Source organism: Vigna angularis, chromosome 10 (assembly GCF_016808095.1).
Source record: "Vigna angularis cultivar LongXiaoDou No.4 chromosome 10, ASM1680809v1, whole genome shotgun sequence".
Classification (NCBI taxonomy): Eukaryota; Viridiplantae; Streptophyta; class Magnoliopsida; order Fabales; family Fabaceae; genus Vigna; species Vigna angularis.
This window is the reverse complement of record NC_068979.1, coordinates 2649764-2718688: the sequence shown is the minus strand read 5'-3', so window position 1 is coordinate 2718688 and position 68925 is coordinate 2649764. Positions and strand designations below refer to the sequence as shown.

Below are 68925 nucleotides of genomic sequence, written 5' to 3'. Positions count from 1 at the left end.
ATATATATATTTTTCTTCAAATTATTTAATTAATGGTAAAATTTTGTTCTAAATTTCTAGAAAAATGTTTATATATATGTGTTTTTTTTTTACATTTAATATCTATAATTTTTAACATTATATTATGTTTTAACTTACCGACATGTTTGACTCAAATAACTTGAATAAAGTATTTAATTTATTAGATAAATAATATAAAAATATTATTAAATACTTAAAATATAAAAGAAAAGTTATTTGTTAAAGATTTGTAATTTATTTAGTTCTTTCGTCATTATAAAGTTAGTATATAATAATAATAATAATATATTTACTATTAATATTATATTATTATGTTTATTATTTTGTATTTGCATCTAACTTTTAAGTTTATAAAATGAAAGTGGTAGAAGCACTAATATTGAAGTTTCCTCTGAATTTTATATTTTGCAATGTATCACAAGTTTAAATCTAAGCCATATAAATGCTCCATTAATGCAGAGAGAGAAAGAGAAAGATTGTTGAGGATAGTGGGGAGGTGTAGGGTATTTTTGGAATAAAAGAAAATAGTGGGGAGGTGTAGAGTATTTTTGGAATAAAAGAAAATAGTGGGGAGGTGCATAAGCACTTGGGGTGGTAGAGGGAGCAACACCCTAATCTTAATCCTAATCTGGTTAATTGGTGATGTGGTCGGCCGGTCTCCTAATGTTAGGTCTTACAACCAGCCGGCCCATATAGGCAATCTGGTTAATTGGCGGTATGGTCGGCCGACCTCATATGAGTTGTTGTTCATCCGGATGGCGAGCGGCAATGTCACGTAATTAGGTGGTCATTGGCCACATGGACGTCCGGTCTATACGCTGCCTGGTCTCCCCGGATGACGAGCGACAAGGTCGCGTAATTGGGTAGTCCTTGGTCATACGAACGTCCGGTCTATAAGCCGCCCGGTCTCTACTGGTACACATAATAAAAATTTTAAAACCCAAATCCACATTACCTTTTTTCTTTTTATTTATATGACTATTTGTGTTCCTAGTTTATACCTCAAGGCAAGTTTACAAGCTCGATCTCTCTATCTTTTCATCAAATAATCACCTTTTGGTGGGGAAATTGTAATATAATAAAATAACGGTTTAATATCTCGGTAGGTCCTATTTTTGTCTAAAATTTTAAATAGGTCCCTTTCTTTTCTGGTGTCTCAATTGGATCATTGTTTTTGTAAAATTAAAGCAATTAGGGGCTTTCCGTCAAATTGAGAAGACGCCGTTAAGAAAGATGACATGCTGATAGTGTCTTTTTAAATGATGTGACATTAAAAACGTTTGTGAAGTGTATCTTTTTTAATTTTTGAATTAAAAAATGGAGTGCAAAGAGGGAAAATAAAATTTAAATAAGGGCAAAGTGGTCATCTCATTTCATAGAACACATGGAAAGGTCCAAAAGCACTGTCAGCACCAAACATTGCTCCTGGAATGTCATCTTTCATCTTTTCCGTTAACCAAATCACGCTTCCATGGCAACCACCGTAGACAGAACTACAAATTGCAGGAACCCAATCGCGAGTTCGCCCAACATTTTCACCACTACGAGACAAAATCAGAACCTGCGAAAATTCCCAAATCAAAAACCAGAAAAAAGATGTATGTGAACTGATGCAAAATTGACAAAAAAAAGTTGAATATGCGAAAATTCCCAAATCAACCGCCACTGTGAAACATCTTCACCTGACCACCTCGTCAATGCCGCGCGTAGAGATCACTGTCTTCGCAACCTGAAACACAGAAAAACCAGAAACGGCAGAAGAACCCTAAAATGCAGAAAAAATCCCCAAATCAGCGAACCCTAGTCGTGCAAGCACGATCGATACTCAGGAGGCGAAACTCAATAGCATGATTCCCTTCGTTTTCCACCATCATCGCGAGAGATAATTAGAATCGTGAAGCACCTGCAAAAATCAAAACCCAACCACAAGAGAATTTTTTCTCTCGCACACAGAGATCTCCATGGCAATTGGCAGCAGCACACTTCGCGATGCAGGCAAAGGAGGCAGAAGCAAGCCTTCCAAATCCTAATTCTGAAACCCTAATTCGGGTGAGAAAGGAGCTTCCACGTGACAAGCCCCTATTGGATACTTCCCAAGCCTTTACTTATATTATATTTCCATTTTATAAACTTCATTTTTTAATTCAAAAATAAAATAAATACAATTGAGACACGTTTTTAATGTCATATCATTTAAAAAGATACTATTAACATGCCAGGTAACATCCTTTCAAAAAAAAAAACTTTTATTTAATTCAATTTTACAAAAATAAGGATCAAATTGAGAAGGTCGACAAAGAAAGGGAGACATTAAACCTAAAGTAATTGAATATGTTACTACTATTCATTTGAGTGGAAGCAACATAAATAATACTCCTCCACTTGCCTCCTATCTTTATCTCTCTCCGTCTGTTTCTATCTGATTTTTTCATAACATGCATTTATTAGTATAATAGTACAAAGTTATTTTGAGTAAATAATGCACCTATTAATTATAGACTATTATTTATAGTTGTGTGAATTTGATTAATAAAATTAAAAATAATATTGAAAATTGCAATTCAATTTATTTAAAATCGGTCACCCTTGGGAGGGACCCCCTAAGGGAACAGAAGCAAAATAGCAAAAAAGAAGTAAGCAACAGGGTTTATAAGTTTCCGGTGAGCAAATCGTGGCTGGCGTGAGTGTTGTCCGAACACAAGAACACAAAAAAAGCAGCGTTCTTTTGTAGACACGCAATTGGTGGTATCTTCCGGCAATCCTATCGGTGTGCGCACCGGATAGCTTCCGTGGCCGGCGACCGACACGTGGCGAAGAGCCTTTAGGCCCAAGCCTCGCATTGGACAGAGACGCAGTCGCAATTAAAACCAATAAAATAAATGAATAAACAAATGCTTTGTGCAGAAGCCAAGCGAGGAACCGGCGAATAAACAAACTAACTGTTATCTAAGCGCATTGCGCTCCTCACAACCATAGAGTTCTGTCCAATTCAATGAACGGCTGCGAGGAGAGAGAAACTACAGCGTTCCGAGCTCTGGCGAATCGGTGCCGGAGCCTCGAGGAGAAGCAGGCCAAGCTGAAGGAGGAATTCGATGAGCTACTGCAGAAGAAGCTCACAGTCAGGCACGATAACGATAGCGAGAACAATAACGAGGTCATTGCTGATTCAACAACCCTCGGTTTTCTCTCCGGTTACTTCTTCTCCGGAAGTCCTTACGCAACCCTGCTGAAATGTATGGGCCACGCCGTTCACGTCGTCAGAGTTCCCTCCGCTGAGATCGTGTACTGGTACAATAATAAATCGTAGAGGCTACATTTTTTTATTTGAATCGTTTATTCTTTCTAGTAATTTATTTACCCAAAGACTATTCACGGTGTTATAATTTTTAATGGAACAGTTGAACGCTGTAGAGAGGATAGTGAATAGGATGTGTGAGAAACTTGTTTCGAGTTTGGTTAGACATCCGCACGATGTCGTTTAGAGTGCTATATTGGGAATTGAATGAGTTATTTCGATTGAAAGTTTATTTGGTAAACATGTTTTCGATGATTCATTAGGCGAGTGTTCCCAATTCGGCAATTCCGCAACATAGCAAATAAGAAAGCTTTATGGGGATTACTGTACTGGATCAGTTTACAGGATAAGTTGAACATTTTAAACTGAGGATGGTGGGGGAAGCCTTGGGAATTGAAATCAGGAGTCGCCGTGTGTAACTTAAAAAAAAGGACAGAGTATTCGACATTTTAGTTCTGTGTTGAAATTGGGCATTCTACTGGGAGTCACATTGACGTTACTAGGGGAAAGAGACATCGAATTGCATTTTCTTCAATAATTAGTGATTTGGTAGGCATGCTTTGCTTAACAAGTGTTAATCGTGTTTAACAATTGTGGATCACTTTGGGGGAAAGTGATAGAAGCTGATTTTTCATAAAGCTAATTGGATCCGGTGTGTAATTAAAATCACGAAAATCTGTGGTGTAAAAGATATTAAATCTAAAAAGATTAATGGTTAGAAATTGGCTTTTGAACCGTCATAACTTATTAGACTTGTATGTGCTCTCATTCGCTGACAATCAAGGCCAATTTCAGTCAATATTTTACTTTTTATTTTCAAATTTCGAAAAAGTTACCTCTGCAAGTTATTCTTTTGTTTAGATTGCTTTTGAGCCAAACCTATTTCCATTTCAGGAATCACACGGCCGAAACTCTGTATGGATGGAAAGACTACGAAATCATTGGCCAAAGAGTAACTAAAATCCTAACTGCTCAGGAAAATTATGTATCTCTACAAAAAATTCTGGAAAGGGTGGTTTCAGGAGTTCCATGGTCTGGGAAGTTTCCTTTCAAAAAGAAATCTGGTGAAGTAATTATGGCATTGGTAACAAAAACTCCTCTTTATGAGGATGGTGAGCTAACTGGTGTTATAACTGTTTCAAGTGATGCGGCTATATTAAAATGTACAAATTCAGAAAATCAAACATACAAATCTGCTAACAATGGCCAACCTGGAGTACAGAGGTTAAACTTTAAAAGAATTCAGTGGCCTCCACGACCAACGATTGCACCAATGCCACAGATTGCTTCATCTGTTTCCAATCTGGTTCTCATTAGTGTGATCTTTTTTATAGTTTTATTCTTTTTTTTTTATCATTTGCTTAAATTAAATTACAGAACCCTATTGTTTATATCTACCAGGCATCAAAGCTTCTCCCACTGCTGCGTAGTACTGATGGCACAGTTTCCAAGAAGACTTCAACGGATGCTGTCGCAGGTGATGAAAAGCTAGAGAAGCGTGGCATATATGTATGTTTTTGTTCATCTCGGGGATGTAATATCTGAGTAGGTATTTAATTTTGATAACGTTTTAAGTCTTCGTATCCTAAATTCGAATTTCAGGAAACAAAACCTAATTCCAGACATTTCCGTAAAGAAAACACAATTGTTATGGAGGCCTCTGAGGAGAATGAGTCTACTGCAGAATTTGGCCAACCTTCTAAAATTGTAAATAAATCTTACTTTCCCTTTTATTAGTTACTGTAATTGCCTAATTCATATTGATAAAGTAATACTTCATCTAAAATCATAAATTTGGAGGCTGAACCTTTGTAGGCACTATGAAGCTTAGATCCCAAATTAAAGCCATTTATGTATATGCTAGCAGAAACTGAGCATATACTGCAGGCCCATATGAATCTGTAAACTCTGCATTGGTTTGATCTATATAGTACATAATATTTGTTTAAAAAATTGTGCTTGTGAACCTTTGTGGTGTACTTATGAAGCGTGGATACCAAAGTAATGCAATTCTCCAGCAGAATACAAGTATATGCCGGAGGTCCACTTGACATTGAAAATGTTGCATTGGTTTGAACTGTAGTATATAATATTTGTTTAAAAATTGTGTGACGTGAAACTTCTGTGTAACTTTTTATCCATTTTAGATATGTGATCCTCTCTATGATTCGATCACTTCAGGCAGCCAAGCTTCAAACTGGGGTACGTGCAAAATATGGGAAGGATAATGGAAAAATGAAAAATAATTGTGCAGATGATAATTCAGGAAGCAATAGAATGAATTATGAAAATGATTCATCTGGAGGTTTAGTTCCATTAAAAGGATACCAGGATGTTGTTAATGGAGCAGATAAAGAACAAAATCTTCAGAAACGTAATTCTTCAGTTGCAATGAAGAGAGCGGAAATAACAGCGTGTGCATCTAGAGCTTCCACTGTTTCCAAAGATTATTCTGGTAAGCCTCTCTCTGGGGAGTGGTGTGAATATTTTTTGATTCTCCCATTCCCCATACCCATTGTTAAGATTACACTGTCTATTTGATCACAAGAAATTGGAACCAGAGGCTACGACTATGGTGACAGGAGATGAAGTACAAAAGCAGCAAGAAGTGTCGCAACTGCCAACTTCGAGGCAGAGTACAGGCAGCCACGAAAGATTGTCGGGCAAAGGGGATTATGAGTCAAACTCTGTTTCAGAGTGTGAAATCCATTGGGAAGACCTTCAATTAAGAGAGGAGATTGGACAAGGTAATGAATTCCATTATTATGCATTTTATAGTTCCTCTATGTTAAGAGTTCAAATGCTAAAATGTTTTAATTTGTAAATAGCAGCATAAGTTTAGAAAACGAAGGTATATGGAGCAGTCTCAAAATATATAAATATCATTTTCCCCTCTTAAATCTAAGTGGCCTATAATCTATTATGCCACAAATAAACTCAATCTTTTTGGAGGAAAATTCAGTGTCTAGTCGGTGATGAATTGTCATAAAGAAGTAACCAAGAATATTTGCTCAAACATCTCAAGGTAGGACGAGAAATTTCTAATGGATATCTTTTCAAATAATTAGGTTGATCTACCTGCATCTTTTTCTTTTAGTAGAACTTGAAACGTGTCAGAATGTTCCTATTTCAACTAATGATTGCTGACATAGTTATGTTCCACTGTATCCTGTAGGTTCTTATGCAACTGTTTATCATGGAATTTGGAATGGATCGGTATAAAATTACCATATTCTTCTATGTTACTAATAGTATTGACTGGCCATCTGCTCTAAAACTTATTTTCTTTTTCAGGATGTTGCAGTCAAGGTTTATTTTGGGAACGGATACACAGAGGAGACTTTACAAGACTACAGAAAAGAGGTCTCTCTCTCTCTCTCTCTCTCTCTGTGTGTGTGTCTTGCTTTAAATAGCAAGCAACTGATCCATGAATCCTTTCTGCATACTTCAGATTGATATAATGAAGAGATTGAGACACCCTAATGTACTACTTTTCATGGGAGCAGTATATTCACAGGAAAGGCTTGCCATTGTTACAGAGTTATTACCTAGGTAAGATTTTCGGCATCATTATCTTTGACCTTATTAAACGAGTTGCACTGTGTGTAGAAGCACATAAAATATCATGCTTGAAGTATCTATATATTTGTGACATCAGGTAATAGATCTGTGTATTAGTGAATTTGAATATCTCACGCACGGTGCACAACAAAATCCCCATTTACATTTTTTTTTGTATGCAAATTATAGGAATCATCTTAAATTGATTTTATTTTGCACGTTAGGGGAAGTCTTTTCAAAAATCTACATAGGAACAATCAGACATTAGACATCAGAAGACGTCTAAGGGTGGCTCTTGATGTTGTGCGTGTCCTCTCCCGCTTCGCATAAATGTAGAGAGCAAGCTGGTGGCTTGTTAAACCTTCATTTTGAAATGTTCTAAATCACATTGTTGTTCATTTCAGGCTAGAGGAATGAATTATCTTCATCACAGAAATCCACCAATTGTGCATCGAGATCTGAAGTCTTCCAACCTGCTTGTAGATAAAAACTGGACTGTTAAGGTGATCAATGCTTCAAAATGCATTTGACGGGCCTAGGATGGTTCAATATAATGAGTTTTGTTATTTTCCTTAGGTTGGAGATTTTGGCCTGTCTAGGTTGAAGGATGCAACTTTATTAAATACGAAATCTGGGAGAGGCACCGTAATGACGTCACTCGCTTTTTTCATTTTTAAATATGAAACTTCTGACCTGAACAGCTGGCAACTGTAAAATCTTTAGTTTGTTTTTAGTGAACGAAGTTTTATTTCTGTATCTTTCTAACAATCATATTTGTTGTTGAAATGCAGCCTCAATGGATGGCCCCTGAAGTCCTTAGAAATGAACCTTCCAATGAGAAGTAATTACTTGGAACTGTGACTCAACCGATTGCGTTCAGCCTGGAATTTTCTGGAAACTTTGAAAAATGGAGACGATATTCTGAACAACGAATTTTTCCAAAAAGTTTTCCAAATTGTCATTTTCCTTAATTATTTGCTAACTGGCCCTAATGATCTTGAGGAATCGTTAAATCAGCTTTAAATGTTCTATGTTTAAAATCTTTGATTAGAAACTTCTATATAGCTGCAGTTTGAGTTTTTTCAATCACAATCCTACCTTTTCCAGTTTCCAAAAATATCGCTAGTTTGAAAGTTATTCTGTACTAGCAAATAGTGCCTATATCCTATTGAATTGGTAATGCAGTTGATGCTTCTGAAGTAATGGATTTCTTGCCTTTTTAAAACAGGTCTGATGTATTCAGTTTTGGTGTCATCCTCTGGGAACTAATGACTCAATCTATTCCCTGGAAAAATTTTGAATTCCTTACAGGTTTCTCTCTCCTAGAAACACATGTAGTTTCAACATAAACTCGTCTGTACAACTGGTCTACTGCAGAGAGAACATAAACTAATAGTGCTGCTAACTAACACATCACTTGGATTGACCAATTTACCTAAGAGTTTTAATTAAAGTTACATTCTTAGATGGTTAAGTAAATATAGTGTTATAGTAAATATGTTTAACAATTGATTAATTAAAGTAACAAGTGTAATCTGAACACTGGGATTTTTTTATAACCATTGTATTTCATTTGAAAGGTTGTTGGAGTCGTAGGCTTTATGGACAGACGACTGGACCTTCCAGAGGACCTTGATCCCCATTTTGCGTCAATCATCGATGATTGCTGGCAAAGGTGCTTATACAGACACACTTCAGTTTTAATATGATAGAGATTTCCTTCTTGGTTCTAACTCAGATTTACTTGGTTAAAAATGGGAGCAGTGATCCAGAGCGACGCCCATCATTTGAAGAGCTGATCCAGAGAACGTTGTTCCTTGTCAACAGAGTAACAGCAGTGTCAATTAGGAGAATTGCAGAATCCTAAACGTGTTATATGGTTTGGGTTTTGTTTTCTCAAAATGTGTTTGTTAAAAACAGATTATGAGAAGCACAAACCAACATATTGAGTGGCAACTGGCAACCCTTAGAACATTCTTCCTTCCGAAAGTAGAAAGAACAACTCGAGAGAGACAAACCGAAGGTGGGGAGTAGGCGATAAAAATGCTTGTAATTTTGTTTGGAGTCTTTGTATATAGATATTATTCACGTGTTTTTCTTTTCTCTTCATTCCCATAAAAAAAATTAAGAGAAAATTTAAAATTGCAATCAAACAATACTCTTACCTAGGTTATTTACAATAATAAATCCAAATACATTTTCACTGTTCTATAATATATTGAAAATTATTCATGATATAAAAAAATAATTATTCATTAATTAGTGTATAATGAAAGATATCCTAATATGCGTGTTAAATATAGCTGTCGGTTAGATTCGTTGACTGTGTAGCCCAATTGGTCCAATTTTGAAAAGCGAGTCTCATTTTAAAGCTTCTCCTCACAGCGAAAAGGTAGACAGAGCCTTCATATCTGCATTTGCTCACAATCATATTTGACCATTTCAATTCACACTTCTGGACTCCACATTTCCAACAACCACTTTCTTCAAACCAAACAAATTATAATAAAATATTTCCCATCAATTTCTTCTATTTAAAACTGAATGTGAAATAGTGGAGAAGGACCTACAAAAATAATATATTTCATATTTCGAAATACGTTGGATTCTACGTAATATAAAAGTAACAACACTGTGTTTGAACTCCTTCTCTTAAAACGTCTAATTTTTACGTTAAACATATACACTACGGAATTCAAAAGTGCTTAACATAACTTGGTCTGCTAAATTATAGTACTTTTATATCATCCAATGTTATATGTTCTTTATTACTACGTGTTCAATAAAAAAAATACCTACTTGATAATTAAAATATCAATATTTTAATCATATATTTTATTTTTTAACTTAAAAATGTTAATATAAATTATTATATTATTAAAGTGAATGATCAAAGGGATAAACACATTTTTTATTGCTTTTTCTTGCCATATTTCCTAGTCCTTAATTTTATATGCTTTTTCTCGCTGGCTGAATACACGTGTGGGTAATAGATTTGTTTTCTACGGAAATCATTATATAAAGGTGAGTGAAAGAAAGAAAGAAAAATAAAAGGATTTAATGCACACGCATTATGTTAGTTCGCTCCGAACGAGTTCTTACTATGTTACTGTCTGATTTCTTCACTCTCTCTTTCTTTCACAAACGCATCTTCAAAACCCAAACCATTACGTTAATCCTTTTCTCTATTAGACCCAGTTAATGGGTAAGGCATCCAAATGGTTTCGCGCCATTCTTGCTCTCAAAAGACCAGACTCGCCGTCCGCCACCGCTCCCAAACCGCCCAAGGACAAACGACGGTGGAGCTTCGTCAAATCCTACAGAGAAAAGGACCATTCCACCGTCGACCACTCCTCGGTACACGCGGAAAGCGCTGATCCCAACCTTCCAGCACTCACCGCCGTCACCGTCCTCGGAGGCGTTACTCGAGAAGAATGGGCAGCCGTTAAGATTCAAGCCGCGTTTCGAGGCTCTTTGGTTCGTATGATCATTCATTATATTATATTATTCTCCTCTTCTTCTAATTATTGTTCTTTTTCTCTGTATACCATTAAGGAAAATATTTATGTACATTCGGGTGCGAGTATCTTCTTGAATGAGGGTGTTTTAACATAATCAGCATTTATGGTTAACTTCTATTATCCAAGAGAGTCTTCAACGTAAAGTAAAGTGTTTTATCATTTTTCAAACAAGTTAAATAAGTTTTCTTTTTTGTTTGTCCTTATGTTTAAGTCGTGTTGGTGAAAAAAGGTTTGAGTTTAATAAGGAAAAAATATGAAAGATCCTGGAAGATGAGTGTCGTCCTATGTTTGCAGATTTGGCTTATCTGCGAGACGGTGTCTTTTGTTGTGGTTCTGCTGAAAAATTGTTTGCTTCAAAAACGCAATTTCTTGCTCTGAATAAACATTAATTAAGACTGATTAATCTGTTCGGGTGTCAGCTACTAACGCTTATCGAGGTTCGTCAGCGTCAGCGTCAGCGTCTCCCTCTTTTCCCTCTGTGTTGCCCTTTTCACCATTAAATGTGATCTTGCTTTTCACTCTCTTCACACACGCAGAGCAACTTAAAGTGTATAATAAAATTGATTGGTATGATTAATTCTTTTTACTTCTCATGAGAAAATTGTCATTCATTTTAAATATTTATTATTTTTTAGTGAAAACACACCGAGTAATTTTCAGAAAAAAAGAAAAAAAAAACAGTCATAAGAATCCTATGAAACTATAATAAATTCTCGAAAAAGTTTCTTTAATAGGAAAGGAAAAGATGGAGTATTTCGGTTTTTTTTACGTGCTTTTACCTTTTGTTTTATTTGTTTTGTGTTTTGGGAGTGAGTAACTTTTATGAACAACTGGTGATGATGAAATTTGTAGGCAAGGAAAGCCCTTAGAGCGTTAAAAGGATTGGTGAAGCTACAGGCATTAGTGAGAGGTGAGATAGAAAGAAAGCGAACGTCAGAATGGCTGCAAAGAGTACAAACACTCTTACGTATCCAGGCCCAGGCCCAGGCCCAGTTCCGTGTTGGGCGGGCCCAAACTTTTCACTCCCCTTATTTGAATGCAAACTCATCCACTGCCCACCTACATGTAACCGTTTTCAATCCTCTCTTTCTTTGTTATAGTTTCAATGCCTTTAAATTTGTTACGAACATATTCATTGGATAATGAACCATATGACATTCTAAGTTTTTCAATCAAATTAATGATTTTGTGGCAATGCCAATACGTTACCCTAGAATGTCTTCCATTGACAGGGTTCACCAGACAAATCTGAAAGCCCCATCAGCTCCGAGAGCATGAAATATGATCACTCACCTTCATTACTCAAGGTTTTTACCCCTGCTGTTCATGATTAAATTATTTAGCTTGTCAACTTATGAAAACAAACATTCCTATGATTGTAGAGAAACAGCTCAAAGTCCCGCATGCATATCAATGTTAACGAAGACAAATCATGGCATGAACGAAGATGGTGGTCAAGAGCTTGTAGCCTGGACGAAGAAGGATGTGTGAGGATTCTAGAAAATGATTCTGTAAAAGCACACGTGCCATCAAAGGGTAGAAGCCATGGTTTGGTTAGTGAAGTTCAGTCTTACAGCCCTCGAAAATGGAACGAGGTTGAGGACAACTCATCGTGTGGTGCTGACAATAGTCCTCGTACTTTGTCCTCTTCTTCTAAAAATGGTGGCTCCAAAAGAAGCCCTTTTACTCCTACCAAGAGCCATCTGAGTGGTTGTTCTGAACCTGATTATCCGAGTTACATGGCATACACTGAATCATCAATGGCAAAGGTAAGATCTGTGAGTGCTCCAAAGCAGAGGCCCACCCAATACATGAGGTCAAGTTCATCTTCTAACAGCTACTCGCTTCATGATAATGGATTTCAATTTGGTGACTCAAAGTTGGCCACTCAAAGGGTAGCATCATCATCACACGCAAACTTCACTAACAAGGCTTACCCTGCTTCTGGTCGTTTGGACAAGCCTGGGTTATCTGTGCCGTATTATAAATACTGACATACGTAAATATGTGTTGTGTTGGAATGGATTTTCAATGTAATGTTTTTATCTGTGTAATGTTCCTGTGCTGATCTTTACAATTTCGTCACCTATTTGGGCTTTCTTTTAAGATAATGTACCTAGACTACAACTTCACACATTTACTGAATTACGTTTTGAACATGGATTGAGGTGACCGTCTAAGCTGTATTGTATCGTCTAAAGTCTAATGTTGTTTTGAAGTTTAAGTATTAAGTCGAACTGTTTATCCAAATTGTTGTACAGGTATCTACAGAAAGAATTCCAATATTAAAGTCAATTTAACATTCACCATTAACAATTAATCGTATAGTAAATTTAAATCATTTACTTTGTTACTTGAAATATCTATTTATACATATTGGGATGAATTTTTAATTAAAATTAGTCTAATCATTATCCAATTGCAACTAATTATATTTTACCATTTAATTAGCATTAAGGTTAATCTATTTAATCATAGTGGAGTAGGTCCTGTTTTAGGTGGAAAAAATAAATTTTGAAAACATCGTATACCTAGATTTTTAATTAATTTTTTTTTAAATTAAAACTTATTTAAACCATTAGTTGTGTGTCTTCTCTATGATTCGTTTGTTGTTGAATGTATGGTTAGCGCCGAGAAAAAAATTGAAGTTACACGGTAATTATTTTAGGATTTTTTTTTTTGTTATAAATGATACGCACATAGAAACATTTTTTTTTTAAAAAGATTAATAGAAAAAGTAACAAAATGTTTGAACTGTTTAAAATGCTTTTACAAATAAACAAAATATTATAAACCTGTCATCTATTTAAATATATAGAGTTGAAACTCGAATTACTTAATCTAAGCGACATGTTAAGGACAAAAACAAGACTCTTTAATAGTCATATCATACATCACGTGTTATGATAATTTCTTAGCTTCTCTTACATTTACTTTTTTTTCAATAAACTTCTCACGACCCTGGCTACTTAAGGTCAAAGTAGACAAAACCTTTGCTTTTAAACTTAAATAAAGTAAAATAAATTTAACACTGATATATTTCTACTAAATTAATTATAAAATGATGTTTGAAAATAAAATTTAATTTAATTTTTATAAATGACTATTATTTTTTATAATAAATTATTTTATTAGTAAAAGTATCTTATTTTTTAAGTTTATTTTAAGTTTTCTAAAATTATGATATATTTTAACATACTACTTTTTATTTCCTGAAATTGATTAGAGATTAAAAGAAAGAAAGAAAAAACAAATGAATTAGATTTGAGTGATGAAAATGAATTAGGGTGTAGAAGAATGATAGTTGAGGTGATTAAGGAAACATGAAGTGGGAAATGTTTGTGTATGGAGTTGAGAGAAGTCCAATAACTGTAGGGTGTGTGAGAAATGATGTTGTATAAGAATAATCCAAACAAGTAGTGATGAAGGGTCCCTCTCTTGTAACCCTTTACCCAGCATATAATACCTTCCAAATCACATTAATCTCCACCGTGCCAATGCTCAACGCTAAATTAACTATTAAACTAAAAACATGTTAGTCTTTTCGACAAATATTTAGAGTTAGACGTCTAGATGTAGTAGTCTTATCAACAAGTATTAGAAAAAATTAAAAACACCTCAATACAATGTTTAGTCTACTCTAAAAGATCAAGAATCCAATATAATATTTATCCAATATAAATGAGATTTTATTGTTTATTGGGAACGTAGTTGGATATTACCAAGTTTTAAGCATTGAAAAGTTGTTGGAAGTCCCACATCGATTAGAGATAAAGTTAATTTATAATATATAAGTAGGTGTAAATTTTTTCTTACAAACCAGTTTTGTGGGATTGAGTTAGACTTAAAGTTCACTTCTTAACAAATGTATGAAGATATAAATCATTTGGATATAAGTCAAGCATTGGGCACCGGATATCGAATATAAGTACTATGGTTTGGTTTCGTGGGATTGAATTAGGCTTAAAGTCCACTTTGGTTTGATTTTATGGGATTGAATTAGGCTTAAAGTCCACTTCTTAACAAATGTCTGAAGTTATAAATCATTTGGATATATGTCAAACATTGGACACCGAATATCGAATATAAGTACTATGTTTCTCACACTAAAGTATGTATCTTTTTAATCATGCTACTAATTAAACCGAATTACATTAGATAATTAGTAAAAAAAAAGTTAACTTTTCACAAATAAAGTGATCAACTTTTGAGTTGAGATACAATAACTTTTCTTAATTTCTTTTATTTTACTATTATTGAACAAATCTTCATATTTTTTTGTTATTTACTTTAAACATACATGAGTTAGTGATTATCCTTTATTGTGAGTTTTTGTGTTAATGAAAATATTTTTGTGATGATTTTCTTTTTTAGGTATAATTGAAATCCAATAAACATGAGAGATTTAGTTACAAGAGTTAAAGTGTTTTTATTTTAAGAAAAATAAACAGTAAAATGAGAAATTTATGTGTATTAAAAAATGTGAATTATCATCATGTATTATAGATATTAACTTTTTTTGGTATTGGCGGTTAGTTTTGTTCTCTTACTATGAGTATTTATATGGTAATTTTTCTTTACTCCATACAATATTTGAGACAGTGAAAAATGTAGAAGAATAAGGATAAAATAGAAAAGAATGACGTGTGTAGTGATAAAACGTAGGACTGTGCGTCCGCATCTCTAATCTATAAAAATAATATAATTTGAAAAATATAAAAAATGCTTTTACAAAAGAAAATTGATGGATTGTAAAATTATTTTTTAATTAAAGAACTATGCCTTTATTTTTTAAACTCGGGAATTATATGGATATTTTGGTAAATAAAATAATTATGTACTATCATTTATTTAATTTTTCTCACAGATAAATAAAACTAAACCTATCACAAAAAATCAAAATGCAAACCAGTTTAGATTGAATTTAAATTTTGAACCAAGTTGCTGAATTTTAAATGACTAAAAATACGTTTTTTTCTCTCTCAAACCATTCAATTGAGTCTACAAGCTTTGTCGATATAATGTATCTTTGTCTTAATTTCACTCAATATTTAAATGATTAACTAATTTAAAAAACGTATTATATTTTGTTATTATCATAAGAGTTAAATGTCTTTTAAGTTTTAAGACGATATAAAATTCATTCCTGATGCGTTAATATTTTTACGTGTTAAATAGCGTTTATATCTAAATTTGAAATGTTTGTCTTATTTCGTTTATTTTAATTCAAATATCAGTTTAAAATATTACATAATTTTTTTTAACATAATTATTAGAATAAAAAATTATATTAATTTATTTTTAAAATTTAAAATTTAAAATATTAAAATTTGAAATATATACAAATATTAGTTTTATATTAAAAAAAAAAACATATTTATCCTTATAAAAATATATCAGCAAAATAACTTATTCAACATTGTCATAAGTATCTTTAAATAATTTATTTCATATATTTTATATTATTCTAGGTCATAAATCATGTTTACTTTCCAAATACAAATGTGAACATAAATAGTTAATATTTGATTTACTTAACAAAATAACGAATATCATTAACTTGTATTTATTATATTTACAAACATTTACAAAGGTCATTAATTGAAATTGAATATATAAAAAATAAAAAAAGTAATTGAAAGCATAATTTAATTGATTCAAGACACTTTTGAAATATATTATTAATTAAATAAAGAATTAAATATGTTTAGTACTAACTTATAAATTAGAATTTATTTTTATTTTAAACTTTAATACATTTTAATCTCAATTACATTAAATTTTTCTAACATATCAAAAGCATTTTAATATAGTAGTTAAATTGTTTACACTATTTTATTATGTTTTAATTCAAATGTTAATTTAGAAAATCATTTAACAAAACTAAAAAAATTAATATCATTAAATTAAGAAAGATTATATTAATTTACTTTTAAAATTTAGAGACCAAGTTATATTAAAATTTACACAAAAATTATTTTCAATTTCATGAAATAAAAACCCTTAAATAACATAAAAATAATCCAAATTTATTTATATTTGTATAACCTTTTTCTTCTCGTATAAGCTGTAGAAGTAATCTGGTACGTTAGCTAAATTGATTAAGTAATAAATGAAATCAGAATATTGTACCTAACCGTAGCATTTAAGAAAAAACTTGGAAAGCTCAGATAAAACATGAAAGAGTAATTATTAAAAAGTTGACTTAATTTTTATTTATAAGAAAGGATTACACAGAAGGTGTGATCTTATACACGAAATGGTATTCGGTTAATCCGAACGCAAACAGGACAAACATCACCCTGAATTCATTCCCACTAGAAAAAAAAAACATTGTCGTCATCACTAATCATATTACGGATTTTATTTTGCAAATTTCAAAGTCCCTTTTACAGATAGGTAAGGTATCTCTTCCGTTCCGTTCAAATCAAAACCACAATCATTCATTTCTTCGTTCGCCTCTACAAAGTGCCACCTCCACCCATTTAAATTCGCTGCAAACAAAAATTTTCTATGTTCTGAACCGAGTCAATAGTGGACTCGGCGAGTCGCTTTCCGAATCTGTTTCTCAATCTCAAGAAGCTCAAACATGCCGACGACAAGGTCCCCGAGCCCTTCTTCTGAGGACATCGTCGATTCGACGCCGCTTCTGGCCAATTCTGGCGGCTCCTCAGAGGAGCTCACCACCGGCCGTCGATTTGCTCGCCGGCAGAGGCTACGGCAGGCGGCGAGGTTCCTCCGGCAGGCGAGCGGGCGCAGAATGATGCGCGAGCCGTCGATGCTGGTCCGCGAGGCGGCGGCGGAGCAATTGGAGGAGAGGCAGAGCGATTGGGCGTATTCGAAGCCGGTGGTTGTTCTGGACATCGTTTGGAACTTCGCGTTCGTGGTTGTGGCGGGGGCCGTGTTGGTTTTGAGCGCGAGAGAAGCGCCGGGGATGCCTCTGAGGTTGTGGATTTTAGGGTACGCTATGCAATGCGTTCTTCACATGGTTTGTGTTTGCGTAGAGTATAGGAGGAGGAGGAGGAACCAACGCGACACCGCGTCGGTTTCAGCGCAGGACAGAGTTGGGAGCAGCAGTGAAAATTTGAGTTCATCTTCGAGGGAGGGTTCTGCTTCTGGCTCTGCGCAGTATGTGTCGTTGGGGCAACTCGATGAGGAGGGTACTAGGTGAGTTTCTTCACCCTTTTTTAAAATGGTTTATTTATTTATTTTTATTTGGCAAATAATTTCGCTGGTTCAGATACTTGTGTTGATGGATGAAGAGTTATTAAGACTGTCATGTGAACTTTTGGAATTTCGTGTTACATAAACGAAATATAAGGTGTGAGTGAGTGTTGCCATGTTAGTCGAACTTGTGATTAAGTGGTAATGTAGTTACCGTAGCCTTCTCTTTAGGAACACTTACCATCGAAAGCTTGATGAATTTGAAGAACACCTGAGTCTCTCCCGAATACTGAGTGATTGAAAAGGTCAAAAAATGTAAGTTTGACAGTAAAACGAGAAGACAGAGATTGCCATGTAATATAATTTTCTGTTAAAGGGGTTTTTTTATTTAATTTGTCATAGCACAAGTCTAAGTGTGTATGATTATGTACCAAAAAGGATCGATGTTAAACCCGTATGGGATATAATTGACTGCATTTCAGATTTCAGCCTTGGTTCTCTTAAGCTCATTCGGCTATTGGAATTGGAATTAGGCCTAGATATTAGAAAATAGGCCATTTAATTTTAATTATTGTTTTTAGCTTGTGTGAGGCGAACCTGATGTTACCTTTTGACTTGGATGTTATGCACTCAAATCCTGAAACAGTCTCTTTGCTTGTGAGGAAAAAGTTGAAGATATCTCACATTGGTTAGGAATGGCGATAGTAGCCTTTACAAGAACTGGACAATCCTCCTTTCTTGATCAAGATTTTGAGATTGAATTTTGTTTAATTCATTTCTAATACTTGTGCACTGCATCACCCTTTTGTTTAGCACATACATTATATTTAGAATTGTGTTAGAAGCGACCCTAACGGTATTCGCCCCTAACCTACCTTGGTTGTGGTTTCTTGGGTTGTCTTAATTACTGTCTAAAGGATGGTGTTCAGTCTTACATCAACTAAAAATATGACTTCAACAAAGCTGATAAGACTTAGGCGGTCCTTACTCTTCACCTTATAAGTTAGTTTTGGGCATGTTTAGACGAGCTCCGGTATAGAAACTTATTATAGGGAAAAGATGTCAAGAAAAAAGTAAAATTGACTTCTTTATAAGTTAAAATTAACTTATGCACTAGTTAAAAATAAAATTTAGAAGAATTATGAGAGATCTACGCATTGGCTTATGAATAAGCTCCTTTTTATGTAGAAAATCGTTCATAGATACCATGAGTTCAAATTCTAAAATGGTATTAGAACAACAGAGTACGTTAGATTCATTGTTGGGCCACTTGCATTACCACACTCCAGACTAGTAGTCCTGGGTATGGCGCTTTGGAAAGTTGTCTTAGTTGCAGTAAACCCAAGTCTCCCACAGTGGTAGTCTCCTTTGGGACAGTCAATTTTGTAGTTTGAGTTAGGTCGAAGTCCAAATTTTAAGTAACAATTTCATATATGCAAAATATAATTAACTATTACAAAATTTTAACATGGACTCTGAAAATTACAATTTCGAGAAGTACCCAGGCACTTGAATATTCTACCGAATATCTCATAGTACTTGACGTGGGAATTAAGCACCTCACAGTATCCAAATTCCAATGAAATTCCAACGGTACGGTCTAAAAGGATGTAGAAAGGGAACAAATAGAGCGTTATTTCATTGTTTATTATCTCTGATGTCATTCTGTACCAAACCTTATTGTTGTGTGCTAAAGCAACAGTTGCTGTTACCATGTACATCGGCAACACATTCTTTCTCTTGCATTTCTCTTTTATTTTCATAACAGTCTCTGCTTGGGCTCTCACCCAATCTTCCCCAACTCAACCTTCCACTGAGTGTATTAATCGTTCCTTGAAAAATTGGATATTCCATGTAATTTATAATCGACATCCAGTGTGAAAATGAAGAGGATTGCTTAGTTCAACAAAATGTATTTTAGTTACAAACAAGATGTTTTAATTTTACTATTATTTATCAATGTAACTTTTTTCTCATAAATTTCGAACAATGTAATTCTAATTTTGTTCATTAATTTGCTGCTTGTTGGTCATCAGTGTTGCAAAGCATTTGGAATCAGCCAATACAATGTTTTCATTTGTTTGGTGGATTATTGGATTCTACTGGGTATCAGCCGGTGGTCAAGAATTAGCCCAAGATTCTCCTCAGCTTTACTGGTTTGCCCCCTGAGTCTCTCTCATTCCTATTGTTCATATATCTATTGTTATTTAGGTTTAATTAATTTTCAAGCTATTCATAAATTTTGGGTATTTTTAATTAATCCCTTATTAATTTTTTATTTTTGTATATTGAGTACTCAAATATTTTTATATTTTTTAATTGAGTCTATGTTGTCTAATTTTTCCTGTAAATGGATGACATGACTGTTATGTTGCCCACTCGTATTGCTTATATGTCTTCATGTATTAAGAAATGTGAGGTTTTGTAATTAATATAAAATGGTATTGGAATTAATGTAAAACAATGAACGAATTTTATTGCTTTCATTGAAACATGTTGGGTAACAAGGGACTTTTATTGTCACCTACATCAACGGTAATGACGGTGAGCTCCCTTGGTAGTTGTACATGGCAGCAATTGAAGAACATGACGTTCTCGTCATCAGCATGTTTATAATGAAAACAATAAAAATCATTTGTTGGTTTACATTAATCACAATATTATTTTATATTAATTACAAAAGCTTTACATTTCTTAACACGTGAAGACAAATAAGCAAGATAAATGGATAAGATAACAGTCACGTCATCCAGTTCATGAAAAAATTAGACAACAAAGACTCAATTGAAAAATATATAAAACATTGAGTATTCAATAAACCAAAAAATTTAAAATACTCAAATTTATGAGGGACTTAAAATTTAATTAAACCTATTATTTATTCATCTTTTGGAAAATCTGCTGATATTTTCTTATTTTAGTTAAATACTTTTGACTGAATCTACATGTGTTGCAGGCTATGCATAATTTTCCTGGGTTTTGATGTTTTCTTTGTTGTTTTCTGTGTTGCACTGGCGTGTATCATTGGTATCGCTGTTTGCTGTTGCCTACCATGTATCATTGCACTTCTATACGCAGTTGCAGACCAGGTAAGTCATGTTTCATTGGTCATTTAGCTGTTCTTGTTTTGACGTCTCTAAAGCTATTGAATCTACTTTCTCAGTAGCTCCAAATGGAAGCACTGTATTCTGTATAAAAATGGGTAGGAAGTTGCTGATCAGTAATCTTTGAAGTAACTTTGCAAATTTAGTCATCTCAACATATATAATAATAATTTGTATAAATTTAATGCTGGAGTCTTTGCACTTGTAGAACACATGAATGGACAGATTAAACAAGTGTTAAATTGATAGATGTTTCACAACGTTAACTAGTTTGACTTGCCCTACTACTGTACTACTGACTGTGTACTAACACAGTGAACATGACTCATTCCTAGAGTATACAAAGGCATAATGGATATCATAGACACGTGATTCTATTATTTAGGTGCTCTCACTGGGTCCTCTATTTTTCTGCACACAGGAAACCCTTAGAGACTGTTTATACATCTCTACTTTTCAGATTTTTCAGGGTTGTAGGCGAGGCAATATCATAAATATTATTTTCTTATAAAATTAGAGAGATGGGATCTGGAAAGAAAACCCAAAACTTCTAAGTTGGATTTTTTATTTTATTTTATTCTAATGATAGATTCTGCAACACAAGTGTAATGGTACTTTGAAAATCCAATAGAGGGTGTTGATTGTGAATGTACCACTAATATTATTGACATGGTGAATGTTCTGTAGCATAGGAATGTTAAATGGGTGATTTTATTGTTATCTATCTATCTATTTATTTATTGTTACTTACGAATGTCCTTGTCTGTGGAAAAAACAGGAAGGAGCATCAAAGGAAGACATTGAGCAGTTGTCAAAATTTAAATTTCGGAGAATTCAAAGCAATGAGAAACTTACCGGAACTATACAGGGGCCTGTTGGAGGAATAATGACTGAATGCCACCCTGAGTCACGTATGGAACATGTTCTTGCCGAGGAGGATGCGGTATGTCATAAATGTTATGTGTGGGTGTTACCCATTTCAGTCGGTTTTATTGCTTCGTCTCTTAATCTATATTGGGCCTGTTTGGGAAATTTTATCATAAGCATTTATAGTTGGGAAAAATACGTAGGAAAAAATGAAATAAGTTTTTATAAGCTAATCTGTAGAAACTTTCATATTAACTTCTCTAAAAGAAGATTTTTAACTTATAAATAAGTTAATTTTAATTCATAAAGATATGTATTTCATCTTTTCTTTTTCTTTGTCTAAACGTGTTTACGGCGTAATTTACCAATCATATTAATTGTTTTGCATATTTCAAACAGAAATCCATGTTTCAAAGAGACACTTTATTGCATACTGTTTTTAGTGTTACTACCACAGTTTTTATATGTAGAAGTACAAATTTGTCTTCTGATAACAAACTGCAATTTGTAAATATGTTGTTTGTACACGTGCTTGACTTGTATGGAGTATTTCATCATTGGATAAACCATCTATTTACATCGCTAAAATATTGCTTTCTCTCCTAAATACAGTTAATCCTCAAACAAAATACTAAAAGTCGTAATAAATAGTCCCCCAACTATTAGAAAGTCCATCGAATTTATCCCTAACCTTGGTAGAATATACTAGTACTCAATCTTAAGGAATTACTTATGCTATTCTATTACTTTAGGGACTATATAGTAGAGAGAGTAATACTTCGAAAGAACTAAATTGATGGTTTCTTCTCTCACCATAACCTTATAAACATGAGGAAATTGACATAATGGTTTTAGTGCCTGCTTAGAAAATTTCGATATAGTAACTTAGTGCTGGAAATAATGGCTGCCTTATCAGTCACTACCATTCTGAATTATATTTTTTTTCATACAGGAATGTTGCATCTGCCTTTCCTCTTATGACGATGGGGTTGAGTTAAGAGAACTTCCTTGTGGTCACCATTTTCACTGTGTCTGTGTGGATAAATGGCTGTATATTAATGCCACTTGCCCTCTCTGCAAGTATAACATCTTAAAAAGTAGCAACCTCAGTCAAGAGGAGGTGTAGAAGATTGAGTCAGGAAAGTTTTTAGCGGCCATGTTGAGGAATCTGCATGCTTTTGATTCAAGGTATAATAGGCACAGCTTGTTAAATACACTTTGACACAGTCCGATACAGTTGCTGCTGCTGTGTACTGTTATCATGCATCGATAGCTGTTTTGATTATTTACAGTTATTGTTGTGGCTTCTAACTGGTTGTGTATATCAGTTCTTTAGTGCATACCCTCTCAAGAGAATTTGGTTGTCATTTTTATTGCGGTTTATGTAGGCATCATTTGTATTGTTGTAATGGACCTAAAATGTCTTGCCCAAAAGCCACCGTGGAATGGTCTATCATGTCTCACTTAGTACGTGTTACGAAAACCTTGTGTTCATTTCAGTTTAAACAGAGAAAGGAAACGAAAAAAGATTGAGAAATAGGTTGAAAATTAATAGTTATATATTCATGGAGTGAAAGACAGACAGCAAAAGTATGATACAATTAGAAGAAAAGAAGAGAACTAACTTAAAAGAGCGATTTACATCGTATATACATACATAGTTGTCATAAATTCCCAACAGTAGGATGGAGACTTGTTTGATGTGTATGTGATTATGACCAAAATCTTCCAAAAATTCCAGCTTCTTAATTAAGTTGCTACTCTTGCACTGTTAAAAATTCCAGCTTCTTAATTACGTTGCTACTCTTGAACTGTTTCACAATTTACACGGTCTAATGATGGAGAGCATGCTCTCAGTTGAAATCTCTAAACTTCAGACTATTTTATTTATATCTACATGAAGAGAGGTATGCATTTATTTTCTAATTTTATCTTTTAAATGTTTCTTTTTCAAATTAAAATAATATTTTATCAATATTATCTTTTAAGGATGTTTATTTTAATTTATTTATTTTTTAAAAATTTAACTGATTATTTAAATTTAACTTTTTATTTAAATTTAACTATTTTTTTAATGTTTAAATTTAAATATTCTTAATTAAAAAATTATCTATAAAATACATAAGAGCTACTTAAAATAAAATTATAAAATTATTTTTGTTTAATTTTATAATTATAATAATAATAATTTTATTGTTTTTTATTATAGAAAAAAAATAGTATTTATAGATAATTTTTACAATTGTATAACGTCTTTTCAAAATAAATCATATTCATGCATTTGAAACTTATAATTATCTTTTAAATATATTTTTCCCCAAATGAAGACATCCTTCAATTACTCCTAAATTTTTCAAAAATTGTTTTCTCTTTCATTATGTATAGTTCAAAATTTATTACACACACACTAATGAAGACATCCTTCGATATATATATATATATATATATATATATATATATATATATATATATATATATATATATATATATATATATATATATATATATATATATATATATATATATATATATATATATATATATATATATATATATATATATATATATATATATACTCATTTTTTTGTAATATTCAAATAAAATTAATTTTTAAAATTTCTTGGCACATTATTTAAAAATATTCTGACACATATGTTCTAATACTTGATTATGCATAAAAATTAGTTATTAAAAATCTGCTAGTGAGAGTGAAAAATGAAGGAATGGAAAAAGTGAAGAAAATATCGTAATAAAATTAAAAAAAATGAGATTTGTTAAATTAAAAAAAAGCAGAAAATGGCAAATAAGTAGAATGTTTATGAATAATTTGATTAATTTAATAGAATACTTCTTATAAATTAATATATTTAAAAATAAGTAAAGTGTCTTATATTAAAAATGAAGTATGATAAACATTTGACTACTTATCACCCTCAGCTTAAACAGTCTCCTTGCATATAGTTTAAAAAATAATTGTCATGATTTGATATCCATAAGTTTCCATAATTTTATAAAATAATTCGATGTAAAAATAATTTCAAAAGATATAAATTAAAGTTAAAATAAGTTTCAAATTGAAAAAGTATTAGAAAATATTAAAAATGAAAAAAAAAACATTTCAAATTAACAAATTAAAATAAATTTTTTAACATTGAGATGATAAAATTTAAGTTAATCTAAAATTAATCTAACAATTATTTAACACAATATTAAATTTTAAGTTAATATAAATTTATTTAATTTATATTTAAATACTTTTATTTTATTTTAAAATATTGATATTAATATTATAATCTATTACATTAGAAATCATAATTAATTATGTCTCACTTATCTGATATCTATGAAACATTCCATAGGGCAAAGAATGTTCAACCCATCAGAGTCCTTTTTTCTCATACAAACAAGTACACAAAGCTCTCATCTTCTAACAAACCAAAACTTTTCTTTCTTTCTTTCTTTATCAGAAGTTACCTGTAATTAATTCTGACCTTAGATGATAGCAACTCCCAAACAAAACCTTAATATTAACAATAATGATATTTAATACAAAAAAATTACATTCATTTTCATTTGATATTATCTTTTATTATTTTTAATCTTTTCTTTTTTTAAAATACAAAAAATAATTTTTTTTATAATCATTTTTTATATAATATATAAATGAATGTAGAAATATATTTTCCTATCATTACTCTATTATTAGTCGTGTATATATCATTACAATTGTACCAAAAGTTAAAGTGTATATAATATATCTTTTTTCATTCTTTGTGTATTTTTTTCCTATTGACCATTTTTTCTTAAACTCATATACCTGATTGATGAAAGCTTTTGAGTGATATTGCACCAAATTTTTCGCGTTGTTGCGGCTGTTAGGATTAACAATTAGATGTCTGCATCATCCTCTCTGTATAAGCCTTTTCTATAATTTTGGTGGTTATCTTTTACGACAAATGCTAAAGATTCCAATTCTCAATTTCAAAATTTCACGCTGTAATGTGTCTTTTCTGCTGTCACGTTGAAATAAAACTAAATTATAATATATAATATATAAATGAGATGTAAATATTATTTTATAATTCGACTTTATGAAACTAAATTAAATTTAAAATCTATTTTTTAATATAATATTATACAATAATAAATAAAAAAATAGAGACAAAATGACGTAATACTACAAAGAATTTTATAATTTTATTTTAATAATTATTAGTTTTCTTTTTATATTTAATTTTAATTTAATGGAACTTTTATTTTTTGTAAAACGGTCTAATGTAATGTTTATGTTCAATTAGTACCAGCAAAGTCAAAATATAAATCACTTATTATTTTGATTTTTTTTTTATTTTGACACATGACCACTTTTAATTAAAATATAATTAAAATTTTGATATGTAATTGATTCAAAATTTTAACAATAATACTTTGGAACAACATTAATTTAATAAAAAATATTATACTATTATAAAAGCTAAATTATTAATTGTTTTTTTTAAAATAAACTTTGGAGTTTGGAAAATTAGTCCTAAGTAAAGTGTTATTTTGATGCTCTAAAGGAAGAAAATATGTTTGCATGATTACTTTATCCAAGTAAAAGCGATTCTTTAGTACTTTTTTTATGAGTTAATCATGTATTGAATAAAATAAATAATATATAAAAGCTTCTACAAATTTATTATTTTGATATTTTAGATTGAAAAGTAGTATGTTACTTTATTAGAAAATTTTGCTTAATTTTCTTATTGAAGTGGATGATGAAGGGTTGGTATTAGAGATATGTGATTCATTAAAGGTGGACTATATGTATAAATCAATCATTAAATATCAACCCAATCCATTCAAGATGCAATGAGTGTGATTTTTATTTAAATTTGAAATGAAAATGAACTTAAAAGGATATTTTTTAAAAAAACATATCCATTATTGAAATATTTTATTAATGCTATTTTATAAGCGAATTCATCGAATTTTCGGAGGTGGGATTTTAGGATGGCTTTTAATTTCTCTTTATATGGATTGAAGACTGATACTCATAAATAACAAATCTGGATTGTACTGCAAGATTTAATCAGCTCATTATCGATTTAATCTGCAATAAAAGCTGAATTCACTAATTTAGCTGTCCGATTAATAACTTATATTTTTATAGTCAAAATAAAATATAATTAATAAGTTAATATACGCACTATTTAAAATATATATGTAAATTAAAATTAAATAATGTAGCGCATCGACTACAGGTTTGGATAATTAATAATTACTATATAATTGACCTCCCATTTACATGATGTGCTACTTTTTAAAATTCTTGTACCTTTCTCTAAATAAAATTATCAAAATATATTCAAATATAATATTGTGTAATATACAAAACTAAATTAAAATCCCATAATATATTACTTAAAAAACTTATAGAATTATATTGCAAGAAATCAAACTAGAAAAGACTAAAATGGAAAAAAAAATGTGGATAAACTGAAAGAGAATAAAGAGATAGATATCAGGACACCAGGATGGCATATAAGATACATTGACATTGACCTCCAAAAGCTCAAAAACCGAATTACAAAGTGAAGTGTGTTCAACAATTTTAATTATTTTTATTGTTTAAAAGGAAAACTAAAACTAAAAAAGAAAATTAAAAGTCCGTTTCCATATTGGATTGTTCACTTGCGGTTGGGGCAGCGGTGGTGCTGCCAAATTTGCGAAGCGCTGTGACGGGAATTCCAATGACCGACTGACAGGTGGCGGGATGGGATTGGTAGAGGGAGCCCTGGAAGCGGAGGGAAAGGTTGAGGATGAGGTGGGTTTTGGAACCGTCTTTTGCCCGTAACCGATAACTGAGGTAGCGAAGGGAGTGAGAGGGTGGGAAGGCAATGTCGGAGGGCGGAATCAGACACCATCCGAGGATCGTGGGCCCCACAAAGCGACGGTCGTTGTAGAGGTGGAGATGGAGGCGGGAATACGTGTCGGAGAAGAAGGTTGGATCGAGTGGGACGCGGAACACGTGATCCCCTGTTCCTCCTCCGTCGTAGTGGTAGAGGATTTGTGCGGGGAGCTTGGTGAGAGTGAAGAAGGGTCTTATGCGGTTGAAGTAAGAAGAGTGTTGGTTGAGACCTTCAGCGGACACAACAGTGATCTCCAACGTTGTCATGGTTAGAGAGAGAGAGAGAGAGAAAGAAAGAGATGAGTGAATGATGAAAAGTGGCGGTTAAGTTGTGATGTAACTTAGTGGAGTGTTTGGTTTTTGAGGGGAATCTGGTGGGTGGTAGTGGTGGAATTTAAACCTCTGTGGAAACTCACCTTCAAACGCCAGTAGAATAAGTCTCGTGGAAAATTTTATTTCCCGCTTTCACAAGTCAATCAACAAGGTCTTTTCTTATTTTGGGTGGCTTATAACAGAGTAAAAAGTATCCAACTTTATTCCCAATTTCTGCAAAAATATTGCACAATCTGAGTTCTTCCAAAATTGATGTTCATTCCACTTAGTATTTCTTTCCTTGCCTCTTCCAATGTCGATTCTTTTATTTTGCCCTAGTGTGAATTCACTTTATTATGTAAGTATGGAAGGAAATTAGCGTGGGGGTTTTCTATTATTCATCAAATTGCAGGTATGATCATAAAACAGTGTATTTCAGCCTTTGTGTATCTTCTACAGTTTTTCTGGTAGAAGTATATAACTTTTGCAGTGAAACTACATTTCTGTAGTATTTTACAAAGATGAAACTAAATCCTGTTAATTACTGATTTTTGTTTGAAAAGTAACTAAAGATCGGAGCTCGATGTATTCGATGCTTTTCAAATTGGAAGATTATAAGATTTCACTTTCACTCCAAACTGTCATGGGTACGAAGCTCATGAGATCCTGCCATCTTTTCTCACACTTTTAGAGTGAAGCCTGCATAAATACAAGACAAACTTCACAAAATTCAACCACCTGACGGAAAACAAGAACATACAAGGTCATGACTCATTTTTTCTCCCAGGAATCAACACAGTGAATCTAGGCACTAATTGGGTCCCAGATGAAGAAGTTCTATTGTGAAGAAATACGGGTTACCACATACATACTAGGTTAGATTTCCATGTCAGCCAAAATCCACCTAAACTTCAAAAACAAATATCCAGAAATAGTTAGCTCATTCAGATATTACGAGAAAACAAATTGATTTCACATGCAACTCAGGAAGCAGCTTACATGTGTTGGAAGGATTCACTGCCTTAAAGATAACCTTGTTGCTCCAGCAAGTACCTATCAATAAAACTCACCCCAAGGATAAGAGAATTTGGGTTATAGAAACAGACAACAGACTTCCTACCCAAGGGAACAAATGAAGCTGGTAAATCAGACCAAAGATTTAGCAAAGTTTACAAACTGGGTTGAAAAGGGCAACCCAAATGCAAAGAAAAAAAAAATCAAATAGGAGAAAGATAGGGCAGATCATAGTTGCAGACTGAGTAGTGGAAGTTTCAAAGAATTTTGAAATTTTGATTAGTTGGGTTTGCAATTGAAGAACCATAACAAAGCATGAAGTAAAAAAAAAGAGTGGAGTTTTGATCACTTTGTTAATGGAGCCTCTAGACTAAAGACAAGTTCATGATTATCTTATCTTTTTCAATTCATTTTTTTTTTGTTTTGCATCCAAAAAACAAACATGAGAATTGTTTAGCTAATTTTTATTCATCTCACAATAAAAAGTGAGGTAGAATAATAAATGTATTAATCTATCAAACATATAACCATTGACTTTATTACTCGATGACAGTTTAGTGCTTAAGATTTGAAGCAAACCCAATAATCATTCCATTCTTTTCAATTGTTTATTTCGTGTTTTATTCAACAATCATGACCTTCTAAGTTACTAACTGGACAAGTATACTGATCTTATGGGCTCATTAATTGCAATAGGTATCTAAACTGTCCTGACGGTATCAATATGTGCATTGCACAGCTAGTGAGTCAGACTCCAGACACAGCAAAACATAAAATAAGTGCACATAAATATGTTTTGTCCTTGTATCCTGATCATATCAATAAACAATCGCTTGAGCAAGAAAATAAAAAAAGAATATAGGATATATAAATAGAAATAAGCAATCGGTTAATTAACAAAAAATGAGTGAGTGGTAATGAAAGATAAAAAGTGATTTCCTATGCAGACATCCAACCCTAAAGCCGAACAGCAGATTCTGTCACTAATATAAAGTGCAGTAATCACATATGTGAATGCTAACATCCACATCAAATGATTAGGAATGACAATCGACAAATATAGACAAATTACTACAACTATATGCATGGTAGAATCTTACCAGAAGTTGGAAACCCTGGGAACAAAAGTAAGTGGAACTCAACTTCATGATCAGCCAATAGACCAATGCATAAAGGAGAGGTTTACAAGTGAAGCAAACTAGATTGATCCGTGGTTTCCATCATGAAATAAAACTAGAGTACCAAAGGGGGAACCAAGAACAGGAGATCTTTCCAGAATAATTGGATTTTGAAAAGCCAATTGAAATGACATAGTTAATATACAACAGAAGGCATTCAGTGAGGCATTTATTTGCAGAATTGTAAAATCAAAATGAAGTTTGCATTAATAATAATCTATACACTTGCCCAAAGGTCAATTCATAAAGAGCATAACAGTCAGGAAATAAAGCAAATATGACAATAAAAGGTGCATCAAATTGTGATTATTCATTGCTTAGAAAATAAATCACGTTATTCATTTAAAGCTGACAATAATTAAGCTCCAACCAATTCCATAGTTTTTTTTTTCGTGAGGAAATCCTACCTAAGTAAGAAACTGTCTATCCCTGATCACAAAACAGAAATGGCTCCAGAGAAACGAGAGCTCTCCCAAACTTCAATCCCCTCAACATCTTCTCTACTAACAAACAACCTATCTCCACCACCTTCAATCTTCTTAATAATCCCTCTATCCGAATCCTCTCTTTTATCCACAAAATTCCTCCTATAAAACCCTTCAGCATCACTCTCATTCTCACTTCTTACAACAACATTTTCCCTTTGTTCCACCCTTGACCAAACCTCCAACCCACCTTCTCTGGACACAAACACTTGCCCCTTGTAACAATGCACCACACTATTCCTCACTTCACCACAACTCACCAAACTAGCGTTCTTCTCTTTCAGATAAATCCAAGGATCATCCTTTAAAAACCGCATATCCGCCATAGCCAAATCCCCCGACTTAGAACACAACTTGAACAGCAACAATCCCTCAACGTCAGCCTCCACGTCAGCAAACGAATCCCCGAATCGGCTGCTGCGTCCCGAACCACCAGGCTCGTTCGTCTCCCAAACCACCTCCCCTGACCTCGGGTCCCAAATTCGGACATAGCCGGAGAAACCAAAAGCACCACCGGTCACCGCGCTACCGACGAGAACTCCGGTCGCGGGAATCCACGTCAGCTTCGCGGGAACCATATTCTTCGCCTGGTTCCCAGACTGTCGAGCAAACTGATTCACAGTCCGCAGGTTCGACTTATCCACTTCGAGGATGCAATTCTCTCTGTGAGGGCAATCGAATGAAGCGAAAACGGAGTTCTCTGAAGCGGTTATCGCGTTGACATGCGCCTTGAAGATTCGTGGATCGAGAGGATCTGTCCAGTGGACCGATCCGACGTGGCGGCTGCCGGAGAAGTTGTAGAAGTGGAGGCCGGGGTCGGACATGGACCCGATAGCGGCAATCTCGGGCCAGACACGGCAGATGGAGTCGATTTCATCGAGGTGGGTGCGGACAGTGCCGGAGTGAGTGAGGGTTGAGTCGTAGCCAGAGATCTGGCCACCATGGGCAATCCAGACAGCGCCGGAATCAGCTGCGGCGAAGGAGGAGGGGAGGCCCTCTGAGGCTGGGCGGATTGAGGAAGCGAGAGCGGCGTCGATACCGGAGAACGGAGGTGGCGCGGTGGCGGCACGTAGGTGCGCGTCGATGCCGTAGAAGAGGGCCTCGTCGGCGAGCTCTTGTTTAGAGAAGCGGCGCGCAGTGGAGGGAAGGTGAGAGGTGCGGAGAAGAGAAAGGAGGACAGAGAAGATCTCCGGGTCACGGTCGATGAAAACCGGGTTCGGGTCGGCCGAGCGCCGGTTCGAGAGGGCGAAGAGGAGAGAGTCGGGGCCGCCGGAGCGGAGCGTGGATAGCGTTGTCTCGAAGTACTTTCCACCCACGTTGAGCTTTATGCGCTCGTTTGCAGTGTTGGATTCCACTGAAGTGCTTTCTTCCTCCATAATCGAACAGAAGAGAAGAAGAAGAAGAAACGAACAAGCTTTTCTTCTGGTTTTTTCAAAGCTTTCTCGTTAGTTCATTTTTTGTGTCAAATATAAGGCATAAATTAATTTCACTGCTTATTTTAAAATTATATTAAAAAAATGACTTTATTTAATTAATTAAACTATATTATTTTAAAGTGTAATGTAACCGGTTTTCTATTCAAACTTTTATCATCCAAATAAAAGTACATTTAATTTTTTAATTTTAAAATTATACTAAGCTAAAATATTAATTTTTTAATCTTAAAATTATACTAAACTAAAATATTAATTTTTTAATCTTAAAATTATACTAAGCTAAAATATGATATTGTTTAAATAATTATTAATTAAAAATGTTTCGCGATCAAAATTAGCAACGAACAGGTCTTATATTTATTGTAAACATTATATGTATTTCGAAAGATACTCTTTTTAGTTAGAGTGTACTTGGACAAAATTTTAGATAACATAAAATATTTTATAATAGAAATAAGTTATTTAGATAAGAAATTTTACAACAATTAAAAATTTATGAAAATTATTTTTGATAATATAATAAATATATTTAAACGGTCAGAATTCCATATTTAAAAAATATATATATTAAGTGAAATTACGATTTTTTTTAAATCTTTTTTTATAAATTATGATTCTTCCCTCCTACTTGATCTCAATCCAATATATCATTAGACTAACTATATATGGACATTATTATTTTCAAAAGATATTAATAAAAGTTTTTAATTTAAAGTCGATATTCAATATTATAATATTAGTATTATGTGTCATCAATATAACTACTATTTCTTAGTCATTTTAGGAAGGATAATGACATTTTCACAACATTTTAATATTTACGTGTCATTTTATGATTAGTGCATGTTAGTGTTTATGATTATTATTATTGATCGTGGAGTAATTTTGGATCAACCACAAAATGACACGTAATGATGTTAAAATGTTGTCAAAATATCATTATCTTTTTAGAAAACAATTTGGTGCGAACTATCGTGTTGAGATTATTTTTCAACCAATACGATATATATATATATTGAAAATAAATTTTCTTTAAAATATACTTCAAAATTACTTTTCAATAATAAAAATGTATGTCAATTTTCTTTTCTCAAGAAACCAATAGTAAAACTATTTTTTTTAATCAATGTTAATTAAGATTTTTTATTATCATTATGAAATTAGTTTCCGATGCAAGTTGTTGAGGTTTTTAGTATATACATTTTATTTGGATTATATAATTAAAGAGAATAACTTTTTTATTTATTTAAGAAATTTAAAATTGTTTGAAGTAAAAGGACTAATTTAGACGAGAGAATTAAAAAAATGAAATTAATTTTTTTAAAAAAACTGTTTCAAATAATTAAAATAATTAATTTGAAATTTATTCAAAAAATAAAAAATTAAAATTTCACAGATATTCATAGATTTAAAAAGTTTATTCATATAGACTTTCAGATGACACTAAAACATCTCAATATCTAATCTAAGCTGACTATAAATTTAGCCTGACTTATTTGAACTGACTCAAATTAAAAGTTGACTCGTCCACTGGACTGAAAGTTAAGTCATGTTAATCCGTGCTGATTTGGCATAAAATAACGGTGGTGATTTGAAAATCCATTTCGAAATGAAGTTGGAATATTTTAGAACTTTTTAATATCCTCAAGAGATTGAGAGAAAAAGTATCTGGGGGTGCTAATAGAAGTTTCCGGGAACCAAGCTATTGTGCAAGAAATACATTAGGGCCCAATTATCATGTCAAGCTTTTGGATTGAAGACGTGATATAATCCAGAACACCACAAACAAAAGAGGTAATGTGCACAACATCCGTCAATGTTTCATGGTAGAAGTTTGTACAGATTGTTTCAATTACAGAGTGATCAAGAGTTTCTAAACATTTCAAACAGCAAAAATATTTTTTTTCCTATAAAAAGTGTTAGTTTCATTATTCACTAAACTTTTAAATACTATTTTTCTAATCAATTATTAAATCGCGTACTTGCATTTTTTAACTGACAATTCAATTTTAAAATATTATAAATTAATGTAGTAATTTTCTCACAACTTCTCACTTCACAAAAATGTGTGGAAAATTCTTGTAAATAAATTTTGCAATCACATTACAACGAACAAATCTTTAACGTATAAATAAAATATTGTATTCCATTTTTATAAAGTCTTTATAAGTCTTAAGTGAGTCAGGTTACCACGAACAAATCTTTTAAATCAGAAAGTTAAAATAACCATTAATGGAGGAAAGGAAATATAGATATGATAAAGTGTATTTATGTTTGGTATTCTTCTTAAGACTCATCAATTAATGATATATTGTAATTGAATCTTATTCCCAATTGTCAAATCCAACAATAATACATAAATATTTCAACAAACTTTAACTAAAAGTGTGATATTTAATTAACATACAATATAATTGGACTTATGAGAGGCAACAACACTCCTCCGCTAAAAAGCAATTTGAAAGACTACCTAACATTCCATAATTACAAAGTTTACAATCCAGTCCTAATGATAGAACATCACAATACACAATACATGAATAAATTCGAATTTTTTTATATTATATGTATATACATATGGTGCTCTATCGCATAAAATTTTCTTAAAAAAGAAAAAAGGAGACGTGAATGCTTAGGGGACTGCCATTAGGTTTTACAAATGTTCATTAAAGATTTACAACAATGGCTCAAAGAACATTTATTTCTCAAGATAAAGAAGTTTGGTGCTCAAGGAAGTTGACTTTGAAACTATTGACTCCATGTGGAGCAGCTTCCACAACAAACAAGGTCAAATCACGTGCCGGCCCAATGGTAGCGCTACCTTAATGTATGTCTCTAATGTGAACAATGTGGCCACCCAAGTCACGTGCCTCATGTCATTTTACCAAAATAGCAGAGCTTAAGAAGGAAAGGGCATTATTTCCCAAGCTCCAGCCACCGAGGATCCTGATCATCCGACTCATCCCCATCAAGCGGTTCAGATTTCACATCTGGCCCGCCATCTGGTTCTTGAGAGGACTGTGTCTGTGTTTGTGCCTGAGCTCGCGTTTGCATTTGATTCTGTTCTTCTACCTCCGGTTCGGCCTCGCACTCTGTCCTACACCGTTTTAACCCAATAGAAACCCCAAACAGCTTGGGAACCTCTGCCTCCGCTGCATTCGCATTCGTACACGGCCCTAAGCCGGCAGCGCCACCATGCATGGCGTCATCAGCTGACGAAACATGCTTCGCAGGCAAAAGCTCCAGAGCCTTCCCTTCCGGCACCGGCACGGTCCTCACAGCACTAGTGGACGATTCTAACTGCTGACGGCTAAAACCAGAAGCGTAATTGGTCATCAAAGCGAGTATGTTATTACACAAACTCTTCAATTGACTCAACTCGTGATTCAGTTGCATGTTCTCTTTTCTAAGCCTTTCATTTTCTTCTAACAGCTCGGGCGTAGTGGTGCAACTCGTGGTGCGGTGCACTGTATTATTATTATTTCCAGCAATCGGAGATGAGTTCGAGGATAGTACCTGTTCGTCGCCGGAAGTCGTCGGAGACACCGTTCTGATCGCCGGTGCCGCCACAGCAACCGTCACAGTATTGGCTGTGGCCACTGCAGGTTGCGCAGTTGGTGGCACCGGTAATATTTTCCGGCGTTGTATGTCCCGGAGCAGAGTTCTCTCACCTCGCCGGAAACAGTCGTTAGCGAATTCCCAACGGTCAGGGACAACCTTCCGAAATCCCTGCACATAACAACACACAAACACCGGTAATTTATCTTTAAAATATTCGATAATAGAGAATAATAAAACGAGCTCGCGCGGAGTGGTTACATAGGTGTTTAGCTGACGGACAAAACTGGAAAAGTTGTTGTGTTTGAAGTACTTCGGAAGCAAATCACGTGCGAATTCCGCAGGCCGCCAAACGATGAAACTCGTGCCATCTTCGTTCCAGGAAATTAGGTCATCCGCGGAGGGATCATCCACGAGCTGGTACGTCTTCGTCAGAAACGGCGTCGGAATAGATCTCTGTGACTCCGCCGGCGCTGATTCACCGGTTTGCTCCACCGGTAATGGCGTCATCATCCGCTCCGCTACCAGATCTGGAACTGAAACCTGGCTAAGCTCCCTAATCACTTCTCTGCTAAGCTCATAACCGGCTTCTAAAATAAACTAGTTGTTCTAAATGCATCAATTTACTACTTACCAACTACACAGTTATCTGGACAAGGTAAACTACATACATCTACGAGAAAGTCTAGAACTGGAACCTATCTAACCTTATCCAAACCCGATTCCTCTTGATATTATCCAGGTGAAAGAAAATAATATTAATGAAGGAATAATTATTATCGAGATATTATTTGGTTACCTTGATTTGATCTGTGTAATATTGAAAACAATATTCAGCGGCCAACAGAGTAGGAGAAAGACCGCCGGAAGCGGAAAAATTCACGGTTGAGAGAGAAAGCGAGAGAGATGGTAGGTTCTTGTTGTTTCTAGAAGTTTCGGATGGGAGTAAATTGATGGGGAGGAAGAAAGAAAAAAGGGGGCGTTCGTGGGTTCGAGAATGAAAGGGAAATAATTGGAAAAGGAAAAAAATAAAAAAAATAGGTGGGGCCCACGAGAAATAGGAGTGAGAAAAGAAGACGCTAGAAGAGGATGGCCATGGTTTACTTGGTTGGAGCTGTAATCAGCCGCTGATTCATCCGAACATGGCTTTCAACCGTTGCTTTGTCCACTTTCCAGAACCTTCCTTGTCCTTCATTCCTTTCTCGTTTTATTTCTTTTTATTTTTCTACTGTTTATTACTTTTGTCCAACGTTATCGTGCCTTATCTGTTTAACACGTGTTCCAATGTTTATAATAACGACATGGCCCACATCACTCTCATCCCCAGCTGCTTTGTGTTTTTTTTTTTCTTTCGATTCAAATCGCCGTCCAAGGATTTTCTTTTCAGTGTGCATTGTAACAGTTCTCAATCAAAATAAAATAGTTTAGAGAATACTGTATCAACTATTGGATTCTCAATTATTAAAGATACTTGTGGTTCACAGGATGTTTTGACCAAATATTACATTATCTTATCTCTAAAAACATTATTAAACTGAAATCATTAAAAGTGAGAGAAAATGTATTAAATAAAAATATATCTGTCTATCAAGAGATGACTATTTCTATACTGATTCTATTTTATTTTTTTGATAATATTAATTGCTCAATCTTATCTTTTATCGTTAACGATCTAATGTACTAATTTGGATTTTTTAATATGTGAAAAAAGTGGTCATCTGAATCAATTTTTCCAATAAGATAAAATCAATTTACCTACCTTATTTTTTAAAATGTCTTGTTTACATTTTAAAGGTTTGAGGTATTTATATTGATTTTAAATCATAAAAAAATTATAATGTACTGTAGGTGTTTAAGAAAATTGAGGGTGTAGAAAGATGAAACAAAAAGATTTGTAAGTTTGGGCCTCATTCTCACACATTCGCCCATAATATTTACGCTTCTTTCTTTTTCTTCTCACTGCTGTACTTTCAAGTATGAAAATGCAAGGTGGATGCAAATATGACAACAGAGAAAAAACAATTTTTTATTTTAAAGTAATGGAGTTTTTATTTATTTATTTATTATACAGAAGGGAAAATAGTTTTAGTAGAAAAAAAAACAAAAAAAACGGTATGAAGATGAAATAGGTAGTGACATAAGATGGGCCTAGATCGCTTCCGCTACATACGGCCCATATTTCTTATTATGTGGCTGCAATCGGTAAACCCAAGACTCTCGGGCCTGCTTTTAGTGTACTGGAGGCCATGGTTTGTCGTAGAAAAATAAGAATATTGGAATTTTCAAATCTCTCATCTACACGCAAGTAAATAAGCGAAGAAATTTCAAGATTTACCAACTCTAGAAGATCAAGATGAAAGAAATGTTGAGTATTTAAGAAAAGATTTTCAAAACTTTCGCTCATTTTTTAATTGACTTTCTTATTTTATTCGTACCTGTATTAATTTTTTTTTTCAACCTTCAGCTCTAAAAAATATAAAATGGAACGTGACTTTTGACTTCGAGAATTTTTAACCCCGTCCATTTGGATTATTTTTTAAGAAGGAAAATGATGTTGTAATATCATATCTACAAGGAGCAACATGTCGTAGATGAATCGATGGCTCGATTTGAAAATTAAACTCTTTGGTGTAAATGACTTTTGTAGCTTTTATCTATTATTATTTTTGCAGACTCTTCTTATGTCGTAAGAACATAAGTTACTTCTTTCGTGTTGAAATTAGTTTGGCACGATTTCATATTTGCGTATTTCCATTTTCAACATTCATTGTGACGGTGAACCAAAAATCATAAACCTTTATCTTTTTCGATTCTTCGTGTAATGCAAATTTGTTTTTCCATTTCCTTTTCGTAATCATATCTTAGATTAATCAACACCATTCCAGACACTTTCATATGAAAAGACAACCAGAAAATCAAGTATATTAATGTTTTACTATGTATTATGAAAAGGAACCGTTAAACTTGCAATTTATTCAAAGATTCAAATTACATGGCTTTCCACAATCACGGCTCAAATTTAAAACACGCTTCAATTTGTTAACGTGACTTAATTTGGTAAGTACCAACAATTTTCTTCATGTTCAGTTATTTTTTGATTTCAAAATGTTCAACTAGTCTTCAATGTCCACAATTTTAATCTTCTACATACATGACATCACCACATGAATTTTTCAAAAATCCTGTTGCTTTCCTGAAATCAACCTTACTATAAAAATGATGGACACAATCACAAAACCTCTTACCCATTTTAACAAACATCAATAACAACAATGGCAGTCACCAAAAGCCTCTCGTTGTTTCTCTTCGTCGCCATAAGCTGCACCGTCGCAGCCCAGGCAGCGACCTTCAACGTCACAAATAATTGCAACTTTACGGTATGGGCCGCCGCCGTGCCCGGTGGCGGCGTACGGCTGAACCCTAACGAGTCATGGAGCATCGACGTGGCGAACGGCACCACGGGAGGACGCATTTGGGGGCGAACAAACTGCACCTTCGACAACGCGGGACGCGGTAGTTGCTTAACCGGCGACTGCGACGGTCTTCTCGTGTGCAACAACACTTACGGTACACCCCCAAACACGCTGGTGGAATTCGCGCTGAACCAGTACAACAACCTCGACTTCTACGACATCTCCCTGGTAGATGGTTTCAACCTTCCGGTTCAGTTGAACCCGACATATAACTGCAGCAGCGTAAAATGCGCCGCCGACGTCATCGGAGATTGCCCCACTCAGCTGCAGGCTCCTGGCGGTTGTAACAACCCATGCACGGTTTTCAATACGACGGAGTACTGTTGTACCTCCGGTTCTTCGGGGTGCGGTCCCACCGATTATTCGAAGTATTTCAAGGAGAAGTGCCCAGATGCATACAGTTACCCTATGGATGATGCCACCAGCACATTCACTTGCAGGGGAGGATCCGATTATAGGGTTGTCTTTTGCCCTTAATCCATCATCTCTTCACTGCTTTATTATATATTTTTTTGTGTAACTTTTTTTTTCAATGATTCGTATTGTGTTATTGTATACTTTGATAGATGTATTATGACAACAAATAAAATGTTATCGGGGCGCGGATCTCTGTCTCATGGGATGTGGTGCTCTTTGTTTGTCCCATAATACTTTACATAATAACTCTCATGACAGTAAACAAGCTTCCAGTTATTGTTATGATGGCAAGATGGTATTTCGAAACAAAAATCAAATCAATGTTGTTTTTTTCTTTTATATATCCAGTTTTAGTTGAATAAGTTCATTATTAATAAAACTCATATTTTAATACGAATTTATTAAAATTAAAAAACTAGTAATTGTAATATATCTAATTTAAAAGATTGTATTTATAATATATAAACATTTTTTTTTATTGATAAATGAAAATCATCATGAACATTTTGTGATGGGATGCACTGATCCACCTCTGGGTATGAAAACATGGGAATTATATCATCGACGACGACTTGTGAGTTTCATTAATATAAACCAAATAGTTTTCCGCTGTCGTCCATTGTTTATGTTGAAAATATTTTCCCAATATTTGACAAAAGTAATTAAAAAGCTAAGATTGAACAGCGACGTCGAAATGAAATTGAGGTTTCTGTACAAAGTTTCTTTCCTGGTAAAAAAGTTGTTAAAATCAGTTAAAATTACCGGTTTAAGTGATTAATAAATGTAAAATGATGAAACGAACATATTTATATACAATTGAGTAAATTGTAATTTCCTCTACTTTAAACTTATTTAAATGACATAAATCATTATTATTTAAATAATAGACTTAATTATGTATTGATAAGATGTATGTTGGTTAGCTTTTATTATAAGTTTCTCTTACAAGTTTTATCAATTGTGACCTTTTGTAGTTAATAAATGTAATTTAAAAATAATATTCTTGAATATCTAATATTTCCAAATTAAATGCTATTATAATCCTATCTAGTATCCGCACATCCATAGCCACTCAAATACCTGAAAAAAAAATGTGTTAATTACTCATTATTTAAGAGACTTTGATTATATATAAGGAAAAACGTTTAACAATAAAAACTAGTTTCTAAATGCAATGTCTATTGCCCAATTTTAAAGCGTAGGCCTTAATTGGACTTTTTAAAGGGCACTTGATTTTACTAATTTATTTTCACAAAGTTTTTTAGTGATTAAAACATCTTAAAATTAGCTGGCACACGTAGCCATCACTATTTTATCGAAATATTTGATTGAATTCGGATGTAAGTGTTCTGTTTGACCCAAATACACAGAATAGATATATATGAAGAGCAAAAAGAAATAAAGTTTGACAGAGATAAGGAAGAAGAAGAAAGAAAAAGGTGAAGGCTCATCAAAACTTGAGTAAGATGGATAGCCGCCCCAAAGCTTTGTCACTAATTTTCCACAAACACTATTCATTTAAAAGCGATATTTTCCCTCTTAATTCATTTGCGTTCACTCTACACAAAACCGTAACTCTATATAAACCTCAAACACCATTTCTCGAATCCACACTCAACACATAAACATGCCTCACTCACACTCACTTTGCTCCCTTTTCATCCTTGCCTCATTATCTCTCGCCACCGCTGCAAACTTCGAGATCGTCAACAACTGCCCATACACGGTGTGGGCAGCAGCCAGCCCCGGCGGCGGGCGGCGCCTGGATCGCGGGCAGACGTGGAACCTGTGGGTGAACCCGGGCACTGCCATGGCCCGCATATGGGGCCGCACCGGGTGCAACTTCGACGGCAGTGGGCGCGGGCGGTGCCAGACCGGTGACTGCACCGGCGGCCTGAACTGCCAGGGCTGGGGCGTCCCTCCGAACACCCTGGCGGAGTTCGCCCTGAACCAATTCAACAATATGGACTTCTACGACATCTCCCTGGTGGATGGTTTCAACATCCCGATGGACTTCTACCCCGTGAACGGTGGGTGTCATAGAATCAGTTGCACTGCAGACATTAATGGGCAGTGCCCTGGCCCATTAAGGGCCCAAGGTGGATGCAACAACCCATGCACTGTGTTTAAGACGAACGAGTATTGCTGCACGAATGGGCAAGGAAGCTGTGGGCCGACAAGCTACTCTAAGTTCTTCAAGGAGAGGTGCCGTGATGCTTACAGTTACCCTCAGGATGACCCTACAAGCACATTTACTTGCCCTGCTGGCTCTAATTACAGGGTTCTCTTCTGTCCTCTCGGGGAACCTCTTCTTCCTCTTCACATGCTTCCTGATAATACCACTAATCAATACTGAAATAACCGTACCAACTCTCTGTAGATCCTTCGATGGGTCTACCCACATGGAAATGGAGTTTCCTTTAAAACTTCATTTTTATCATCAATAAACTTTGTACTGTCATCAAATTCACAAATGAAATCTCTGTAACTCAATTTTCTAACTTGCCCAACTTTCTATTCTGCCTTTCTGCATGTTCCTTTAGATTCACTGCCTCAAAATTAATATTTTAAAATTCATATATTTACCATTTAATTTATATAATTTATAATTAATCGGATTCACATTATTCAGATTGTGAAATGATAGGATTTTTCAGATTTTGAATTTATACTAAGCCTTATTTTTTAATTAAATAAAAACATTATTTTATTTTAAATAAATTATATGTATTGGAGGTAGCATCAATAACTTCAAACACTTTCACAATTTTCTTTTCAAATCCGTTTGGGTAAATGTATTTTTGTTTGTCAACAGTATTCCTATGCTTAAGTCCGTAAATAATCCGTACGAAATCAAAGCAATAATTTTAAATATACAGTAAATATGATCACCTATCTTTTATCTTTATTTACAATTTTTAAAGTGAGCCTAAGATTAGTCAAGTCTTTAATTACAATCCAACCTCGGCTCACTAGACTAATTAATATTTACATGTAAACCTATTTCTTACATTTCTTAATGTCTTTTTAATGAAAATGTTTTTGTATAGACCTTTCAATCGCTCTTCATAGACAAGTCAGACGGGTATTTAAGCTTGTTTTGGTTTTGTCATGAAAATCTATTAGATTGGATCATCCGTTTTTCCTTTGATATATAGTGACGTCCGGTCATACAGTATATTATATAAATATAGTGAATATTTAAATCAAAATAATTGTAATTTTGATTTTATATCATTTATCATTAAATTTTAATAAATTAATATTATATTAAAAGTAAATTTAAATTATATTCATAAATTGATAAATATAAAATATAAATTTGAATTAATTCGAGTGTATAAAATTCTAACTTGTTATCCTCAGTGCAATTTGTTCATGTATTTAAATTTGTTTTGGATTTATTCGGTTTGATATGATTTTTTTTTCTCGTTTTTATTACCTTCTTTCACATTATGCTTTTCTTGTTCATGAAAAATGGACGGCTATTTCTGATAATCATTGATGGCTATAATATTAACACTAATTAGTACATAAAAATTAGTTAATGCAGTGTCTCTCAGTTTAATGATGTAGATATGGCTCCCTTTTTTACTTATTTTCTCGTAATTATAACAAAGTAATGATATTCCTTTTCTTTTAATGATGACATTTATATGATTAACATTGGATTTGAATGTGGTATGTGCTAGAATAACTGGGAGCCAATCCTTTAGCTGCAGTCAGTGCATGAGGTCATGTTGATTTATTTTAATATATCTTATAAATATAATACGTTTTATCATCAAGTGAGGTTTAAAAAATTACACACTTGCATAAAGAAGCAGCCGGATCATGAGAATTAATTAATTAAAGGTATTTTATGCCAATCCGATGTTTTTTAAAAATTTATCCGATGTTTTAACGTAGGATAAAGAAATATGCATATGTTGACGTGATACGATGAAGATTTTAAATATAATATTTCAATATTGTAAATTATGTAATTAAATTAAAATTTGAAGTTATAAAAGAAAGAAGTTGGGTGGGATGAAATGTATGTAGACAATAGTAGGTGTGGTAACTTTAATAGTTAAGTAAAGTAGGTCAAGTCAACGAGGGTGTTGTTTTGTTGTGTTGTGATTGGGTAGCTCATTTTCGGATTAACTTTTTTTTTTAAAAGAAAAAGAAAAATTATAGGCGTCAATAATAATGATGGGGTACAGTTATTATCCGAAGACTTTCAATTCAATGAATGAGAACGATAATACTTTTGTGGCGTGGAAGAATACTATTATATATATCACAACAGTTTGCACTTAATTTATTAGCATAAGCACACAGTAATGATAAATAAGACTTTGTCAGGTATATATAGATTTCGTGTTAGGAACAATCTTTCACTATTATTTTCTAAATGGAAATTTCATTTTTTTCAACATATACTTTCTCTTTTGTTTCTTTCATACGTTTTAAAAGGTATTATGGTTTTAAAAGGTACAACTATGAGTTTGATTAGTAGAATCAAAATATCTCTTGCTACCAAAATTTATAATAAATTCTTTGACCGTTACCACAAATAACTTGTTGAAAATTAAATATGAGTCTAAGTTTTTTATTATATAAAAATGAAGTATACAGTTTTACAAGAGAAAACAAACATTTAAATATTTTTATTTTTTACTTTCTACACTATTAAATATTTCTTATTTTTAACTTTCTACACTGTTAAATATATTTTAATTTTTTTAGTATTTATATACTTTCTGTATATAGATTCGAATAGTTGTAGTGCTTGAGAATAATTTTTCTCAATGGAAACATTTTTACGAGCTCTTTTTATCAATATCATTTCAAGGCCTTTCTCGTATTTTCTAAATAAAGTTTTTTGATAGTTAAATATAATCTTGTATTATAATATAATTACTTTTTTTCATAAATCTTAATTCATTATTGATTTTAATTATAATACAATTTAGATATTTAAAAGTATTTGTGTATTATAAACTTTAGTTACGAAAAACAAATATTTAACATATGCATTGTTTTGCATGCTGATATATTAGCACTACAAATTAATATAATTCCTTCATTTCTTTAGAGAAATTGAAATTTAAGATTATCTATATTTTATTGATCCTATATTGAGCTCGTTTTCAAAATTTGGAATTTGCACATGGTAATAATAGTAAGTATGAATTTAATTAAAAAACATAACATCCCTTCATATATAAATTTTTCATACATTTAATTTGCATTTGTCTCAAGAAAAACATTTAGTACTAATCATGTAAGTATTTAATTGTTCTTAATTAATTTTTATTTGAACTAAAAAAAACCTCAAACAATGCAAAATTTTTCCCCAATTTATTTTGTCAAATTTAATTTTCGTGTATTGTAATTGTAAAACGGTTGACTAATTAAAATTCAACAGAGATAGGACGTTTTTAATTGATACAACAATCACTATTAGCATGCACGGAAGATAATGATGACATTGATATAGATGTTCACACAAACACAGTTGGGATAGATGCAGAATACGATGCATAATGATGATATTGATATAGATGTTCACACAGGTACAGTCGTTAAGTATTATACTTGGGATAGCCAGCAATGTTTTGCGAACTCACTTTCTCTGAAAATTATTATTATTCTGAAAATATTGTTCTTGAGGATCAACCCCGAAGAAAGCGTCCAGGCCCTGTTTTTCCTGGGGGAGGAAAGAAGAACTCGCTGATGACTGTTGAACTGACTTGGATTCCTCCCCTATATTATTGTGAAATGAGATACCACTATGAGAAATGCTGGAAAATCCAAAATCAGGGACTGTCGAGAAACCCCCTCTTTGGCCATGGCTATGGGCACGTTCCTGGAAACATGCTTGAATTGTTATATTTTCCTCTACTGGTATTGAGCCTGAAAGAGTATTAAATGCAAATTCTAGGCATGGATCTGACCAAGAATCCATAAATGAAGCACCGAATTCTCTGTCAGAATTATCGTAGTTTATTGTTTCAGGTTGTGGCTCTTCTTCAAGAATTGTTTTGTTTATATCAATTTCTAGTGCGTTCCCAGATTTAATACGTTGGGGTTCTCTTTCGTTAGAATTCCTGGTTATACTGTCTTCATTCTTGTAAGACTCTCTAGTTGCAAATTTTGGATCATTTCCAAAAGATGTGGAGTAGGTTGTCACCTCGGGCTGGTTCAGGTCTTGTTTTGATGTGTGGCAAACAGTATTAAACTCTTTCTTGGTCTGGGATTGGTAGGGATTATCATGAGTTTCTGCATTGATGCTCTTCTGCTCCATACTCTGAAGTGACTCCTTATATGGGGGATCACTAACATCAGGAGTAACAGGTAAAATGTCCGCAGCTGGTGCGTCAACTGGCAAAGCACCTGAAAGAGTCTTAATTGCAAATTCTAGGCAAGGATCCGACCAGGAGTCCCCAAAAGGTGTGGGGAACTGTGAATACGATCTTTCATCATCGGCATTTTCATCTTCATACCTCTGCATTTGTTCATTGGGAACCGTTTGAGCATCATATGACTTCTCACTCTTGATCAATGATTCACCACATAATGTTTTCAACCTGTCAGATGACTGGACAACAAGTTCGGATTCTTCCCTGTCAGGATGATACCCACACACTCCATTAGTTAAATTCGCAGTAGCAGCCAGTTTGTCATTGCAGGACTTTTGAGGGGCGAATTCGGCAGCTTTTTCAGTAGGAAGTACCTCGGGTTCATTGCCAGCAAGTCGCTTTGACAACCGCCTTGACACTGTAAGCTCTTTTTTGTTCTTGGATTGCTTTGAATTTACACGTGAGGTTTTGTCACCGCTGCTTCCTGTAACATTCTCAACCAACTTATTTTTGGGAGATGTATCAGTTTCAGAAACCCTGGTTTGTCCATTGTCAGTTGAATCTTCAACTGGTAATGCACCTGTGAGGGTTTGAATTGCAAATTCCAAGCATGGGTCAGACCAAGAATAATGAAATGCAAAGGAATGATCAAGTTCTGATTTCTCATCGTTATTTATTTCTTCGCCATCAAATTTCTTCAGTTGATTGCTAGTTATGGGTGTGGTTTCGGGAAGTTTTCTGCCTTTATTTGACGACTCTCCATTTATTGATGCATGATCTGCAAACTCCGTAACTGGCTGACCATCACTTTGCTGCAAGGTTGCTTTGACATCACCTTTAAACTTTTTACTTTTATAAGATGTTTTTTGGGAACTAGAGTTGCTCATCAGCTTGGGTTGAAATCCAGCTAATCTTTTTGAAGAACGACAAAAAGTTTGTTTCTCTTCCTTGGTTCTGGATTTTGTTGAGTTCAATAGCACTTCTCCTTGCTCTTTATATGAACGCTTAATTTCCAGTACACCACTCAGCTGCTGAGATGATTTATTTGTCAAATCAGTGTCTAAAATACTTACACTTTTTCCCAACTTTCTTTTAGGAACTTGAAGAGCCTGTTCATTGGCCACGTAGGTCAATTGGTCAGGTTCAGCCCGAGAAAGTCTCCGTGAAAAACGGCGAGCCACATTGGACTCCTTGGTTTTGGATAAACTACTGTTGCTGTGATTCTTTTCTAGCATATCATCTGCACAATATAAGTAAAAAATTCATCTTCATCACAGAACTTATTTTTCTGATTCTTTCAACAATATACCTTTTATTAGCGCTAAACTACCTGAATCAAATGTTTTCATCATTCCGGGAGTGTGTGCAGTTGCATGCTCTAACGATTGGCTCTTCACATCAGGTTGACCTTGTAGAATGGAATAATACTTATCATTGTTATTTGGATAACCTTGAAGAATAAAAAATCAGCTAATTCTAAAATATAATTGTTTTGTGATTTCTTACCTACAGAAAACTGTTGATTTGCTGCAGACTGCGTTAGTTTCTGCCTTTTGCCAATAGATGATGGCTAGATTGAACAAAAAACAAAACGAGATTAATAATTTTTTCTCAGTTTGATTTCCCAAATTAAAATATAAATAAATAAATAAATAAATAAATATATATATATATATATATATATATATATATATATATATATATATATATATATATATATATATATATATATATATATATATATGATTTATTGGGAGACCATACTACAAAAAATGCTTAGCACCGGAAGGAGAAGCCTACATTGGTACTAATGGTGGAACTTCGGACACAAGCAATCCTAAGACAATAATGGGGTAAAGTTTTCAAAAGGTGATTGCATAAAAAATTGCAATTGTTATAGCCTTCACCTCTTCCAGATTCTTTTACCCCTCCACCGACTCTGTCTTCTAGCTAGGCACCGAAGTCCACTCCACGTCTTTATCTCCCAACTAGGCACTGAACACACACACACTCACAGATCTCTATACAGAACTCAAGTACACAAGCTTAATTCACACATACACTCAAAGATAGTTGAATATTATCGTAGGTATTAACGTCATGGATTACATAATTATAGCCCTAGATTACAACCGTTCAGTTTGAACAACATTTAACAACAAAACTAGCTCTGGAAAGAGTTACAACCCTAACTCTATAAAGAGATATAACACCAACACAAGTATGATTTGGACCTGCTAGTTCGGGTCCAGGATTTGGGATTAGAATCAAGTTCCAAAAATAGAAGCATTAATTAAGGTTTGAAGATCAAGATTTAGAACCATGGAGGTGTTGGAGAAGAAACCAATCACGTGGAAGGAAAAGTCGGGAAAAAAAATACATTAACAATATGATGGAACCTAATCTGTCAACAGCAGAGAACAAGTGGAGGAAAAATAGAGTGCAGTGATTTCCTGGGAAGAATAAGGTTGGGAAAAAAATTAATGAAACATACCCCATTATATTCGAGTACCAAGTGATGGGCAGGCTGCTGAGTTCTTCTGACCCATCAATCAAGCATTTGAAGACAAATTGAGATATAGCACGATTGAGAGATAAATGAGTGGGCAAGAATGTCAACCCAAAGATAACTTTCCACATATTGTGGACACGATGAATCTTTTACTTATTTACCTATTTCTTTTAGGAGGGTTGTTAGGTATATTGTTAGGAACAGGGCCTCCAATTAATAAAGTTTACATCAAATGAGCCCTAGGAATCAAGTGGGTCAGCTCTGATAGTTGGGAAGTGTTAGTAAAGCTGCTGTAGTGGTTAATTAGTTGCCTTGTTCTGAATAAAGGTAGAGAAATTAATGGGAAGCAGTTAAGTAGTCATTTTGTCTAGGGTTGGATAGAGTAGCTTCTCAAATTCCTAGAGAGTAAATAATTTCTTTTATCATCCTTCCACTTGTTGATTGACCCTAAATCACGTACCATTGATCCAAAGTTGGAGAAGGAACTTAAATAATTTTTTTTTTTTCAGTTAATCTCCGCATTGTGAACCAGTATCTATCACATACCATCATATATCATTAGAATGCCATTGAAAGATAATATAGAAAGTGCAAAAAGCATTCAAGGCACGTTCTGTTGAATATAGAAATTAATAAGTATGCAGTTATCAGAATTTTGACAACAACTCAAACTTGCTTATATTGCAGCTTGTTCAACCTAGTCCAATGAGATTTACAGAAATTTCCTTTCTCTTAATCTTTTAACAGTTACTAAAAGCTACCATTGTAAGATAGAAATTCATATTAAGTAGACAAGCCTTACACTTATTCCGTCTTCATCTTGGATTCCTCTTTTATAAGGTTTAAGCACGCACTTATCTATATCGCCAGAATTAACATAGCGCAGTGCATCCTTCTTGGACCGAAATACATATCCACTCACTGGATCTAAATAAAACTGTTGAAAGTATGAACCAATCATAATTTACATAAGTATTTGAACATCTGGAAAACTATTAAATGCAGTATATTACACTATGATGTAATAAACCAAACTGGATATTAAATGCAGTATATTAAATGCAGTATATTACACTATTCGCTAACCACCTCCCAAAAGAAGAAATACGAAAAAGAAAACTAGATTTGACAGAAATGAGCCAGAGAGCAAGATTATATATACATAAATATCCGTGTGTTTTATTTCAAATGGGAGTGTTAATATACTCATACTTGTTTTGTAGGAGTTTGTTAGCATGATAAACCTTTGGGAGTATTTTAATAAGTCCAAGTTGTAATTTCCCAAAACACTACATCTAAAACACAGAGAACAATACTAGTTGAGCGGGTGCTAATATACTACCATTTGTTTTATAGGGTTATTTTAACGAATCCAAGTCTTTCCATGATGGCATAATCTTTATAAAACACATAAGAGTATATTAGAAAGTTCAGTGTTGAAAATTTTCCCCTTTTGGGTGGAGAGGGACAGCAAAGCATATATCTGTCAAATATCAATGAATTCATACCAGATCTTTCTTCTTGCCACTACCACCCTTCCTAATCTTGGCTTCTGTTATCCACCCAGGTGGTAAATCCTCAACTTGGGACTTCTCGACCCAATCCTAAAATATTTTCAAAACTATAAAAACTGCATATTGAAAAACAGTTTTATCACAATAACTCAATTTCCAAGTTCTAATAGTATTCAATGGACAAAATAGAAACTCATCCAATCCAATGATCAATTTCACGAACAATATTTTAAAATGTACAATACCGGATCTATCCTTTTGTCATTACTGCCCTTCCTAATTTTGACTTCTGTCATCTGCCCAGGTGGTAAATCCTGTATAGTGGACTTCGCATCTGCATTCTAAAATAAATTTCCAAAATTATAAGGAGTGCATATTCGGAAACAAGATTATCAAATGGACCTTAAGAATCAAATAGGCCAGCCCTAATAGTCAGAATAGGCCTTGTTAGGAATGCTGCTAGAGTGGTTAATTAGATAGCTTGATAGAAATAAAGGCAGAGAATGTAAGTGAAGGCAGTTAGGTAGTCATTTTGTTTCGTGTGTGAGAGGGTAAGCTCTTAAATTCCTAGTTAAGAGATTATTTTGATCTTTCTTGCCCTTGTTGAACCTGGAATGGATACATTGATCCAAAGGTGGAGAAGGAATATTTTAGTTAATCTCTATATTCTGAACCAGTAACCATCATACATCTATAGAATAACCCACTGAAAAATAGTATAGAAACTGCAAATGTAATAGGCAAGAGCACGTTGTATTGAATATAAAAATTAACAATGCAGTAATGCATGTAATTACCGGGATTTTGAAAATAAATACACCTATTTACTTTTTCAGGGGCATAGACTTAGTAGAGAAAAACCTATGCACTGACAGTGTAAAATGATTTCGTACAGTCATATCACAATCCACCATGTATGGTAAGTTCGTTGATTTTTACAAAATTACTTTCAAAGTCATACCAGCAATCATTTACGATTGGATGACAATGAAAAACTATTTTACACTGTCAGTTCATGAATATTAGACTTATCTATTAATCAGATTGCTATCAAAACAAGTGCTAAGTCCATGTGATTGACAGAGTTTTCTTTCCTTTTATCTTTTAACAGTTAACAGTTAGAACCAATGGAAGTTAGTCATACTTGATATAAGCTACCATTGTCAGATAGTATAATTCATATTGAGCACACAAGCCTTACAGATACTTTGTCTTCATCTTGGATTTGTTGCTTGTACGGTTTAATCGCACACGAACTTATATCACCAGACTTAACATAGCGTAGTGCATCCTTCTTGGAGCGAAATACATATCCACTCACCGGATCTATATAAAACTGTTGAAAGTATAACCCAATCATAATTTACACAAGTACTAAACATTTAGAAAACTATCAACTACAATAGATTACAATCTGACGTAAAAAACCAAATGAGATTTGATTTGCTAACCACCTCCCAAAAGAAGAAATACAATTTAAAAAACTAGAGTTGACAGAAATGAATGATCATATAAATCATAAATATACATTTTATTTTGTTTCAAATGTAACAAAGGGGGGCTGTTACTCTTCTCCCACTTGTTTCTAGGACTATTTTAGCATGCTACACGTCTGACAGTATTTTAACAACTCCAAAAATATAATTTCCTAAAATACTCCATCTAAAAACAAGGAAGTATACTCCCATAATTTTTCTAGGATTATTTTAACAAATTCAAGTTTTATCTTAAGCCCTGTGTTAAAAAATTTCCTCTTTTGGGTGGAGGACAGCAAAGCATATATCTACCAAATATTGATGAAATTTCTTACCAGATCTTTCCTATTGCCAGTACCACCCTTCCTAACCTTGGCTTCTATTGTCCAACCAGGTGGTAAATCCTCAACTTGGGACTTCTCGACTGCATCCTAAAATAACATTTCGAAAATTATAAAAACTGCATATTGGACAACAATTTTATCACAGTAACTCGTAATTTCGAAGTCCTAATAGTATTCAGTAGACAAAATAGAAATTTAACCAATATTCAGTTTCATGAACAATAATTTAAAAGGTAGAATACTGGATTTATTCTACAGCCATTGCTACCCTTCCTAATCTTGACATCTATTATCTGCTCAGGTGGTAAATCCTCAGCAGTGGACTTCTCACCTGCATCCTAAAATAATATTTCCAAAACTATAAAGACTGCATATTGAAAACCAATTTTGTCAAGATAACTCAGATTCCCAAGTTCTAATCATATTCCTAAGATAGACTGCACCTCGAGTTTTATTCTTTTTAATAATTTTGGATAGTACTGCAACAATTGTTTTGATGTCAAAAGCATTCATGTAAAGATATGATGTTACATGACTTTCTGTAGGAACCACAAATCATGTTAATTGAAGTATATTTATTTCACACCATAAAACAATTTCTACAAGAGGCGTGTTTCTCTCTGCAGGTGATTAAGAAAGAATTCCCGAAAGATAGTTTATTCAATCTTTTAGCATGCCACACTCTCAAATTCAAGGCATTTTCATTGCCTAATCATTACTTAGAAGTGAGAAGAACCTATCATAAGCTATTCAACTTATTATTTAAATTTGGATTTTCAATCAGAAGGGTAGTATATAGTATTTATTCAAAAAGCTTGTCAGTACAAACTTAAGAAAACTTTTGCATTGCTTCAACATCTATAGGCTGAACAGAAATACAACCACGAGTAACTTCTTTATAGAGCATTGATGGTTCAACAAGTAAAAATTTAATATTCCAGTTAAGTCATAAACACTAGACCTAGCAATGAACAAGATCCATGAAATCAACAAGAGAATTTAAAGAAACCTTTGATTAATAATTTCAGCTATAATACCCACAATAATTAGTTATAGCCATGTTTCAGAATACCAAGGATGATAATGATAGTACCAAGGCATTGATGACACCAATGACAGACTACCAACTAGATACAAGTCACAAGCATATAAGAAAGTCAACAAACTAAACTGGGACTAAAAATGTCTTACCAAAAATATCACCAAAGAAGCTCAATCCAAACTGAGCACGACACAAAAAAAGAGTGAACAAGAAACTTAAGTAGACCTTAATGCAAGTATTCCATCTTCAGTGAACTTGTTTTATTGCAGACTGCATCATCATTTCATAGCTTAGCATATACAATTTGTTTATTATGGTTGTATTTTCAAGTTAAAGTTACAGCTTGATTCTTTAATCACAAAGATAGAGTAAACAGAACTCCTGAATTAATTATCTTTAAATCTCATGAAACTACAACTTAATGAATCACAAAATTCCAATTATGCGAATAACCAATTGTGCATGAACTACAACAGTTTAATAAATGATAACAAGATAAAATAAAAACTGTAGGCTTGATTATGAAGTTTGCAGCAAAAGAAGAATGAAAAAGAAAAATAGAGATGAGAGATACAGAGATACAAACATTGCTTTTGCGCATCTTTTCCTTCTTGGAACTGTGACTGTTGATGTTTATAGTCTTAATATAACGTAACACCTCTGGCTTGGAGTAGAATTTGCGTCCAGTTGGGTCAATGTAACACTGCAAAAAGAAACAGAGATTTACAGCATGATGAGATGCATCATTATGGCAACGAACATATGCACAACAGACTCACCTGCATATATTACTAAAAGGTTTACTTTACTATTTTAAAAGTAATTAATAGAGGAGAGTGAACATACAAAAGATAAAGCCACATTGCTGTAATGCAATTAATACATCAAATAATAAACAGAACAAGAGATTAAAATATCAAGAGGTACATGATAATATGTTCACATCAATTGAAGAGTGTAGTATTTACTGTTTTACCAATGAATATAACCATTATAAATATTTTGAATACGACATTGAAATGTGTGTCCCAAAAACTAGTTCAAACCAATGCTCATCACTAGCCAGGCAGATCAGGAGAACAAAACTGCAATTGTCCTACATACTAATAGACACAACTGCAATTAAGAATTAACACATTCTATATATTTTTTTGTTGACCCTGTGATAATCCTGCTAATAACAATCCAAGCATTGAGCAGCTAAAGGTCCTGTGGGCTGCCAGCTAATATCCTCCTGATTCACATTTTCAACCAAAACTTTCCACTCCATATTCTTCAATGGACATCTTTATTCATGTTTCAAATGTGAATCTAAGAAGTGGTGCACGTTATAGATTTAGGCTGCCAATGCTAGGAATCCTATCTACTAACTAACACCAACTGACGTTTATGGAAGAACAAGAACTCACTGCAGTCAAATATAAGAATAGAAAATAGACACAAAAAAGACAGAAGATGGCCTAATCAAAGTTGTCAAGGTCTGTAAAAGTAATATTGAATCATACTTAAAAAGAGACTTTGTTACCACCTTATACCCACATCCCATATGTGCACCACTTTTTCGAGTTTTGGAGTCCACAATCCAACCATCAGGTAACCATTCAGGATGTTCATCTGATTTCTGTACGGTCTGAAATTATCAAACATCAGCAAATGGGTGAGTGATAAGAGTTTAGCTAAAATTTGGAAAACAACATCCAAGAACAAAATATAAATTCAATAAAATTTTGCACTTACCTGTTTGGAATTGCATTTTGTGCTATTGCTGATCTGTCTATTGGTTGCTTCAGATATTTTATGTTGAGCTTTACCCATTCTCAAACGTGATGTAATTTAAGAGAATCTTTCAGCTTAGTTTCAAATTTGTGTCATCTGACAAAGCCCAAAAATTCTTCCTTTTAACAAGTAATTCCCTCATTTACCAAAACCAAAAAATTTCATTCTAACTTGATTCATTGAATCAAGGAGGACATGCTATCAGAGCGCATATTAGAAGTTGTGGCTTGACATCCAAGATAGTAGTTACCATATAGGATTGCATTTCCAGAGACAAAAAGACAGTCATATTATTAAAAAGAGAAGGAAGATCGGATAGGATACAACCAAGTGGCATCTAAACATGAGACATATTGACTAGATTAAACAAGATTATAAAAAAATAAAGATTAAATATGTTTTTAGCTCCTAAACTTTGACATGAAATTAGAATTCATCTCTGTTCCAAAGTTTAATACTATTTGGTCCCCAAACTTTGACATGAAATTAGAATTCATCTCTGTTCCAAAGTTTAATACTATTTGGTCCCCAAACTTTAAAACACATGAAAAAAATAGCAACATTGATTAAAATAACTATATACATTCATTTTTAAGTTTAGAAACTAAAATATATCAAAGTTTGAGACATAGACGATTTTCAGTTTTATGTTCAAGTTTAGGGATTAGAAACATGTTTAACTCAACAAATAAATACCTCAATATAATATGTTAGTATCATTCTCCTCTACTATAAAATAGTAATTTCACATACATTAAGAGAGAAAATTTTAAAACATATTCCCCACCAAATTCAAGATTAGTGGAAAAAATTACACGGGTTATGAGTGGCCCCAATTGAAGTCTATGAGTAATGAAATAGATAATAGAACTAAATATTTGTCCACCTCTTGAAAATTATCCCTAAATTTTGTTTTCAAAACATTATTACAGGACGTGCACACAAAACACAAAAATAGCCATAAACTAAAAGATTACAGTTTACTAAAGAGTATGCTAATCGTAAATGTTCAGCTCCTCGCCCAGATTATACAATCCTAAGATCCATGCTATTGTTTTTCATCTCAGCTCTGAAAATATGGCCGTGTCCATAGCACCAAGTGAATATGCAGTTTCTGTGACTGTGCTTAGCTTCTCTCTCTGTCCTAACTCTCTCTCTCTCTCTCTCTCTCTCTCTCTCTCTCTCTCTCTCTCTCTCTCTCTCTCTCTCTCTCTCTCTCTCTCTCTCTCTCTCTTTATATATCAACATTTTATCTATTTTCTACCTGTTTTGTGCATATTCACCACAACTTACGGCATGTAAGATGCATCAAACCAGGATCGTCTGAATAAATTGCTGATTTCGCATAAAATAAAGGTACTGAAGACGACTCTAGCCGTTTGAACCTAAGACGACGTCACCAGCACACAACGATTTTTCGTTTCTCGTTTAGCCTCTCTATAATGGTAATCAACACAGTAGAATAGCGAGTAAAAGAAGATTTTCATGCTCCTCACAAATGCATCATTTTGGCTCGAATAAACATGTTAAAGTAAAATCAGAGAACAAAACATAACGCAGTATCAAAATCCTAAACCTTCTTGCTTGAAGCGTGTAATAGATTACCCTAATCCATCGATTCTGGATCCGAGACTTGTCAAAGCTGAGACAGTCAACAGCTCAACTTTCAGTACCTTCAGACTTCAGAGTTGAGTGATTGGTGATTAGGGATCGAGGAGGATTGTCCTGATTTAACTAATTTATACGATAAATAGACGATACCAAAAAAATACAGATACATCAACAGTGACTCTAGATATCAAGTCTCACTCCTACCGTAAAAAAATGTCATTTTCTGTTTTTCTGTCAATTTAATATAGATGTTTAAATATTTCTTAAAACAAAGTGAATGGTAATTGTTTGTTCTGTCGAAGCAACTTCGTTGATTCACACGCTATCAACAGCTCTTTGACCGGTGTACCTCATAAATGATCAAATACTTACCTTTACCTTATGATAATAAATAAAAGTTAATTAGTTAATTTACTATTAAAATTTAATATGCTATTAAATTTTCAAAAAATAATTATAAAAAATAGTTATAAAGTTTAAAGAATAAAATTATTAATATGGTAGTTTATAATGATAAGGACAAAAATAGTTTAAACCTTTTCCTATTAAACATATGTATAGTATAACACAATAAATAGATCTATTTCTGTTTTTGAATAAGATAAGTTATCCACATATTCTTATGGTCCACGTGTTATAAGACTTAAAAAATTAAAATGATTAAATACATAAATTAATTTTTAAAAGATTTGTGTATGGTTATTTTTTATCTGCATAGTAAAAAATGTAGACATAAAAAAAGAAAAAGTTATTTAACCTAGTTAAATAGCACGGAGGGTAGGCACGCGTTGAATTGCGGAGAAATATTATAAGAGACCTTCCTTCCTATGTCCGCGTGATTCAGATTGTGCAGGAGAAAAACCTGTGAAGGCAATCCCCTTTGCCACACAATCCAATTTCCTGCGATCATACACCTTTCAATCTTCTCGTAATCTACCTTTTTCAAAATCCACTTACCACCTGTTTGATTCCCTTTCCAATTTGGATCCACGAATAATAAGATATATTGATTAAGCCTTTTCCCCAAATAATAGACATAGAAGAGTAGATAATCAAAAGTACCAGCGCGGAGTTGATCGATTTGCAAATCTGAGAGTAAAACCTTGTGCTGCGATTACTATCAGTTTTTTACGTCAGATGGCGTTTCAGGAAAAGGGAAACAGGTTTAAAAGGCAGCCAGAGAAGAATTCTTCGGCTTCAAACAATGGAAGAACTCCAGGTGCTGTCAAGTTCTCTAACGACACGGAAAGACTTCAACATGTTAATAGCATCCGCAAAGCACCAGTAGGGGCTCAGATGAAGCGTGTTATTGATCTCCTTTTTGAGGTATATATAATTCTTTCATTCCATCTTTTCTATATTACCGTAAATATTTGTGTTATGGTTTATTCATCTTTAGTAAAGACCGAATGGATCAATTAGTGTAAAGTTGTTCTAGCACAATAGGTAGTGGCAAAATACAGTTAAGTTATACGCAGAACCCATGGCTTCTTAGCCTAGTAGGATTGTTTCTCGGGAAACATATTTGTGATTTCTAAATAAAGATGCTTGATCAGCAGTGTTGAATATACAGCTGGAATATAGAACTCTTGATGATCCTGACTTATTCAAGTGTATTGTCTTTCACGTAAGATACTTGATTTCTAAAAAATTGTTCAATGTACTTTGTTAATATACAGCTGGGTTATGCTTAGAACTCATAATGATCCTAACGGATCGGTATTGTTGTCTCTCGTCTTGTGGTCTCTAAAAAATGCACAAGGACCAGTGTCGAATATGCAGTTAGGTTATACTCAGAATTGATAGTGATTCTAACTAATTCAAACAGGATTGTCTCTCGTGAAAAGTGAAAAATACCCGGAGTCTTTAAAAATATGCTTAATCAGCAGTGTCAAATATGCAACCGGGGTTATTATACTCAGAACATCTAATTGTCCTTATGACTTGAATAAGATTGCTTATCTTCTGTTAAAAATGTTTCACTTTAAGGATCTTGATAACCAGTATCCTAAAGACAGTTAACAAATTCAAAGTAAAAAGCCTTTATCAGAATTCACATTGAGAATGCATAGCAAATCCCAATGGAAGTGGATTAATGATAATATTTAATTAAAAAATTGAATTCATTTACCAGTGTCCTAAGGGAACAGTTAGCATTTGGCTAATTGTAATATGACGCTGCTGATTATTGGTAAGAGGATGGGAAATAGTATATGCTTTACTTTAGCCTTCTGTAAGTTATTTTGTGTCTGATGGTCATTCTGAATGGTGGTTAGTGAGTGTCATTGATGCTTAGTGTTTTTGCTTTACAGACCCGAAAGGCTTTAACGATGGAGCAAATAAATGAAGCGTGTTATGTGGACATGAGAGCTAATAAAGATGTTTTTGAGAGTATGAGGAAAAACCCAAAAATAAAATATGATGGGGAAAGATTCTCTTACAAGGTAACTTCTATTAACGTGTTACTGTATCTACACTTTCATGTTTCAGTTTTAGGTCCATAGTTTGGTTTGTGATACTGGCATTGCTTTTTCTCTGCAGTCCAAGCATGATATTAGGGACAAAAGTCAGCTGCTTGTCCTGGTGCGTAAGTTTCCAGAGGGTATTGCTGTTGTTGACCTAAAAGATTCTTACCCAACTGTGATGGAAGACTTGCAGGTAAATTATTCTTGTTAGTTAATGTGAAAACAAACTTCATTTTAAAGTGGATACAAACCTCATTTTATAAAATCGATATTAGAATTGAGTTAAGTTTAAATTTCACTTTCTTAAGATCAAATGTTTCTGTAAGAGAGTTGTGAAATTCTTTTAAGACGATATATGGACAAACTAATATAGTGTAAATATGTATAAAAACTAGTTATATTATGTCTACCCATGGTCTTAGCTCTTTCAAGGAAAGGAACAAGTCCAAGTGTATATCCCACCCTTTATTTGTGCTTTCAAGCACATTCTAAATAGTTTCTCTCATTTTTTTAATTTATTTCAATGTTTGTACTTGAAAATTTTCTTTTTCATGCAATGAAACTCTATTTAGGCAAATTCATAATGTGGATGTCACGAAAATAATAAATTATTTCAAGTAAAGTTGTCTCTAACTTTAACATAATGAGATTTTCACACGTTAAATCTACATGAAGTTATAAGTTAGCATAACTTGAAGAGGGTTCAGAGGCTGTCTTTCATACTTTAAATTTATGTGTATTATTTTGAAAGTAAAATGGCATAGTTGAAAGATTGAGTTTCAAATATGGTTAGCACTTGCTTATGAGATTTTCACACGTTAAATCTACATGAAGTTATAAGTTAGCATAACTTGAAGAGGGTTCAGAGGCTGTCTTTCATACTTTAAATTTATGTGTATTATTTTGAAAGTAATGGCATAGTTGAAAGATTGAGTTTCAAATATGGTTAGCACTTGCTTATGCCTTCTTGTTGTGAGTATATAAAACGGAAGTATGGAAATCCAAAATTGCTTTATACAAGGACCAAATTTTGGAATTTTATAACTTCAAATAAACTTTAGAATCTTATAACTTTAAAATATGTTCATGTCAGTTAAGTATAGGTGCCAAACTAGAAAATTTGGGTGAACCAAATGTGATCTGATTTTTGGACTAATTTGCTTATTCACTGAAACATCACATCAATTAAATTTTAAAATCATTTTACCCCTTTCTATGAACATCGAGTTGCTAGTATTGAATTATGCCATTATGGCTTGTATTGAGGAAATGGATTTTTCTCGTATATGGGATTTTGAATTCTCTGGCATTACTTGAGCAAAAAGCTGAACTTTGCATGTCATTATTACCTGAAGGGGTTCAGTTTTGTACCAAATATTCATTTATTAGTGACATTCCATATTCTGTTTAACATATTATTATTTTATTATAAAAAAATATAAATCTCGTCCAAACCACCCTTCAAAAAATTTATTTTTCTTGGGTCTTACATTTAGTTTTTCCACGTCTTCCTTCGTTAGCATACTTTCGTTTTCTGTTTTTTTTTTTGAAAGACCATTCTGTGTCTCTGCTTCTATAGGTTGATGTGATACTAAGATAATACATGAGTGAAACTTTGTGGTGTTATTTTTTTAAAAAAATATCCAAAGAATTGAACTACTTAAAAATTTAATTTGCAACATCTAATACTTGGATAATTTGTAGTGGTGAATGGTGATTTTCTTAGAGCAGCAAGGAGTCAAAAATTAGTTAAATAATTGGTTTCTCACGGAACTAGACCGTTATTGGGTTGTAGGCTTTGAAAGCTTCAAGGGAGGTTTGGCTGTTATCCAACTTTGACTCACAAGAGGACATTGCCTACCCGAATGATCCTAAAGTGCCCATTAAGGTGGATGATGACCTAAAACAGCTTTTTCGGGAGATTGAATTGCCTCGTGATATGATTGACATAGAGAGGGATCTACAAAAGAACGGAATGAAGCCTGCTACTAACACTGCAAAGAGGAGGAGTGCAGCGCAAATGGAAGGCATTTCAACAAAGCCTAAACCTAAGAAGAAGAAGAATGAAATCACTAAGAGGACCAAGCTGACTAATGCCCATCTTCCGGAGCTTTTTCAGAATTTAAAATGATTCCTGACTTAAGAACAAGTGGTGAATGAATTCATATAGCTCATCTGTTGACATACAACATGTGGTTAAAAATTCTTTAAGTCGTTCAGATGGGTATTGGCTTGTTTTATTGTATTAGCAAACTGCTTCTGGTTTTGGATGTACCTCATCAGTTGGAGAGAAACGATGGCCATAGCAAATACACAAGGCATTCTTTTTATCTACACTTATACACCATTCTAAGGCTGAATGGTAATGATCATTTGACTCAGTGAAAAATATTCGTAAAAGGTTCTCAGTGGTATTTTCTACCGTTGTTAACTGATATTCTTTTTTACTTTATACACATTAAGGTTGTAGTTCATCATTCGGGGTTTATTGCTCATCTTAATAACATGTTATGATATATTGCTACTTTAAGTATACATACGAAGAGTCAAATGCATTTTGCATCCTGAAGTCTGACCCATTTTCACATGTCGTAAAAGTTATATATTGTAGCGTTTGGCTGAAGAAGTGGTGCCGTAATCAATTATTATAAACTATTACAGAAAGTACAATAATTGTTCTAGTCGAAGTGCTTCACTGACATAAAAAGGCAGTAGCATGTATGCCATAAAATCTTAGATTTTGATTAATAGAGTTTATAGTTTAAAAATATTCATTTAGGACACTTCGGTGTAAGACAGTTTACTTTAGTCTCTTTTTTAACTAATACCATAAATAAACAAGTTTATGGGTATGTCAGTTAACTCCCTTAATGAATTTCACGTTTTAGATAGAAATGACAAAATAAAACCTTTTAAAATATATTACCGGATTCAAATGTATAATAATGCAAAGAATATTAAAGCATAAAGGATTAAAAGCAATGTTTAGAATAACGCATAATCCTCAAATTAAACATGAAAGACATTCTATTGTTCATGGTAATCACAAAATTCTTAAAACATGTTATACGCAAAATAAGAAAGATTAGAAAATTAGAAAATGTACAAATTTTAACAACTTTTTCTTTTTCATATTTTTTTCTTTTATTATGAAAGATTATGTAACATAGCAAAGCATATCAAACAATGATACAAATAATATTTAATAAGTCAAGCTACATACTAATTTATTATTCTAACTATTCATTTAGTAATATTCATCTCACTTATCAACTTGACATTATTCATATAAATATAGATAATTTCTCATATTTCATTGAGTATTAGTATCAAAGACTGACTTTTATATGAGATTTCTTTTAATCTTTCTTAGTATAACACCTTGTACATGCGTTTATTAATTAACAATATTAGAGAACCCTAAAATCTCAATATGCTAAAGTAATTGAATGCTTGCATCACATTAACATAGGTTTGCCTCCTTTGTAATCACAAATTCACATAAACCACTCATTTGTGATCTTAACATTGAATCACCTGTGATTTCACATATATTGTAAATCAGAAAATTCAATATGTTTCTCTTCTCTTAAATTCCTTACTCTTTTAAAAGAATCAGTATAAAGATTTTGAAAATTAAATAAATGTTAACTTTCTTCCCAAATATTTAATTCACAAAGTAATTATATCAACTAATCTAGACCAGTAGATATATTTTCAAAAGATTATACGGTTATCGATTCATGACTGATTATTATAATTACAGGAAAAAGCACGTATTTTAATAAAGAATGAAGTTAAAAGAGCATAATGGAAGTAAATTAAATTGCTAATATTTTTTCAACAGTAGTATTGAACAACTATGGGAGACAAATCTTCTTCCCTTATTTCTATGCTAATTTATCCTCTTCAAATCAACAGATCCAAATAGTACATATGAAAAAACAACACAGCGAACAATATTTAAATGTGTAACAACATATAAGAAATGGATGAAAATTTGGTGTTTCATTCACCTAAGAAACTTAGGCACTAAAGCATGCAAAGAATTTCCTTGGCGTAACTCCACGGCTACGAAACTTTGCAGCTGTCTCCTCTACTTCCAGGAATTCTTCACTCTTCTGTGCATCCACACATGCCCTTTTCTCTTCAGCTAATCGGTGAATTTCCGCAACTTTATTCTTCATTTTTTCAACACACTCAGCCTTCTTCCTTTCCAAATTTTCCTGTTGAAAACAGTTTTTTTCAAGTGATGATCTTTGAACACAAATTTAACATAATCAGTGTATATGTACATCAAGGCAACCATGCTAATCACCTCAATTTTCTTGAGTTCTGCCTCTATTGATGCTTTCTTGCTATCCTCCCACAACTCAACAGAAGAGTGTTTCTTGTATGCCCTAAATATCATTTCACGTTCATGAAACTCAACTTTTAATTAATTTAAGTTTAATTTAACATTACAAATAAAATTTGTGTTTATTTTGAAACATATATTTTGAGTATTGGATTAGATATTAATAAGTAATCTAACCATGATGATTCGATTGAAATAATAAACTCAACAAATAAACTCTAGTCTAGAGTTCTAATACAGTTAAAAAATTTATTTTAAATATAACTCAATTTTATAAAACTAACTGACTTGTAAGAATCAACGATATTTGATTTGAATTAGCAACAAGAAATCTTATTTCAGATACATCAAGGTTTATCATTCTTAAAATTTGATCTGTTACATAGCCTCGTGCAAAAGCTCTCACAACATAAATAGTTATTCTTCCCTATTTGGATTATTTAAGGTGACAACTTGCCTGTTCTCTGCCTTTGTCTTTTCACTTTCCTCCCATGCTTTGATTAAAGCCAATCTTTTCTCTGTTAAAACTCTTGCAAGCATAACATCTGGTGAAACAATGTGAAAAAAGGTTACCTATCTCTTGAACATTCAGTAAGTACATAACAGTTTGTTAAAGAATGACCTTTGCTGACTGAATCCTCGGCATCCTTTCCAGCAGGATGATCTTCAACCTCTATGAAAAACATGACAGAGAGAATGAATAGTAGTTGCATAGGATATATAAATACTACATGCCCAATGCAAGTACTTCTCCATTCGTGCAAGTGTAGCAATTATATTGCCTAAAGATTCATTCACGTTGTTTAAAAGATCAATATATAATAGTTATATGCCACAGGGACTCTAATCTAATGATCTATATTACCTTACACGTATCAAAGAATACAATAGAAGTAAAAGTCTTAACCAGAAAGGAACTTTAAGTGCTTTGTCTTAACCAAAGCAAAAACTACTCAAAGAGGTAACCAAAAAGATAAACAAACTGAATAAACCAAAGGTTCAAAAGAAAGAGCCAGATAAAATCAAGACACAAGAAATGTATAATATGATGAGAAAACCATCTTGGACACAGAGAAGAACAGGCACCAGAAAAATTATTCTTCAAACTTTATTAACTTCGAACAAAACAGGACTAAATAAAGAGAAGAGGCAAGAAAGAAAAGAAACAGAGAAAGTAACATGATCGTCAATTCTGCTTTCGATCTACGCATTAATCACATAGAAGAGTTTATGAAAACACTAGCAAAAACATCCTTTATCCTTCAAACACCAAGAAGAAAAAAAAAATGCATAAACTGAGTTTCTGTTAAGCTTAGTAAACAAAATCATATTTAAATTTTGCTTTTAAGCTGTGGGTGTATTACATATAGGTATGGTGTAAAACAAGAGTTAGAGATTTACTTTGAAAAGGTGGAGAAGGAGAAGCGACGTTCTCGTTTGAAGGGTCAGGTTTATCTGATTCTTTTTCCTGAAGAGGAGGAACAGAGTCGACAACAACATGTTGATCGTGCAACTCTGGTTGGGTTTTGTTTGAGACCTCTTCTCCCATGACGGCTGACTTATTCAGGAAGGTTTTGAGTTTTGAAATGGATGAATACGGAGAGTGTTGTAAAGTTAAATATATAGCATAGCAAAGAGAGTGAAGAGGTTGGAGAAAAAGTTAAAATTTGTGAATAACAAGGTTGCGAGCTGACAGAGTAGCCTCGCCTTGCACAACAACGTAAGGGCGCGGCGAAGTTTCAAGTTGGGCCCAAACACAAGTACGCGAATATTCACGGCATTGTTGTCTTTAATAGTACTTAGTTACCACCTATGATTTTCATTTTCTCATTCTTTTGTATGTTTCTCCTCGTTTTTTTCTGCATCGCCGGGAAAATACATCGGATTTTATAATTTTTCGAGAGTAAATTTGATAATATACTGTTATCAGTTTAAATCTAGACCTTAAACCTTAAATCAGTACAGTCATAGCACAAATACCTTAAACATACTTAAAGGAAATTAAAATTTAAGCATGTTGTCATTGGAAGATCTCAAGGACTGTTTGAAATTAACACAAAGGAAGTAAGAGTGAAAAGAAAGTGATGGGAAAAGGAGAAAAGATTAATTAGAAATTATATAAATAATTACTATTACTGATTATGATGTAGCAATTTAAGAATGATAATATATAACACTCATATTTTGACTCTATAGGTTGCTTATAATTTACACCATTTAGTAGCGCGCTTTTAGCTTCATTCGCTTTATAATCTCAGATAGACGTGTACATGCGACTATTTTTTCATGGTTTGACGTCAACTTCTTGTCACGTTTTACAAAAAAAAAAAAAACAAAGAAAATGTTAATAGAATCTTTGTTTTCTTAATAATATTGTCATTGGTATGCATTTATCTACCTATTTTATTGATGATTATTAACTGAACATCCTTAATATAAAATTTGATCGATTTTGACCTATTTTAAAATCGGTTGCATATGAAATTTTGATCAAATCAAATAAAAAAAGATACTATTGATCTTGGTTTTGTTTGTTCAGGTTTTCCAATTTGATTGTTTACAAAAAAATTCATAAATATATAGATATGTACTTGTGGTATTTTTCAAAATTTTATTTGAGTTCAATTTGAAAAGAGAGTGCAGAACTAAAGAAATTCAAAAGGAGTTGGCCATCTCCTGAAGCTTATTATATACTCACAAGCTTTCGATGTTTGACATGATTAAGTTAGTCAAAAAGTTTAAAAAATACTTTATTCTGGACATGACATATGGAGTGTATTTAATTTAATTTAAGTTTACAGTCATTTAGTTTAATTTTATGGCATGATGACATGCACATAATGTTGAGAAATTTAACAGGTAAAATAATTGAGTGATAGAATAGTTCCCTCAGTCACTAATAATAGAGTGGCACAAGTTGCTCCGTTAATTATTTTATTAATTAAAATAACTAAAACAAGTTTTTTAATATTATATTGTGTGAAGAATTTAAATATCTAATAATAGTATGAATTAAATTATTAATATTATATTATGACAACAGGAAAGACTTGTTAGGTTTTGGTGCAATTGTGTTGCGGACTTTGTGTAAACACAAGCAAATTGTTAGGGCTTTGTGCAATTATGGACGTGCAGGAAGAAAAAGCCATGAGCAAATTCTTGGCTATCCTCAATGTAGATTATCCCATGGCCGAGCCCAATACAACATGCAAAAGCCCGAAAAATTTGCTTTATGAACATGCCAAATTGATAGGGTGGCGAAAACCAAAAGCATATTTTATAGCAATGGCTTTGTTTATTGTGACTCTAAGCCAATGATCTTTTCCTTTACTTATTGTCCCTTTTCATCTGTCTCGCCTGTTCTGAAACTTTTACATGGTTTACAAAATCCTTGTATTTTAAAAAGCGTAACAAATTTATAGATTATTTCTTTGAAGGGAAAATCAAACTTTTGGGATCATTAAAGTCTAAGTCCTGAAAGAATGACGTGAAACTTTTGTGGGGTAATTCCTTACTTCAAATCATACTAAAACTGGAAATTCTGATGCCATGATTTAGCTTCCCTCCATATCAAGTATGCTTTCCTTCTAAACTATCTTTAACTATATCAGATTGTATTTAAATCCTTTATTTGAGATTGTTGTATCCACAAGAGGATTATCTTCCACAAAGTTTTCCTTCTCTGAAATTCCTCCTGGGGTTTGGTGAGATGTACCTTGAGTCTCTTTTGTTGGTTTTCATAATATAATATATATATATATATATATATATATATATGTGTGTGTGTGTGTGTGTGTGTTTCTTTTAAGAAATTGATTATTATAATTTGTTAATATCCAGTTTTCAATCATATACTAGCTTCGAATGTGCGATTTTCTAATATCATTTTTTTCTTTTGTCAGTGGCAGGGTGTAACAGAAAGAATTGGACGAAGTTATCTAGTGGAGGAAATACATTCCTACATATCTACCTTCTTTTGTCCCAATTATTTCAAAGGTTCAACTCTATTTTGTTATTGATATTGTATAGAAATATTAAACTTTTATATGATGCTTCAAATGAGGGTTATAACCCATATATATCACTTATTGTTAGATGCTAATAGAGTTCAAACTTCTACTATATCCTTTGAATTAAATAATTTTGAACGTATATAATTTATGTTGTTTTATTTGTAGAAAAAGTTTGATTTGAATACATATATTATGTTTTTATATCTTCACCAAGAAATTTATTATATTATGATTGATTATTATTTGTTGTTGATGATTGTCATTAGTTTGATCTTATGTAGCTTATTAAATAACTAAACTTTTCCTAATTGCTATGTGAAAACTATTGTTCGTAATTGCTATGTGAAAACTATCGTTCGTGCATGCATGATGTTTTCTTTTATTAACTTTGTTTTTATCTTACCATTAGTTTTTTATTACTTAGGAATAGATATCAAAGACAATTTAAATTTTTTTTTTCATTTATAAAATACTTTTTAAAGGCAAAACTAGAGCACAGACTTCAAAATAACCAACACTTTATAAAAAATAGTTTATGTTCATAGGCTAGCATAATTCACAGACCGTATTTCATATTTTAATTATCGTTTTCTATTTGTCTTTTCATTCATGTTTTCGCCTCTAAAGGCAGGTGCTGAGTGTATATTTGTTTGTTTGCAGTAAAATGTCAATTCGAACAAACAAAATGAAAGCCGTAGGTGTGTTGATGAAGCAATTGGCAACATCAAGGAGGAAATTCCATGAAAAAGGAAGAGATGAATCATTTGATGGGGAATTGGAGAACTTGTGGTTGGTTCTGAACAATAAGAGATGAGAACTCTGAAGCAGTTAAAATATTTGAGTTTGCGTGGGATATCAAGAATATTCGAGCTTCCATCCTCCATTGCTAAACTTGAGAGTCTACTAATTCTTGATCTGAAAGCATGTCATAATTTGGAAAGACTGCCTGATGATATTTCATCAATGAAAAGTCTAACACATCTGATTATGTCTGAGTGTTGCTTATTGGAAGGCATGCCAAAGGGGATTGAGAAGCTCACTGATCTCCAAGTACTCAAAGGATTTTTAATAAGCACTTCTAAAAAGACTCCTTGCAGAATATCAGACCTTGGAAATTTGAAAAAACTAAAACGACTCAGCATAAATATAGGAAGGGAGGCCATGATCAGGGATAAAGAGTTTGAAAGTTTGAAATATTTTTCAGCACTTAAACATCTCAAAATATCTTGGAGTGCGTCTGACCCAAGGTATGCTAAATTTCCTATCTATTTGCCAGCAGACTTGAGAAAGTTGCATCTTGAATGTTTTCCTGGAAAAAGTTTGCGAGAATGTTTTCCTGGACATAATTATATAAAATGTTTTCAAATTTTCAATATGATACCACGTGAGCTACATATAACTGGAGGAAAACTAGAAATTATACATGACATGGGATTGCTGAATGTGAAAATTCTGCGTTTAAAGTACCTTAAACAATTGAATGTTAACATAGACAACTTGGAAGCAATTTTTTATGGGCTGAAATATGTAGAAATTATACAAATTTCAAACCACTCATACATTGAGCACTTCTATGACTGAAACTTCTAATATGAATCAGATACTTAATGAAATGAGATTGATAAATTTAAGTTTATATCAAAATGTTCTATATATTTATTTTCTTCTCTAATTAATATATATATATATATATATATATATATATATATATATATATATATAATATGTTCACATATTATTTTATTTCATATAAAAAATATAATTTTAACTATACAGTATAAGTTTTAATAAAAAATTATGGTATATATGGATAAGTTAGATACATTTTTATTATATTTTATTATATAAGGGAAAGAGACTTTATATTTATGCATTATATTACAAAAATAATAATAAAATAAATTTAAATTATTGTAAGAAAATATTTTGAACATAATATTATAAGTCAAATATGAATCTTTATATCACAGTTTTGTATATTGTGTAATTTTTTATATATTACATTTTATACGAAAATGAAACGAAATAACATAATATCACTAAAATAATTAAAAAATAAGTTCAATAATTAAAATAAAATGAAATTGGATAACACATCATAATAATTAGAAAAGTTTCGTACACAGTATTAAAATTCAAAAGTGAAAATAATTGAGTAAAATAATTATTAAAA

At 32.9% G+C, this 68925-nt stretch overlaps 12 protein-coding genes across 25 annotated transcripts; 7 read left to right on the top strand and 5 right to left on the bottom strand.

The window, feature by feature from the left end:
- Nucleotides 1-2639: 2639 nt before the first annotated feature.
- On the top strand, nucleotides 2640-8977 carry LOC108334690 (probable serine/threonine-protein kinase SIS8). The gene is given in 17 exon segments (XM_052869232.1): nucleotides 2640-3309; nucleotides 4211-4622; nucleotides 4718-4825; nucleotides 4919-5023; nucleotides 5498-5771; nucleotides 5878-6063; nucleotides 6492-6532; nucleotides 6611-6679; nucleotides 6768-6868; nucleotides 7102-7180; nucleotides 7282-7380; nucleotides 7454-7522; nucleotides 7669-7718; nucleotides 8106-8172; nucleotides 8174-8188; nucleotides 8458-8552; nucleotides 8642-8977. Coding segments are annotated over 17 exon segments (2169 nt in total). The 5' UTR covers nucleotides 2640-3013; the 3' UTR covers nucleotides 8745-8977.
- A 965-nt stretch (nucleotides 8978-9942) lies between these two features.
- On the top strand, nucleotides 9943-12557 carry LOC108335293 (protein IQ-DOMAIN 22). Its single transcript, XM_017571277.2, has 4 exons — nucleotides 9943-10354; nucleotides 11251-11463; nucleotides 11631-11705; nucleotides 11781-12557. The coding sequence occupies exons 1-4, from the start codon at nucleotides 10079-10081 to the stop codon at nucleotides 12390-12392; spliced, it is 1176 nt and encodes a 391-aa protein (XP_017426766.1). The 5' UTR covers nucleotides 9943-10078; the 3' UTR covers nucleotides 12393-12557.
- Nucleotides 12558-16655: 4098 nt separating this feature from the next.
- Nucleotides 16656-22953, top strand: LOC108336122 (E3 ubiquitin-protein ligase At1g12760). The gene is made up of 5 exons (XM_017572468.2): nucleotides 16656-17565; nucleotides 19599-19718; nucleotides 20519-20651; nucleotides 21445-21609; nucleotides 22486-22953. The coding sequence occupies exons 1-5, from the start codon at nucleotides 16988-16990 to the stop codon at nucleotides 22657-22659; spliced, it is 1170 nt and encodes a 389-aa protein (XP_017427957.1). The 5' UTR covers nucleotides 16656-16987; the 3' UTR covers nucleotides 22660-22953.
- Nucleotides 22954-27116: 4163 nt separating this feature from the next.
- LOC108335893 (uncharacterized) lies at nucleotides 27117-27955 on the bottom strand. Its single transcript, XM_017572094.2, has one exon. It carries the CDS (start codon nucleotides 27688-27690, stop codon nucleotides 27175-27177), a length of 516 nt encoding a protein of 171 aa, XP_017427583.1. The 5' UTR covers nucleotides 27691-27955; the 3' UTR covers nucleotides 27117-27174.
- Nucleotides 27956-28100: 145 nt separating this feature from the next.
- On the bottom strand, nucleotides 28101-31866 carry LOC108335892 (protein ENDOPLASMIC RETICULUM-ARRESTED PEN3). Of its 7 annotated transcripts, none has more exons than XR_008245565.1 (4): nucleotides 30335-31866; nucleotides 28735-28788; nucleotides 28604-28644; nucleotides 28101-28434 (listed from the first exon to the last, which is right to left on the bottom strand). XR_008245565.1 is itself a non-coding variant. In XM_017572093.2 (2 exons), the coding sequence occupies exon 1, from the start codon at nucleotides 31786-31788 to the stop codon at nucleotides 30361-30363; it is 1428 nt and encodes a 475-aa protein (XP_017427582.1). In that variant the 5' UTR covers nucleotides 31789-31866; the 3' UTR covers nucleotides 28101-28434; nucleotides 30335-30360. The 7 variants fall into 7 exon arrangements, 1 of the variants encoding a protein (XP_017427582.1); XR_008245567.1 differs by having other exon boundaries at nucleotides 28604-28639; XR_008245564.1 differs by having other exon boundaries at nucleotides 28604-28788.
- A 2519-nt stretch (nucleotides 31867-34385) lies between these two features.
- LOC108334639 (heat stress transcription factor B-2b) lies at nucleotides 34386-36403 on the bottom strand. 4 transcript variants are annotated; one of them, XM_017570535.2, is made up of 3 exons: nucleotides 36206-36403; nucleotides 35668-35953; nucleotides 34386-35577 (listed from the first exon to the last, which is right to left on the bottom strand). In XM_017570535.2, exons 2-3 carry the CDS (start codon nucleotides 35917-35919, stop codon nucleotides 34765-34767), a joined length of 1065 nt encoding a protein of 354 aa, XP_017426024.2. In that variant the 5' UTR covers nucleotides 35920-35953; nucleotides 36206-36403; the 3' UTR covers nucleotides 34386-34764. The 4 variants fall into 4 exon arrangements, with proteins under 4 accessions (XP_017426024.2, XP_017426025.2, XP_017426020.2 ...); XM_017570536.2 differs by having other exon boundaries at nucleotides 35668-35936; XM_017570531.2 differs by having other exon boundaries at nucleotides 35668-35949; nucleotides 36206-36402.
- Nucleotides 36404-38636: 2233 nt separating this feature from the next.
- LOC108335492 (protein P21) lies at nucleotides 38637-39584 on the top strand. The gene has a single exon (XM_017571515.2). It carries the CDS (start codon nucleotides 38679-38681, stop codon nucleotides 39354-39356), a length of 678 nt encoding a protein of 225 aa, XP_017427004.1. The 5' UTR covers nucleotides 38637-38678; the 3' UTR covers nucleotides 39357-39584.
- A 1305-nt stretch (nucleotides 39585-40889) lies between these two features.
- LOC108335438 (thaumatin-like protein 1) lies at nucleotides 40890-41797 on the top strand. The gene has a single exon (XM_017571458.2). The coding sequence runs from the start codon at nucleotides 40924-40926 to the stop codon at nucleotides 41650-41652; it is 729 nt and encodes a 242-aa protein (XP_017426947.1). The 5' UTR covers nucleotides 40890-40923; the 3' UTR covers nucleotides 41653-41797.
- Nucleotides 41798-44750: 2953 nt separating this feature from the next.
- Nucleotides 44751-56082, bottom strand: LOC108335644 (methyl-CpG-binding domain-containing protein 13). 4 transcript variants are annotated; one of them, XM_017571705.2, is made up of 12 exons: nucleotides 55883-56081; nucleotides 54268-54402; nucleotides 54059-54160; nucleotides 53117-53233; nucleotides 51480-51575; nucleotides 50871-51005; nucleotides 49915-50010; nucleotides 49664-49759; nucleotides 48958-49092; nucleotides 47150-47213; nucleotides 46974-47051; nucleotides 44751-46883 (listed from the first exon to the last, which is right to left on the bottom strand). In XM_017571705.2, the coding sequence occupies exons 2-12, from the start codon at nucleotides 54343-54345 to the stop codon at nucleotides 44908-44910; spliced, it is 2973 nt and encodes a 990-aa protein (XP_017427194.1). In that variant the 5' UTR covers nucleotides 54346-54402; nucleotides 55883-56081; the 3' UTR covers nucleotides 44751-44907. The 4 variants fall into 4 exon arrangements, with proteins under 4 accessions (XP_017427194.1, XP_017427196.1, XP_052725191.1 ...); XM_017571707.2 differs by having other exon boundaries at nucleotides 55912-56081; XM_052869231.1 differs by lacking the exon at nucleotides 48958-49092 and having other exon boundaries at nucleotides 55912-56082.
- Nucleotides 56083-56701: 619 nt separating this feature from the next.
- LOC108334593 (transcription initiation factor IIE subunit beta) lies at nucleotides 56702-60813 on the top strand. Its single transcript, XM_017570458.2, has 4 exons — nucleotides 56702-57243; nucleotides 58230-58361; nucleotides 58459-58575; nucleotides 60178-60813. Exons 1-4 carry the CDS (start codon nucleotides 57055-57057, stop codon nucleotides 60511-60513), a joined length of 774 nt encoding a protein of 257 aa, XP_017425947.1. The 5' UTR covers nucleotides 56702-57054; the 3' UTR covers nucleotides 60514-60813.
- Nucleotides 60814-62179: 1366 nt separating this feature from the next.
- Nucleotides 62180-64497, bottom strand: LOC108335506 (remorin). The gene is made up of 5 exons (XM_017571530.2): nucleotides 64141-64497; nucleotides 63362-63412; nucleotides 63197-63284; nucleotides 62701-62782; nucleotides 62180-62608 (listed from the first exon to the last, which is right to left on the bottom strand). The coding sequence occupies exons 1-5, from the start codon at nucleotides 64286-64288 to the stop codon at nucleotides 62408-62410; spliced, it is 570 nt and encodes a 189-aa protein (XP_017427019.1). The 5' UTR covers nucleotides 64289-64497; the 3' UTR covers nucleotides 62180-62407.
- A 1901-nt stretch (nucleotides 64498-66398) lies between these two features.
- LOC128194222 (disease resistance protein RUN1-like) lies at nucleotides 66399-68344 on the top strand. 2 transcript variants are annotated; one of them, XR_008245561.1, is made up of 3 exons: nucleotides 66399-66443; nucleotides 66642-66735; nucleotides 67413-68344. XR_008245561.1 is itself a non-coding variant. In XM_052869229.1 (2 exons), exon 2 carries the CDS (start codon nucleotides 67563-67565, stop codon nucleotides 68331-68333), a length of 771 nt encoding a protein of 256 aa, XP_052725189.1. In that variant the 5' UTR covers nucleotides 66469-66735; nucleotides 67413-67562; the 3' UTR covers nucleotides 68334-68344. The 2 variants fall into 2 exon arrangements, 1 of the variants encoding a protein (XP_052725189.1); XM_052869229.1 differs by lacking the exon at nucleotides 66399-66443 and having other exon boundaries at nucleotides 66469-66735.
- Nucleotides 68345-68925: the final 581 nt, after the last annotated feature.

Bases quoted from the DNA above. Each gene is read 5' to 3' on its own strand.
- LOC108335293 (XM_017571277.2), top strand. From the start codon at position 10,079: ATGGGTAAGGCATCCAAATGGTTTCGCGCCATTCTTGCTCTCAAAAGA. The intron at 10,355-11,250 runs GTTCGTATGATC...TGAAATTTGTAG, and splicing joins CCGCGTTTCGAGGCTCTTTG to GCAAGGAAAGCCCTTAGAGC. The intron at 11,706-11,780 runs GTTTTTACCCCT...CTATGATTGTAG, and splicing joins ACTCACCTTCATTACTCAAG to AGAAACAGCTCAAAGTCCCG.
- LOC108336122 (XM_017572468.2), top strand. From the start codon at position 16,988: ATGCCGACGACAAGGTCCCCGAGCCCTTCTTCTGAGGACATCGTCGAT. The intron at 20,652-21,444 runs GTAAGTCATGTT...TGGAAAAAACAG, and splicing joins TATACGCAGTTGCAGACCAG to GAAGGAGCATCAAAGGAAGA. The intron at 21,610-22,485 runs GTATGTCATAAA...TTTTTCATACAG, and splicing joins TTCTTGCCGAGGAGGATGCG to GAATGTTGCATCTGCCTTTC.
- LOC108335893 (XM_017572094.2), bottom strand. From the start codon at position 27,690: ATGACAACGTTGGAGATCACTGTTGTGTCCGCTGAAGGTCTCAACCAA.
- LOC108335892 (XM_017572093.2), bottom strand. From the start codon at position 31,788: ATGGAGGAAGAAAGCACTTCAGTGGAATCCAACACTGCAAACGAGCGC.
- LOC108334639 (XM_017570535.2), bottom strand. From the start codon at position 35,919: ATGATGACGCCATTACCGGTGGAGCAAACCGGTGAATCAGCGCCGGCG. The intron at 35,578-35,667 runs GTAACCACTCCG...TGTTATGTGCAG, and splicing joins TCCGTCAGCTAAACACCTAT to GGATTTCGGAAGGTTGTCCC.
- LOC108335492 (XM_017571515.2), top strand. From the start codon at position 38,679: ATGGCAGTCACCAAAAGCCTCTCGTTGTTTCTCTTCGTCGCCATAAGC.
- LOC108335438 (XM_017571458.2), top strand. From the start codon at position 40,924: ATGCCTCACTCACACTCACTTTGCTCCCTTTTCATCCTTGCCTCATTA.
- LOC108335644 (XM_017571705.2), bottom strand. From the start codon at position 54,345: ATGGGTAAAGCTCAACATAAAATATCTGAAGCAACCAATAGACAGATC. The intron at 54,161-54,267 runs GTAAGTGCAAAA...TGATAATTTCAG, and splicing joins CAAAATGCAATTCCAAACAG to ACCGTACAGAAATCAGATGA. The intron at 46,884-46,973 runs GTAGTTTAGCGC...TATATTGTGCAG, and splicing joins GATGAAAACATTTGATTCAG to ATGATATGCTAGAAAAGAAT.
- LOC108334593 (XM_017570458.2), top strand. From the start codon at position 57,055: ATGGCGTTTCAGGAAAAGGGAAACAGGTTTAAAAGGCAGCCAGAGAAG. The intron at 58,362-58,458 runs GTAACTTCTATT...TTTTCTCTGCAG, and splicing joins GGGAAAGATTCTCTTACAAG to TCCAAGCATGATATTAGGGA. The intron at 58,576-60,177 runs GTAAATTATTCT...ATTGGGTTGTAG, and splicing joins CTGTGATGGAAGACTTGCAG to GCTTTGAAAGCTTCAAGGGA.
- LOC108335506 (XM_017571530.2), bottom strand. From the start codon at position 64,288: ATGGGAGAAGAGGTCTCAAACAAAACCCAACCAGAGTTGCACGATCAA. The intron at 63,285-63,361 runs GTCATTCTTTAA...TTGTTTCACCAG, and splicing joins CGAGGATTCAGTCAGCAAAG to ATGTTATGCTTGCAAGAGTT. The intron at 62,609-62,700 runs GTGATTAGCATG...TGTTTTCAACAG, and splicing joins CAGAACTCAAGAAAATTGAG to GAAAATTTGGAAAGGAAGAA.
- LOC128194222 (XM_052869229.1), top strand. From the start codon at position 67,563: ATGAGAACTCTGAAGCAGTTAAAATATTTGAGTTTGCGTGGGATATCA.